The 52838-nt window shown below is 37.0% G+C and overlaps 7 protein-coding genes and 1 long non-coding RNA gene across 8 annotated transcripts; 3 read left to right on the top strand and 5 right to left on the bottom strand.

The window, feature by feature from the left end:
* Nucleotides 1-4669: 4669 nt before the first annotated feature.
* On the bottom strand, nt 4670-10857 carry LOC133523527 (xylosyltransferase oxt). Its single transcript, XM_061859173.1, has 4 exons — nt 10048-10857; nt 9702-9844; nt 9345-9502; nt 4670-8723 (listed from the first exon to the last, which is right to left on the bottom strand). The coding sequence occupies exons 1-4, from the start codon at nt 10638-10640 to the stop codon at nt 6909-6911; spliced, it is 2709 nt and encodes a 902-aa protein (XP_061715157.1). The 5' UTR covers nt 10641-10857; the 3' UTR covers nt 4670-6908.
* Nucleotides 10858-11708: 851 nt separating this feature from the next.
* On the top strand, nt 11709-21856 carry LOC133523532 (dehydrogenase/reductase SDR family member 4). The gene is made up of 6 exons (XM_061859179.1): nt 11709-12079; nt 12184-12361; nt 12969-13046; nt 17101-17247; nt 17728-17862; nt 21259-21856. Exons 1-6 carry the CDS (start codon nt 11949-11951, stop codon nt 21427-21429), a joined length of 840 nt encoding a protein of 279 aa, XP_061715163.1. The 5' UTR covers nt 11709-11948; the 3' UTR covers nt 21430-21856.
* Nucleotides 19417-26451, bottom strand: LOC133523538 (uncharacterized). Its single transcript, XR_009800238.1, has 2 exons — nt 24975-26451; nt 19417-20290 (listed from the first exon to the last, which is right to left on the bottom strand). It is a non-coding gene; the product is annotated as an uncharacterized LOC133523538 (long non-coding RNA).
* A 1279-nt stretch (nt 26452-27730) lies between these two features.
* Nucleotides 27731-30354, bottom strand: LOC133523528 (protein ecdysoneless homolog). The gene is made up of 3 exons (XM_061859174.1): nt 30039-30354; nt 29721-29923; nt 27731-28995 (listed from the first exon to the last, which is right to left on the bottom strand). Exons 1-3 carry the CDS (start codon nt 30244-30246, stop codon nt 27763-27765), a joined length of 1644 nt encoding a protein of 547 aa, XP_061715158.1. The 5' UTR covers nt 30247-30354; the 3' UTR covers nt 27731-27762.
* A 3714-nt stretch (nt 30355-34068) lies between these two features.
* Nucleotides 34069-35457, top strand: LOC133523534 (U6 snRNA phosphodiesterase 1). Its single transcript, XM_061859181.1, has 5 exons — nt 34069-34317; nt 34434-34576; nt 34720-34897; nt 34983-35145; nt 35230-35457. Exons 1-5 carry the CDS (start codon nt 34223-34225, stop codon nt 35410-35412), a joined length of 762 nt encoding a protein of 253 aa, XP_061715165.1. The 5' UTR covers nt 34069-34222; the 3' UTR covers nt 35413-35457.
* LOC133523530 (uncharacterized) lies at nt 35420-40455 on the top strand. The gene has a single exon (XM_061859176.1). It carries the CDS (start codon nt 35420-35422, stop codon nt 36917-36919), a length of 1500 nt encoding a protein of 499 aa, XP_061715160.1. The 3' UTR covers nt 36920-40455.
* LOC133523529 (tether containing UBX domain for GLUT4) lies at nt 40449-49292 on the bottom strand. The gene is made up of 8 exons (XM_061859175.1): nt 49109-49292; nt 48836-49028; nt 47898-48117; nt 47345-47711; nt 46974-47165; nt 46344-46506; nt 41492-41675; nt 40449-40710 (listed from the first exon to the last, which is right to left on the bottom strand). Exons 1-8 carry the CDS (start codon nt 49187-49189, stop codon nt 40608-40610), a joined length of 1503 nt encoding a protein of 500 aa, XP_061715159.1. The 5' UTR covers nt 49190-49292; the 3' UTR covers nt 40449-40607.
* On the bottom strand, nt 42988-45307 carry LOC133523536 (uncharacterized). Its single transcript, XM_061859183.1, has 3 exons — nt 45010-45307; nt 44785-44904; nt 42988-44688 (listed from the first exon to the last, which is right to left on the bottom strand). The coding sequence occupies exons 1-3, from the start codon at nt 45143-45145 to the stop codon at nt 44408-44410; spliced, it is 537 nt and encodes a 178-aa protein (XP_061715167.1). The 5' UTR covers nt 45146-45307; the 3' UTR covers nt 42988-44407.
* Nucleotides 49293-52838: the final 3546 nt, after the last annotated feature.

Genomic DNA, 52838 nt, shown 5'->3' with positions numbered 1-52838 from the left:
ATAAAAATACAGTTACTAAATATTTAGACAAGAATTTCTAGGCAAACGGGATCTTATGTCGATAGCTAATGCGTTAATGTTATTACACAAACATGATTTTTATAATACACACGGCGGTATAAGAACGTTGCGCAATGGGCTCTAACAGCCATTGAAGAACCGGTTTGAATATGGATTGGTATCCCAATGTTTGTTACGGTTGTCAGGGCCTGATTTAGGGGAGGGCAACCGGGGCTACAGCCCCGGGGCCTCCACAAAAGAGGGCCCCCACAATAGAGACTTCGGAAAATTTACCATTTTATTTGGAAAATAATTTGGGGCCTGGGGGCCTCGCCTCCTTTATTGCCCGAGGCCTCCAGACCTCTAAATCCGGCATTAACGGTTGTGCCGGTTGTGCGTGTAACGTTACGGTGTTATGCCTTAAGGTCCCTTTCGCTGTAAACAAAATGACTCAGTAAATTCGACGATGTAAGTACTTACCTAATATTCATTTATTGCGCTATCGTACACAAACATGACAAATTATATTACATTAAAAACTGTACACTTCAGAACTATTATAATTATTTAACATTAAAAAGTTTATCTCTCAGAAAAATCAATTTCCATCCATAATTTAGACGACTCTTACCTTACACCATCATCATTACTAGAACCATCATGGAGTTTTTCGATCAGGTCACGTATCCGTCTTATTTTCAATCTGACGAATCTGTCGGTCACGTGACCTGTCGCGAGTTAACATTTTTTTCCCATCACAAAAAGTGCACAGCGCCGCTAAAGAAGTTTTCACTTCAAAAATAACTAAGTACGTGAGTAGCTATTTGAGTTTGCTATGTTTATGGTAATAACAGAACAGATAGGATTGATGAAGTTGCTACAAACATGATCTAAAGATAAGCCATGCACCTATGGATACAATTCCGACCGAACTGTCTCGTTAAGCAAAACACAACGCCATCTGTTGTATACTGCGTAACTACGTGGCCGATGGTCAGAGCATGGATACAAATCACAACTTCACAAGTATCTTTAGCCAGAGACATGTATACACAGTGCCGGATTAAGAAATTTTGATGCCCTAAGCATTTCTAGATCTTGGTGCCCCCTCTGCCTAGGCTCATCCAGATTACATTGACAACATTGATTTTTTTGGTAAACTAAGTGACGTTCATGGTCGCATTACTTCTGCGATTTGTATTTTCAATCCATTACTTATTTTATCAAGGAATTTGACAGTGCTGCAGCAGTAACGTTGCAACAGTAATGCTGGTGCAGTCGCCATCCTCATGGCACCTTTATCAAAGCATGCGTGACTGAAATTACCTATATCTATGATTGTGTACTTGCCTTCCCGGCTAACTATGTGATTAAAACCTGCTTTGGTTCACTTCACAAATAAACCCTAGAAGTAACATGGCCAAAAGTAACCCGAAAGTTACATAAGGACTGAGGCCCAGAGGCAATTGTAAATTCGTATGTGCGACAGGGAGACAGCACGTCGAACGTGGTTCGCGGTTGACCCTCAGTTGTTTCCACCGTGGCGGCAATCGTACAAGGCCGAAGGCCGAACTGCAGGATAGCAGTGCTTGGCATTGAAGCAATGGTGGCAATAGTCAAAAAACGAATCCAACGGTCATGCTCATAAGGTTGAAGATCCGGAGTGCCCACTTGGCGCTTCCGACCAAGACCTAAAGGCGGAGTTGCGAGTAGCTGGGTTTTGTAACTGACTGAAAAAAATACCCAGTGTAAGCGAGGACTAAGGCCGAGCTCCACAGAGGGTTGAAAAGAGAGCTTTTCTGAGAAGCGCATTCATGTGAGGCCAAAGATCGAGCTTCAGCAGGGCCGAGCTCTGGCAAGAATCTATGGCCAAGTGTCTTAAAAAACTAAGTCGAAAGCTGAGCACTTCATAAGGCTGAAAGCGCGGTCCGATCGGCGCTTTTACGTATGAGGCCAAAGGCCAGGCTGCAAGAAAGCAGAACTTGGAATTGACAAATTGTGTGAATGAGGCCGAAGGCTGAGGTCAAAATTCAAAAAATTCAAAATTCAAAAATTTATTCTGCAAGTAGGCCTCAAGGGCTCTTTTACAAGTCAATACAACATTTATAGTAACATCATATAGTGACATGAAAAATACATAACAACATTTATAAATACAACAGCCAATACCTGGGTAAACATTACATTATAATAATCCTCATAAGGTTAGACGCCCTGAGAGTCAGATGGCGGCGCGCTATAAAAAAAACCAATGGCGAATTGTAAACAAGGCATAATTCCCAGCCGCGAGAGACGAAAGCCTGGATTTGGACACATGGCCAAGTTTATGTGAGGATTAAGGCCAACTTTTGCATAAAGTAAAAAGCCGAGTATGAATAAGACCTAACCAAATCGAACCAATGTGATCATGGCTCTCCCGCTGCTCGGCATTTGGCCTCGCTCAAAAGGGCACTTGATTAGAGTTAGTTGCAGCCGATGAAATAGGCGTTTCGAACCGAAGATTTCCTTTGGCAGGATTGGCACCTAGGAGTTAGGACCCAAGGGTTGATTTAGTTAAGAAGTGGAGCCACCAAGTTTTGTAGTGTACATTTTTAGAGGAGGGGTCGGGCACTCAACTTTATCTTGATATCTACATCAGTTAAGCTAGTATGATATGTTTTGGTATCGTTTTCGTATAAGTCGGGAATGCCGAAGTCATTTACGAGTATGTTATTACATTGACACCATTCCGAAGTGGAAACATGTAAAATTTTCATTTTTTTTCAAATATTCCTCTTCAGGCTTCAACCGCTGAACCAATTTAGTTGAAATTTGGTATAGAGATAATTAGTTTAGTCCCGAAAAAGGACATAGGATAGTTTTAATCTAAAAAATCATCGCTAAGGATGTGTTCCTTTACACAGGGTGGAAGTTTATGTGCGGAATCAATAACCGCTGCACCTGTTTGAATGAAATTTGGTATGATCTATATTTTAGATTTTGTCGAAAATGATACCAAACGTAACTTAGAACCTAAACTTAAACGTTATTGACCTCCGACTGACCGACTTCGCCGAAGCTAAAATAAACCTGAATCAAAAATCTGGGTGGCATCACTTTTTAATTACATCTTAGGAAAACAAAGATTAATTCTGCTAAAAGAAACCTTTGGTTCAAATAAAACCGTATGCTTTTGGTTTTCGACCTTCGTGGGGCCTCGAACCTGCACTTTAGCCTTTGATTCCGTGATCAGTTTTTTTATCATACAACTTTGACAATTAGTTCGCACGATCGCGGCGCTGCAGCTTGGCCGTGTGCAATACGTCGCAAACCAATCTGGTGTGCAAGAGCTCGGGCAGCATGAGTGACAAATTCCGATCCTCGAAAACCTGTTAAGACTTCGGTGCGAAGCCGAAAGCTGAGTTGCAAGAGAGCGACATTCGGACACGACATAATTATAAATTAAGACAAAAGTGTAGATCTACTATTAAATTCGACACTCCGAGAAGGCTGAAGAACAAGCTCGCTCAAACGTTGGGTGTAAGGCCCTTTGGCCCAAACAAACACAGACAGATTTGCAGAATGCTGGAAATCAAAAATCAACCACGAACCAATGGGTAAAGTATGAGAAAAAAATCAGCATATTGCAAGCCTGATGGAATGGGCCTCCTCGTAGGGGCAAAGGCCTGCGTTGGAGACGCGCTTACGTGCCCTGTAAACGACGCACAAAGGTTCATGTACAAACTACCCGTTTTTTTTGCCAACGATTTTGGTGCCCCCCCTAGACGTGGTGCCCTAAGCAAGTGCTTATTTTGCTTAATGGTTAATCCGGCACTGTGTATACACGAAAGTAGACTGCACTCTCGCCTCCAAAAAACGTGTCTTAAACGTAACTTCACTTAAGAATATTAAGTAGTATTGCTAAGTACAACAAGTGTGGGAGTTAAAACGGATTAGAATGTGTTAGATAAATACATTATTTTTTAATTAGGTACATACAAAATACTTCATAACCAAAGAAGTTTGATTTTTACTGAAAGTCAACCTTTAGAAGGACTATTATTAAGTGAGTTAATAAACTAGCCTACCTACCTAACCAATAAAAAATATTTTTATTTAATAAATATGGTAATAGCAGAGGTCTCCCTCGAGCTATCTCGCTCGGCACGTTTTTTGGAGGCGAGAGTACAGTCTACTTTAATAATGTGTCTGTGTTTTGCCGTATCGCGTCTAGCGCCGAGCAAGTTCAACCGATTGTCATAATGAAACAAAATGATCACTTAATTTTTTTAGCAAGAAATTAATGTAATCTGAAATGATTTACAGATGATATGAAATCTCATGATGAGTGTATTTGATTTTTCTGTAATACTTTTTGCACAATTTCACGACACAATTAGGCATTTTAAAAAATTGGGAATGGCATTACGTGACGCATTTCCACTGCTCAATTCGTCACACGACTGAGCGCAGGGGTTTTGCTAAATGCGATTTTGATACCCATGTCCTTTATGAAGTAATATATATGTTTATAGCTAGAAATATCAATTAAAGGGACTAAATGTAGCTATTAGTATTCAGTATTCATTTATTTCTTGCTTCCATGGTACATTTTTAGGTAGTAGTTCCACATTTCTTACGGTATCACATGGACACTGAATAGGGTGTAGCAAATACAAAACGAAAGGACCAATATGGAACCGAGTTACAGAACATATTTATTTATTCAACAAGTTACATATATGTATAATTCTGAACGAACTGACTAATTCTACGAAGAATTAAATTACCTTTACAGTACATATGGGGCTACTTTATAGCACTAGTGCGAGAAGTAGCATATTACGTTACTGTGTCGAACATTTAAAGGGCCATATGTACTGTAAAACGTTGTACGATACATGTGCGAATAGGTAATTCGCAACTCGTGTCGATTTAAAACACTCCCTTCGGTCGTGTTTTAATTTATCGCCACTCGTTTCGAATTTCCTATTTTTCGCACTTGTATCGTAATGTACTATTTTAACTTGAGTGATGCTCCATCACTGCAAAATTTATGGCGACGTCAATGATAAAGTTCAGGGTCATTTATGTGGCGTTATAGCCTTTTCGACGGTGTCAAACTCAAAAGCTGTCACTCAGACGCCACGTGACCGAAGTCTTAAAACAGAAATTAAACTTTATGTATATACACGTAGGTCTATCTTGCTCTGTGGTCTGACGGATTAATCCATCTTCGGCGTTGGACATACGCTGCGGATATATTCATCATTGGCGTGAAAAAGGATAATTCATATCATCATTATATGGGCATACGGGGCCCTTAGGGTCCAGTACAATAATGCGTTCCGGGTGCTGATGGGGCTGCCCCGTTTCTGTTGCGCATCGGGGATGTTCATGACGGCGCGCGTGGACTGTTTTTATACTACCATGCGTGCACGCGCAGCATCCCTGGTGCGCCGGGTGCGTGGCAGTCCCAACAGCATCCTACGAATGATAGAGGATAGGGTTGACTGTCCCTACTTGTCGCACTGTGAGGGATTGCATTCCCCCATCAGTGTTGTTTTATTTTAAATTAATGTTTGCTGTACCTACTAACCCCTTAGTTTGTAAGTTCTACTAATAAAAATATGTGTCCATGTGTTACATGAAATAAAAATATTCATTCATTCATAAATCAATAATTAATTGTTCGATATTATAACAGACCTTAAATGGATGAATTGGGATAGCATAACTTGTTTTTTTGGATAACGGTACCAACTAAAACCGATTTTTAATAGAAATGTAATGGAGTTCACCTTCTATAATTGAGGTCAATATGGAAAAAACCGTCTACAAGGTCTTTCGTTGCTTGTAACTTTTGCGTTTGTGTTTGTACACATAGTCCACCAGAAGAGCAAAGGTCTTCCTTTCTGACTATCTCTGAGCGTCGTACTAGTAGGTATCTACGTATTCAAATAAGAATTCTCGCCCTATGACGGACATACCGACAAAAAAGACGGTCGTCTCAACATTTATTCGGTGGCAATCAAGCATACGGCCCGCTGATCACGATAGCCTATGGACGCCTGCAACTTCGGGGGTGTATGTGCGTTGCCGATCGTTTAAAAATCACATTGACCTTGTATAGACCCAAAAAGCATGCTAAATACTAATAGGTTGATTCTAAAAACGTACCACAAAATAAACGTATTAAGCATTGTTACATACTATTTCTCATTAGTTGAGCCGATATTATCATGGGCTTTAGTTTACGTTTTGAGGTCCATCTGTAGGTACAGTACCGGCTAATAATATATATCACCTCCATGTCTTTACGATATAACTTATTTTTTAAATTTGTGAGTGTTTTTTACCTTAATTTTTTTTATTGGAGCTTTTTTAGTAATATGCTGAATCTCCTATTGTAATTCACAGTATTTCTTTGAAGTATTTATCATATATTTGTAAAAAATGACTAGTAAAATATGCAATATACAAATTAACCTATATTATTTACTCTTTACATACTCATACAAAAAACACAAAGGTGATATATTATTGTCCGGTACTGTATATAGTGTATATTGGTGCCTACTTTTTGATTGTTCGATGTGACTCGCATTTATTTTCACAATTTATATTATAATTTTATTACCTATTAGGTACTACTACTTAACGGTTTCACAGTTCCATGGGACAAATGGGATACACCCATCGTAGTATTTGGATTCGGCACGTCTTACACGTCTACACTGGCGGCTCGCTTTGTGTATATTTAACTAACGACTTCAAAACATATTCAAACAAATATTTTAACTAATATAACCATAACCGTTTATACCGTCACAACTCATAATACTTTCATCATACGTTCACTCATTTATCAATCTGTTTCAAGTATTCATTTCATTTATTTCATTAAACAATACAAGATTGTGTATTCGTCATACCCTTTCAAGGCGACCAGTCTTAATGTTTAATTTACCTATAGACCCTTTAGGATCTGGTGACAAGGAGCTCCATTCTGTGGATTTGCAGTATTCAAATGAATGCTTACCACAAATAAACGATTTGTCCGGACTATTACTAGTTGGAGCTACACATGAACCTAAAACATTGTAAAACTCTGAAGTTAATCCATCTATCCACTCTCTCAAATCCTGCTGTATTCTTTTGGTATTGGAGGAAGATATTTTTTGTAACAATAAACTGTCATCAGGCCCAGGCAAAAAGTTAATAGGCTTTATGTAGGTAAAGTTTTTATAAGCACTCTGTGACCCACTGTGTATTATATTTGCTTCTTGGTGAGAAAGTTCCTTCCCCGAGAAATACTGTAACGGTGTAATAAGGAATTTTGTTAATGCTATTAAATTTGACTTACTTTCAAAAAGACCAACTTTCCAAACTCCAGGCAACAGTGGCACCTTGAGGGTGGGTTTGACAAAATTGGTAAGATTATTTTCTTCTAGATGGATGTAATTAATATCCGCTATTAACCCCGCGGGATCCATCCAGAGAACAGTTAAATTCTCAAACTGCTTGTCAAAGTGAGGTGCAAACCGATACAACAAATTTGGTTCAGATAAAGGACCCAAAATAGAACCTAAATTTCTAAAAATCATTTCCTTTTGGTCATACTGTGAGCTTACTTTAAATATCTTAACATTGTCTACATAACTACTTTCAAAATTTAATTCTAAATGTTTTTGTGGCTTATACCAAGTCTCCATCAACACATTTTCTCCATTTTCCGTAAATACTTTATGTAATATCAGATTTCCTTTATATACATCTGCAAAGTTATACGTATTTATTTCAATAATCTCATCGGTATCTAACGAGCATCCCTTATCAAGTAGAATTTTTGCATTTTGTCGAATTATGCTTTCTGCATGCGTTAATAGGGTGTCGTCAGTGCTAGCTGTTAGATCATCTGTGTTGTAGATGCTCTGCCAATAAGCTTCCAAATTCTGTATTAGGTGATGATCATTTAATCCAATGAAACTTTCAACTCTAGTAATAATTTCCTGATTAATAATAGGCTCAAATTTCCTTGCAAAAAATAACTGTCTGTCTTGAGTATTCTGAATTCTTGGCCAGTCTTCAGTCTTGAAATCATTAGGGGAGCATCCACACCAATCAACCACATGTTTGTATTGACATTTGCAGCCTAATTTTCTTTTCCAATTGGTCACATGCAAATTGTTGTCTACATAAGTATTGCAAAAATGAGAATTTCTTAAAACTGTGTGAAAGAATGATTCGGCTGGTAAGAGTGTGTGCTGAAAAACAATGTCCAATCCAGCTAGCAATTCATCTTTTTCACCTATTATGTAAGAGACAAATTCAGGTGACAATGCTATCCAATCACTTCCACCATCAATGATTATTCCTCTAGGTAGTTTCCTTTCACCTACACGCCACATGTGAGTTTCACATTCAATGAAAGTCTTATCCAGTCCTTGTTTTTTAATAAATCTTTGTACCTCTCTTCCATGGGATTTGACAAAATTGAGACCTTTGTTAGCAGATAGGAAGCTTTCCATGTTTTCTAAAGATTTGATTGGGAAGTCACTCTCACTTAAATTGATAACAAAGTCCCATTGCCAACCAAAGTTTATAAAGTCTTTCATAGATGTTAAAAGCATAGTAAGCAAAGATGCTCCACCCCAAATGGTGGAAAATCTTTTTCGGGCCAGTTTGATATTTGAGAATTGTTTTTGAAGAGCTAACAGTTTCCTAAACAAGTAATCTTGCCGCTGAAACAAGTAATTATTTAAAATTATTAATACAATATATGAGAATATGTAAGAAACACATAAATTAACGACGGTTGCTGTCAATGGCATGTATGGGTCGCGTTTTATTAAAGTCTGTATCTAATCTCTGTTTACCTCTCTTACTAACAAACAAGGAGTTCACAGACAGCAATTACATGTTACAAATCTTTTACATAACTTGAACATGGAATTTGCAAAAAAAATCGTGATACATCCCTTTCCTTCTATTAATCAAATAAATCACAATCACAAACAACAAAGCGAATCTTTGTCAACATGTTATTGGAGCTTATTGTCTACCTACGACCTCGCGGTTGGAGGGGCCTCGCACCTCAAATAAGTATAACTCAGACACAACATAAAAATGTTCGTTATTTCTTGCTCCACCAGAGGGCCTTGCAAAACTTATCTTGCCCACATAGTTTTGGTCTTGCCCCGCCACTGCAGCACTACTTATTGCAACAGGCGCATATGACATTGTTAATCTTATTAACTATCTCATATTGTGGCCGATAAATGAAATGATAAATGCCTATGGCATTAAATGAGCCTCTCCCTAAGAAATATGTATACAAATATCTAAACAAGTCAATTGCTTACCGCATCAATATGTATGTAGAAATAGTGGCTGGTTCTGTAGAGAGCATTGATTAGTCTGTGAACTTGTCGTAATGCACGCCCATTTAATGTCAAAAGAAATATAATTCTGACTGACTGATTTGTGCTGCTTGAAACTGCTGGAGTAACTGAATTGAATTCTGAAAAGTGTCACAAGCAAATGTTTGAAAAGGAATTAAATATAGTGGACTTACTCAACTACATGCACCTTTATATACAAGGATAAGGACATAGCCAATAAAAATTCAGTAAGGGTTTATTGTTGACCTTCAGATTGCATTTGTGTTGAAGCGTATGATATGATTTGTATGAAAATGGTTTTTTTTTGTAGACACTTACTTGCAAGTCCTGTTTCAAATACATTCATTGTAAAATAGCCACCACAGGTACTGGAGGGGTCAGCAGGACATTTCATATCACAAGCAGCATCAGAAATCTTGGCTGACGCAGAAGGAACATTCTCTCCGCAAAAACACTCTGAACTGCAATAAAAAACAATGTCTTTTAAACTTCTAGAATAACATTTTTATATTGAATCATTGCTTCACTAATTATGTTTTTTGTGGATCAAATTATTAGAATGGAACTAACATGAAAGTGATATAGCTACAATAATTTAAATAATGTATTTCTAGGCAGAAACAGGCATACAGACAAGAAATACAGTTTCTATCAAAATACTTACGCATATTGAACTCCAGCATAAGGAAATCCTGCTTGTACACAAATATTCAAACAAGCCACCCTAGAATTAGTGTTAGCATAATTCCCATAAAAACCAGAAAGTATTCTCAGCTTCTTCTCATCTTGGTAACAACCTAAATGTTTTCCATAAGTCATTCCTTTGCCTTGGCAATTATTTGGTAATGATCTGGGGTAAAAACTTCCAGCCTGAATCAAGCAAGTTTTATTAACTATTTGTTCCTTACATGATTGTGTCTTGGCCCTGTGAATAGCAGATATCGCTTCTCGACTTCTTATATCGCAAATTGGCTTAAAATCTAGTTCTTCTACCCGCAGACGAGCGACAGGTTTATTCTGAGCCTTTGCTTTCGCCGGGAAATCCTCGTCATCGTCGAAACCCGGACCAATTTTTCGAGCCGAAACGTCTCCAATCTCTTGCTTGGCAGAAGATTTGTGTGCATTGTACAGTAAGTTGTCATTAGCAGAAGGAAAATAATTAATAGCGATGAGAATTTGAGCAAAAAATGCGATCAAAATTGTTATCAATAAGCACTTTCCATACTTGTAAAAAAATCTGCGACAAAAAACAGCCATTACGACTAAAATAAACTTTCATTTTAAACCTCACTACGAGAGGAAATCGTTAAATTTGTTTGTTGTGTTAGAATACGATATATAAGCTCAATAAAACCAAATTCCAAAAACATTTTCTCCACAGTTTTGACGTCAAAAATTGCCCATAGAAGTGATTGAAGAATTGACACTTTAGACATAAGGTTAACGTTTAGGAACTTTTACCATTTCCTTGCCTTTGCTAATATCAGCATATATTATATTTAAGAACGTTACCAGTTTTTGAATAAATACTAATAGTTACGTCGTAATCTTGAATGAAAAATGAACCATTTTACAAAATACGCTCGTCTGTGGGTCTGGTCGTGTTTGGCCTTCAAATATCCCACATACATGTGACTTATGGTCACCCTAATTAGAAAGAGATGCAACGGCCCACTTTGAATTCTCATGTGGACTTTTTGGTCAATGTACACTATCCGGTTAATTCTCTGGGTCCGTGGCCGGCAGATGTCCGAACGAGATGCTCTGGAACTTTCAGTTGGAGTAGCAGAGAAAGCGTGATTATTGTTTGTTCCACAGAACTATATCGTTTCGTTTCGTCTCAGCCGAAAGACGTCCACTGCTGGACAAAGGCCTCCCCCAAGGATTTCCAGAACGAACGGTTATTCGCTGCCCTCAACCAACGGTTTCCCGCGATTTTAACCAGATATGATACCAGGGGGCCTACCGCGAAAACAGAAATTCGCAAATTGCGGGTATCTTTCTCTTTTACTCTCACTAAGACGTAATTAGAGTGACAGAGAAAAATGCCCGCAATTGACGAATTTCGATTTTCGCGGTAGGCCCGCAGAACTATATGATAAGCGTGTAAGGTCTGTGGTTTGTCCTTGTCACAGCTATATATTTTTTTATTCCCCTGAAAATTTTACCCGACCAAATTACGTAGGATATTTTTGGTATGTTGTCAGGAATATTAAAACGAGTTTTAAAATTGGTCGCATTGCATATGTTCTGTCCCACACGGGCGCATCTGTATAGCGCATCTATAAGATCCTATCATCTATGCCTTGCCCAAGTGTGAGGGGGCCTTTAGCAACTTGCTTGACAAGAAGTGAAAAACTAAAACTTCAAAATGAACTTTGAACGCGAAACACTTGTTGTTTGCTACTTTTTATCGTTAAATTTATGACATTCTTATCAAGTAAATTAAGCCAGATATTATTTCCTTTTGATTAAAAAAGGACTTTTCATACTGGGCACTCGGTCACACACATCGATCTTAATAAATTTAATCATAATAAAAGGTACTCGGGGACACCTATTCAAATGATTCGTTCCCTGGGAATATTATCAATGGGGGGTAAAAGCTTCACCTCAGTTAAGCCCTACAGTGTTAGTGCTGAATGGAATAATCGACTAAAGGGGAAAGTTGCCATAGTCACAGCTTCAACTGACGGGTAAGTGTCTGCCACTAGATAATATTTTTAATACAAGAAAACTTAAGCAAATTACTTAATGTTTTTTTGCAAAACACTCAATGTAACAAATCTTTGTGTTATAGTATAGGATATGCCATTGCAAAAAGGCTTGGAAATGAAGGTGCATCAGTGGTAATATGTAGTAGAAAAGAGAACAATGTCCAGAAAGCAGTTAATGAGCTTCGCAAAGAAGGAATTACCGTAGAGGGTGTTGTATGCCATGTTGGGAATGCTGAACAGAGGAAGAAATTGTTTGATATTGTAAGTTTAATTCCACAGGAATAATTTTAGACTATAAATTACTAACTATTTTATCTTGTAACTAGAACAGAGACTCAGTAATGTAGACTTTCAATGGTCCAATATCTTCAGTTACAAGAGTTTTCTTCTTTTTATCCTGTTACTATCTAATTGGCTGTAGGGCTTGAATCCTCTTCTTTGATTTACTCTCGTCCTGGGCTATTGTCCCCTCCTAATACCCCATCCTCAACACATTTACCCCACCAAGAATTTAGGATGTCCATATTTCTGTTAGCTGGGTATCCTCTACCTAGTTCAGGGTCATTTTGGATAAGTGAGTATTATGTTCCCTGAGGGCCAATCCATTGCTATTTCTGTGTAAATAATATTATAGGACAATAATACATATATGTTAAATACAAATACTTAAATACATATAAAACACCCATGAGTCAGGAACAAATATCTGTGCTCATCACATAAATAAATGCCCTTACTGGGATTCAAACCCAGAACCAGGCTTCATAAGCAGGGTCGTATATATTATAAAGAGGCCTAACTAGTAATCAATTTGCAACCAATTTGTACCTACCTTCAGCAACATTTTTTTTAAATTTTTAATTTCCAGGCTAATGAGAAATTTGGAGGTCTTGATATACTAGTCTCAAATGCTGCAGTTAATCCAGGAGTGTCACCAGTTTTGGAGGTGAGCAACTAACTCACATAGTTTTAATTTCATAGTGTTAAAAAAATACTGTAGATACTGCAGAAGCAGTGAATAATCTTTTACCATAGTATTTTCACAGAAATACATGTTGTGTTATTTCAGTCAGTCTCAGTAGAAAAAGTACTGAGGTTGACTTATGTAGCATGACGAATATGAGAGAAAACATGATGGCAAAGGATCGATTATTATGCTGTATCAAGTGTTATGTCACATATGGAGCTTATAGGGATATGTATGCATTCTTACTGTCAAGCAAGTCTGTGTAAAGTTAGTGTGGTCAGAGTCTATGAAACCTGTTACTTTACTGCTATTTATGTCCAAATGTAATATTGGATTTGCCAGATTGCTGTCATAGGCACAAACGGACAAAAGTAAAAGACATTCTTATTTAAGGGCGACATCTAGTGAGCTCTTAGAGAAGGTATATATATATATTTTTTAAGGTTCCATGCCCAAAGGGTAAAACGGGGCCCTATTACTATTATTATTATACTACGTTGGTCGCAAACAAGCATACGGCCCGCCTGATGGTAAGCAGTCTCCGTAGCCTATGTACGCCTGCAACGTTGCCGAACCTAACCGAAACGTGGAGCCTCAATAGTTTTACGTGGCAAAGGTTGTCGCTAGGGTATGCAAAAACCGGAGGTTTTTCAAAACCGGTTTTTTCTTAGGTTTTACCACAAAAAAAAAACCGAAACCGGTTAAAACCGGTTTCGGTTTTTAGAATCAACAATTCTTTAATTCATCGCCATGGAATAAAGAAAAGATTGCTTCACGTGTAAAAACGAATGCTAGTATAGTACGAGGGTTGCTACTTATATATCCGGAAACAAAAAAAACAAACGTACACGGCTGAAAATGGTTTTATTGTTTTTCAAAGTATTCCCCTTGATGATCTATGTACTTTTGCATTCGTGTGAACCAATTTTTGAAGCACTTCTACCACTCCGCCTGAGGTACCTGCATAACGTGTTGTTTGAATGCGTCGACAGCATCTTCAGCGGTCGAAAATCGTTGACCGCGTAATTTATTTTTTATATTGGGAAATAAATAAAAATCATTGGGTGCCAAGTCAGGGCTGTACGGCGGATGACCCGTTAATTCCACATTTTGACCTTCCAAAAATAGAGTTGTTTCGCGTGGCGTATGACAGCTGGCATTGTCATGATGAAGAATGATTCTTCGTCGCTGGTTAGTTTTACGAATTTGTTCAAATACTTCCGGTAAGCAAATGGTCGTGTACTAATCTGAATTAACCGTTTTACGGTTTTCTAGTGGCACTGTAGCTACATGGCCATTAATACCGAAGAAGCAGGCCACCATTTGTTTCAATGTACTTTTTGCACGAGTAACTTTCGTAGGGTTCGGCTCATTTTGAAACACCCATACCGTTGATTGTTGCTTCGTTTCGGGATCGCATGCAGATCCAGGATTCGTCACCTGTATAGATGTTATAAACGGCCTTTGAGTCACCACGGTTATATTTTTTTAACATTTTATTGCGCCATTCAACGCGAGCATCTTTTTGCTCCTTAGTTAGTTGTGCGGTATCCAACGAACAAATTTTTTTTACAGCTAAATGATCATGTAATATGCTATTAATGCTAGTCATAGAAATACCCAGAGTCGACTCTATTTCGCGGTACGTAACATGTCGGTCGTCCATTATAAGTTTTCGCACAGCCTCAATATTTTGTGGTACAACGACCGATTTCGGGCGACCTGCCTTAACTTCGTCCGTAAGCATACTACGTCCACGATTGAACTCACTAAACCAGTGATACACAGTAGTTTTAGATCCCTTCATCCCCAAAAGTTGAAGTTAGTTGATCTATGCACTGTTGCGTTAAACCACGCCGAAAATCATAATAAATCATAGCACGAATATTTTCACGAGTGAGTTCCATTCTTGCAGCGAGATGACATTTAAAACCCGTCAAAAACAAAACACTAGCGTTAATAAGAAATAAAAAATATACCGGCCAGTACTTAAACAAGTTCAAATTTTACAATGGAGGTCAAATATACTATTTAAGAAGATTGTAATCCCGGTTTCCGGATATATAAATAGCAGCCCTCGTATATACACGATTTTATCACGAAATTAAAGACAGAATATCTGACTATTTTATTGTATTGTATGGGAATTGTCAAATGACTTAATGTTATTTGTAACTAGGAATAGGAACAAACCAATTATATAAAATTATTTTTTTGGTTTGTTGATCAAACTAACACAACACCACATTATTTGATTTGATGTCGATTCAACCGGTTTAGGACCGATTTACACCCTTATAATGAATAAAACATGCAACTTAGTTAAATAAATAAAAAAAACGAATAAAACCGAAACCGGTTTTTTCAAATTCTAAAAACCCGGTTTTTTCGGTTTCGGTTAAAACCGGTTTGCATTCCCTAGTTGTCGCTCGTGAGAATTACGTTGTACGTTGGACAGCTAGAAGATCAAACCCGTTTCGGCTCTCGATTTACCGCCGAATTAATGGCAAACGTGCTCGGGGTGGAGCATGTGTGAGCTGGTTGAACGTTATGAAGATGGGGCCTGGCAAGCAGTCTGCACCGTTCAGTCCACACGGCTTTTGACCACACGAAATGGAGACAAATTACATGTGGTCGCGGTCCTCAGCAATGAGAAAATGGTGCTTGTACGACAAGAAAACCATTAAAGGGAAGCCATAGCAGTTCACTCACCATTGCTGCATGCGAGATGTGGAAAGTCACAAAAGACATCTCGCGCCAGCTACAAGTCTGTGTTAACCGCTGCTTCCGCCGCATTCTTGGTATATACTAGCCCGAGAAAATCTCTAATACCAGCCTCTGGAGATGCTGCAATGAGACCCCGATTGACCAGCATATCAAGCGCCGGAAATGGAGTTGGATTGGGCATACATTCCGAAGGAATCCTGACCACATACCGAGGCAAGCCCTAGACTGGAATCCCCAAAGAAAGAGGAAACGTTGCCGTCCAAAGCAGACCTGGCGCCGGACTATAATTGCAGAGGCAAAGGCTATTGGGAAGACTTGGAGCGAACTCAAGCACGAAGCTCAAGATCGATCCAGATGGCGGCGCACTGTGGACGCCGTCTGCCCCATCTAGGGGACATAGGACAATAAGTCAAAGTCAAGTCATCGCAGTTCACTGTGTCTAGTAAATTTCAAAGATTTGTAGTTCTAATTTGTCAAACTACCTCATTTTTAATACGATAAGGCATGGACATCATGAGAAAACGGAGAGTTACAGTTAGGATCGAAGGTCATTGGGACCAGGTAGAGGTAACCCCTTAATGCAAGCCAGTTAGTTACAAGGGAAATCAAGTTATTATACCTATCCTATATTCATTTTACAAATCCTATTTTACTCACAGCCTGTTCAAAACTATACGTGGTTCACTTATAGCATACCTGGATTGATCAAATTTTCAAGAAAAACAAATGTTACATACATTTGATTAGAACAAAAATTCACTACGCGTAGGTTATTGGTTCGATCAAACTCAAATTTATTTTTTGTAGTCAAAGTAACGAGTATAACCGTATTACAATAAAAAAAAATAATAACAAAAAAAAAATATCGATTTTGAAAAAAAGTGCACCCCGTAGGAAAATTCTAACTATGTGGAAAAATCAAGAATAATTGGTTTTAAAATCATCTGTCAGGATATTACGGTTAACTTTTTATTTTCGGAGAAAACTCGATTTTTCTGATACGCGCCATACAAAGATTTTGAAAAAAAAAAATATAATTATTTATTTTTCCAACCAAATTAGCTAAGATTAATTTTGGGACATAATAAAACCCAACAAAAGCTATTCCAATAAAAAAAAGTTCAAATTTAAGACTTCGGTTTCTATTTCTATGAAGGCCGATTTTCAGCCCACCGTGCGCGTGTCTATACATGTTAGTGGGAATTTGTACACTCTGATGTACTATTCGATTAACGGCTGTACCAAACACACTGACCGAGTGACGTTTATATCTTTCTTTATCTATTCCAAATATTTTTTGTTTCAGACTGAAGAGAATGTTTGGGACAAAATATTTGAAATCAATGTGAAAAGTTCTTGGTTATTAGCTAAGGAAGCCTACCCCAATCTCGTTAAGCGAGGGGGAGGCAGCATTGTATTTATTTCATCTATAGCTGGATATCAACCAATGTCTGTAAGTATTGGATTTGGTGCCTTAATGACTCGGTTATTATATACGCTTTTCTACTTTAATATCATAATCGGCATATGAAGCGTTCAAAACCGCAATTTCGACCAGCATAAACATATCTAAACATAAGTTGTTTGGTTAACAAAGTTCCTCTGCGCGAAAAAAAAAAAATATATATATATATATATATATATATATATATATATATATTTTAAACATACAGATAACGAATACCACTAAAATCAAACCAATTTAATTTGACCTCATTTGTTATACCGTTGAGATGACGTTTTGTTACGAGTTATGGAACGTACCGTTCCTGAACACATCATAAAGAGTTAATTATGTGTACTAAGCAATGTAATTAACCATAAGTACATAATTAGGCATTAAAACACTTACTGTACTTCCTTTACTACTATGAATGCCTTTCATTATGTAACAGTCGCATAAACTACTATCATAGAATATATATATTTACAGCCTTTAGGTCCATATAGCGTGAGTAAGACAACATTGTTGGGATTGACCAAGGCAATCGCAAATGAAGTCGTGACTGACAACATAAGAGTTAATTGTGTGGCACCAGGCATTGTTGCTACGAAATTTGCTTCAGCTGTAAGTATAAACCATATCTGTCCTCTAGAATAGCTATAAATAATACATTTGTATCATTCTCATTCAAAAGGTAACTTATTGTCGGCATTGAGTTATACCTACGAGTACTAGCATATAGTTCAAAACATGTTCTTTTATATGCAAAAAGAATCAGGCCTCTAAGTTTCGTATTTATTTTTCTAGGATTTTTTGAAAACGTGCCATGCAAATAATTTTTTTCGATTTTAAAGTTGGAAAGTTTAAAAGACCAAGTTCTAGTGCGAAGTTATGGAGATAGCGATTTAAAATGTTCTTTAATCATTATATTCCTTAACAAATGACATGTAATCTCTAATATTTAACATATAATTGAGATTATTAAAAAAGGCACGTAGGGTAACGAAATGCGAAATAAAAAAAAAAATAGTTTATGGCTTAAAAATCTTAAAATGGACAAGCTCTCTGCTAACTTATATTGCCCTTGGACGTTAATAATGTAGGGATAATAATAATTAAAACGTAACAGCTACAATGTTAAATAAACTTTTTTTAACCCATTCAGCGCTACGCCCGAACTCACTAAGCAAGTACGGCGCGCTACCATACATTCCAACTTGCCGTCGCAGTGTCATGCCATTGTGGCGTTACTCAGTGGCTGGCTCTGCGGTGCGCAGTATCGCGCGCCCGTGAAGTGGTACATTTTGGATGGCGTCATGCATGAATTTTGTTTAGCCAATATTCTTTTTGATAGACTTTTGTAAAATATTTATTTTGTTAAAATAAATATGTAGAGGTAATCTTATACCTTCGAGCAATTCTTGTATTTCTTATATAGGTATATATATATATTTCCGGGATCTCGGAAACGGCTCTAACGATTTCGCTGAAATTTGGTATATGGGGGTTTTTGGGGGGTAAACAATCGATCTAGATAAGTCTTATGTTTGGGAAAACGCGTGTTTTCGAGTTTTCATACGTTTTTCTTTCGACGCAGAATATGGTCGCTAATTTCGTGTTGCCGCCCACTGTCCGTCTGGTCCAGCGGGTTAAAGACGCGGACGGCAAGAAACAACCAGTGTTACGGCTTCGAATCCCGCCCGGTGACTAACTATTGTTTTTTTTTTATATGTTCAAGTTTATATATATATTTGAAAAATCTATTTATTGACAATAACAATATACATAATGGATATATACAGATGATTACTATAACTAGCTTATATCTAAAATAGGCCCTTGAGGCATTGTACCAAGGATGCTGGCGGCATTTCCTCGTTGTATCGCAATACTGATACGTATATATATTTTAATTTTTATTGTTTTTTGACAAGTTTAAAAAAATGTAGTTAATGTTTGAGATAACAATATATACTCCTCAAAAGAAAATAAGGGCCACTGAGTTTTTTGGCTGTAACTTAAAACATACTTACTTATTTTATGTGATATATTTTTTTAACAAAAAATTGGCATTCTTTTTTTTACAATTTAAGTGTATTTCTATCCGAGCTTTGCTCGGTCGCCCAGGTACTTGTATGTTAATTATTTTTGTAGGACATAAAATAAAAGAGGTAAGTATAGATTCATTAACAGCATTTATTTTTAGGTACGTACATATAACAACACACATACAAATACATAGTAATTACAACAATATAAATAAAAATAGGTCTATGACTATGTATCTACTTAGGTAACTACAATACTTATAACACATTTTTGTGAAACTCTACAAAGCATAACCCCTGACATAACCCTGGCTGTTTTGGGCTCTTTGGGCAATAGTCTCTCGTGTCTACTCTCACCTTTTTGGTTTTCCAACACTGCGCACATCTTTTCCATTTTCTGTTCTTTGATACAGGGTCCCGGGGTAATTTAAAAGATGCGTGGCGGTCGACAAGAGTAGGCGGGAGTCTGTTACACCTTTGCTGGCTCGAAACTAATGCCCGAATAATCGTTTGTCTAAAATCGTATAAGGGCATTGGTTTCTCACCATACCTATTATACAGAGAGTGCGCATTACACTTCCACATTATGGTGCTAAATATATGCACGCCCAATTTTTTGTACCATCTCAAGGTTTTATGCTCGGGGTTATAGTAAGACATCATTTGGTCGTGCTTGTCGACCCCGCCCATGTGTTTATTGTACTGAAGTACGACCCGGGGTTGTTTTGGTCACATTATTTGAACCCGTGTAGTTTTCAAATTCACTATTATGTTCCGACGAAATCATTAGAACATCTCGGCGGTCGTTCCACTTTGTAACACATATGCCACTATCATTAAACATTGCCAACTTTTCCTGCTTTTTAATTTCTTTTTTATTACTTCTGTTGGGTTACCCTTCCTGTTACTGCGTAGGGTCCCCGTGACATATGTAAATATTCCGCCAATTCAACTGAATTATAATAGTTATCCATGTACACTGCATGCCCCACGCCAAGTTTCCCCTGTAAAAAATGTATCTTGTATCATATGCATAGCATTGCAATAAAGTAGGCAATTATTTAAATGAAATTTGACACACACTCTATATACATACAATTTATAGCGTTTGAATATGAAATAAGGCTTAATTTAAAACTGAAACTCTAAGTCCATGGGGTCCCAGCGCGCACAAGTTTTTTGGAGAAATCGCGACACGTCTGGTTGACGTAACTGGTGACCGAAGAGCTGGCGGCTTCCTCGCACAACGTGTCAGTATTGCGATACAACGAGGAAATGCCGCCAGCATCCTTGGTACAATACCTCAAGGGCCTATTTTAGATATAAGCTAATTATAGTAATCATCTGTATATATCCATTATGTATATTGTTATTGTAAATGAAGATTTTTATAGTTTAATATAGTGTAATATGTAAGTGCTTTGGTCTTGTACTGTAATCTGGCATATATAAATAAACAAATCGAGTTTTTGAGATTTGCGGCAGCAATGCAGTTGGCAGTAATGTCCCGCTGCAAAACGGCACCAGTAATGCTCGAGCAGTTTGAATACGAACGTCACATTTATTTATATCGTGCCTTCTAAATCAAGTCCCTATTCGTTAAACTTCTTTTAACGAATAGGGTACTTGATTGTCGATCGGAAGGACGACGGATAATAAGGTACCCTTGTCATTAAACTTTAAACGTGTTTTTTCTGTTACCGCTGGAAATTGCAACTTTTGAACAATACACATGATTATTTTAAGTGTCTAGAGACTGATGTTTCTGAACAAAACAAAATTTCGTCAGTTTCGGCTTGATTTATAAAATCATTGATATCTCGGAATCCATAAGCGACAATGTGGTACCTTTTGATTGAGAATGACACATTTAGCTAACACTCTGATGTTTAATAATTGATCTTAGTCTGTGTTTATGTTTTTGATAGTATCAAAAATGTACACTCAAATTCAATTTTTTAAATTATTGCAGATTACCAGCTCAGAAGCAGCTAAAGAGCAAAGCTTATCAATTGTGCCAATGCAGAGATTCGGAAAGCCATCGGAAATAGCTGCGGCTGTGGCGTTTTTAGCGTCAAACGACGCGAGCTACGTCACCGGCGAGACCATCGTGGTGGCAGGCGGCGCTCACGCCCATCTGTAATAAATCTAATGTGGGTACAGCAGGCAAATATATCATAACACACCTTTATTACCATAAAAATAACGATGTGATCCAATATATTTGACCACTTAGACCTTCATTATCTATTTGATGCTGACTGTACTCGTCCGTAGAGGAAACTTTTTCATAAAACGAGTTTTCATTGAGATTACACATATCTAAACGAAGTTTTATAGGTAATATATTATTGATTGCACATTTGAAATGTAACTTTGTATACCACTGAGTGGTAAGCAGCTGTATACTCATTGTTGCACAATTAATGCTCTAACATACTTAGATATTTATATTTTTCGAAGCTTTTACAGTCACACATTTTAGTTTGTAAGGAAATATTTCTTGTGGAAAGGTATGGATGGTATGTTGTACATTGGGCTGTGGCAATAAATTTATGGTTATAACGATACATTTTGGATTTTACTTCTATTTTATTATACCCTCACAATAGACTTTAGTTTTGCTCTCCATTGTTACATAAAGAATGTTACACAAATCTTAAAATATTAAATCCAAAAATAAAATAATGCTGAAAAATAGATTATACAGGTATACATGGTAGACAAAATAGCAAACTAATCTAAACTATAAGTACCTATATGTACTTGAAATACTTACCTAAAGAATTATTTAGGAAAAATACGGAAAGAGGGGGAGTTTAAATTAAAGGCGCAAGTTCCATTTAAAGCGTTAAGCATATGCGTCAAACAAATGTATGTAGGTTTTGTATGGTTGGGATATTTGAGATATAGACCGCGGGCCAGGAGCATATATCGCGAGTCACCGCCTCCCGCGGCTGATACTTTGTCAGATGATAGTTTAGAATTATAGATGCTATCATGCATGAATTAAAAAAAAAAAAGGTCAAGAGCGAGTTCGTTTTAGTCGCGCACCGAGGGTTCCGTACAAACTTTCAATTATCACGTGTAACTATAAAGGCGAAAGACTTGTTAATACGTACTACATTGGTGGCAAACAAGCATACGGCCCGCCTGATGGTAAGCAGTCTCCGTAGCCCATGTACACCTGCTGCAACTCCATAGGAAGACAGACTTGAACAGAAGTACCTATAATAAGTATAACTGTGTACAGCGCCAATCTCAGAAGTCAGGGACTTCCACACTAAAATGTACCTACTTCCCTTAATGCCAATACTTTTTTTTTTAGCTTGCGTTCACGTGGGTTTATCATACATAGCAGTTAACCACTATACGAATTATCGCCTGGGAGGCGATTGATCATGGAAATCTATTCCTGGCTACCGGTCTAATACCTCAGAACTTTTTATAGACGTCCATCTAGTGGTCACTCTTTCAGTGACTTGAACATGATATGAAACGTACCTATCATCAAAAGTCCTGTAAAAAATAATAACTTATATTTATTAAATAATTATTTTAGGCGGTTTCAAATGATTTAGGTTTTTCTATTGATTTTATTGCTTGTGGAATTTTGTTATATATTTTAATGCACATCATGTGAGATCCTGAATGATATAACGTTAGGTTGGATGTGGGTAACGCGAGGTTGTTATTCTGTCGGAGGTTTAGCGGTTTTGTGTGTCGTTCTTTGGCTTGTAAGAAAAGATGGCTATGGGCTTTTGCAAATGTACATATTTCGAATATATAAAAAAGTAATAGCATGCCATATAGGTAACTTTTTTGAGAAATTCGTGTTTTCTCAAACCAAGCGGGGAACGTTGGCTGGTTTCACGGTATCTGAAGCTACATAAACTAGGCATAGATATAGTACCTTATACTGTAAGTACAAAGTTTCAGAGCAGTCAATATAGCTAGTCTTTTTAAAATGAGAGCGTAACTATGTTTTGTATGGAAAACCGAACTTACTGCGGACTCTTAAGGCGCAGGGTAGGGCAAGGCATTCTCTATAAAGCCTGACAACAGTTTATATAACCCTGAGATATGTAGTGTCGCTGCAAACAGCTTACGTATGGCAATAATGTGCGTACGTCATGTATAAGCGGAGTAGTGGGCATTGGCTGCATGTTGATACTCGTATAATGTCAAAACATTGCTTACAGAGAATTTTAAATATTAAATATTTATATATTTTTCGTTTTCTGAATCTGACGAATTCTGATTTTCATCAGATGTTGTGTCGCTTTCAGGACCACCAACCTCGATTATTTATTTTTATTTATTTTATTGATAAAAATGTTTACATGACATTACAGTAGAACCAATGCGTCACGAAACTTAGACTAACAACAATAATAATTATAAGCATTAACAATTATAAAACAATAATAGCACATTGACAAATTAAATTGGAACAGTTGAGCACCTAGCATCCATCGCCTCACAGAATCTCAAGCATTCACTATACACTGCCGCCCATCGCCAAGCAAATAGGTCTCATTCAGGCGTCGTTGCCAGGAGCGCATTGAGCAGTGAGAGGGCGCGGGGCAGCGGCGAGTTCCTGCGCAATACGGTACGCGCCGGCGGCACGGCCAACAGGTCGCGTTGTCGTGGTCTGAGGGCCATTCTCGGGACGTCCGGAACAAACAGGCGCACGAGACCAGACACAACTTCGGGACAGTCTGACTCCCCACGCAAGGCTCGGCATGCCATGACAAGGAGTTGGTAATTCCGCCTGACCTCCAAGGAAATGTACAGTCAGCGTCAAATACTTTGTAGCAACCTAAGTAGCCAAATAGTACTATTTGGCCACTTTGACTGCTACAAAATATTTGACGCTGACTGTAACCGAGGGAGCCGAGAAGATACTTTGTCGGGTACAGGTACGGATAAAATTCGAATATTTTTTTATAAAGGAACCTTAAAAACGCTTTCTGGACCTTCTCAAGCAGTAAAGCATACGTCAATTCGTGTGGGTTCCAAATGATCGACGAAGTCCAAATTTTTATACCTGATTATAAAACGTTCAGTCTCCAATTCGATTATAGGACCTTTATTCCTATAATCGTCTTCAATTTTTTTAACATGGTCACAGCAATTGCTCCAATTTTCTTGAGTTACTTCCTATACGATAATAATTTATTAAAATTTTTATTATTAATGATATAGACTGAATTCAAAATAATTTACATAACTTAACTAAATTCTCAACATTAAAATAAGTTTTATACCTGAAACTATCTTCAACAAGCCTTATTGTCGATAGACACATTTTTAGTTGCCACTTTAGCTTTTACAACTTCACCATTCATTCAGCAAATAGGCCACAAGGGCACTTTTACACGTCAACGTGGAATTTACATACAAGCAAAAACAAGCACATCAACAATTAAGTATAAAATACAATTACAAAAAATAACTTAAATAATAATAATAATAAAAAGATACAAAAAAAAAATCTAAAATTATTTAGAGGTGTAAAAATCTCTAAATGTCAGAACTAAATGACTTTTATCAAATTATCCTTAGAGGTGTATAGAGTCTCTAAGACTCAAAATTCCGTATAATTAAAACATTCATTAGGATAAAAGAAACATACGAGAACCGATTGAGGTGTCTCACTGTAATTATACTCAAAAATAAAGTTACCTTAATCAGACCAGTCTCCACAAACAGCACCCGTTCACGAGTATGACGCGTATCTCAGCCATCGCCTCCCTCAACCTTCATTCGGGATAATGCCCCAAAATCATCTCAATAGGATTTAAATCACAGTGATATGGCGGTAATCTTATCACTTTGTGTCGGTATATGGAGAGAATCGTGTCTATTTCATATATTGGTTCAGGTCTGTGACGTCTCTAAATCTCCACCAATCTTTGGGGGCATTATCCATAACTATACATGTGGGTTCACTAATATTGGGAATTAATTTTTGCGTAACCCATTTCTTAAAATTATTTTTATTCTTTATTTTTTTATACTACGTCGGTGGCAAACAAGCATACGGCCCGCCTGATGGTAAGCAGTCTCCGTAGCCCATGTACGCCTGCAACTCCAGAGGAGTTAAATGCACGTTTCCGACCCTAGAGAAGTATGAATGTAGGTCTCGTCCAAATAAACTATAGGCATATTTTTATCCCTTACTTCTTGTATTTGATCCAAATAACTTTTACGCCAAACCACAATATCGGAATTATCGGAACGCTCCATCAATATTGAACGTTGGTTTCTACATTTTTTATATTTGAATCCCATACTGTGCATCAGTTTTCGTAAGTACTCTCTGCTGCCTGTAAATCCAATGTCTTTTTTCAAAGCAGTGAGCAGAGTTTTGATACTCGGTACTTGTTTTCGCACGCCTTATGGCACATTTATCGAAGTAGTCTATTTGAATTCTCTTTTTGTGCGGGGCTTTGTTTTGTACAGGTGGCAAAGTCAAGACCGTCTCATTATTTTTAGAAATATTTTTTATCGTCGATCTACATAAACCTTAAATGAAATATTAAAGTTTAAACCAAACTACTAACCAGTTCAATACAACCGCACTATAAAATGTCAATACTGGTCATGTCAACAACCAACTTTAAAACATTGTTTATTGGAATGCTATGTAATCATTCGTCTTGCATTGACTACAATTTTTTTCGCATGTTTGGAAATTTTTATTGGCAATTTTGTAATAAAACAGTTTATATTAGAATATATTCGTAGATATTTTCTGTTTACATCGGTGACATTGGATGACATCCAACGTTCGTTGTCAAACAGTACAAAGAAAGAGTACTTGTTGCCAGTAAAATAAATTAGTACTATTGAAAATCCGCAAAATGGCGAGGGTCAAATAAACTGAGAGGCTACCGCGAACCACGTTCGACGTGTTGCCTCCCTGTCACACTTACGAACAAATGGATGCATAGCTGAATGTGCAAGTCGCAAAATGTGCAGGTTAGGTAAAATGAGCAAATCGCAAAATGTGCAGATCTCACAATGAGCAAACAGCAAAATGTGCAGATCTCATAATGGGCAAATCGCAAAATGTGCAGATCTCATAATGGGCAGATCGCAAAATGTGCAGTTCTCATAATGGGCAGATCGCAAAATGTGCAGATCTCACAATGGGCAGATCGCAAAATGTGCAAGCAGATAATAATATAACTAACTATTAACTAACAACCGTCCCTTCCTATCGTATTGCTATGGCTACCGTGTTGGTTACAAATTAACGTTGATTAAATATTCAGATGTCCTTGTTTATTCTATTATTTTCTTCGCGTATTTTATATAATATATTCACCTATCATAGATTATTCTTTTTAACCAATGACTACTTTTAGAAAAGGACAGTGGTCTCTTTTGCTCTCTTTTTCGGCACGTTTTCCTCCTTCAACCCTGTCAAATGAAAATGGACCTTAGTGTGTTTTAATAGAGTGCTCTTATTAACATTTTTGACAGTTAATCTTCCTCCGTATGGAAAAACTTTTTATTTTAAAGTCGTACTAACAACTACACGGGCCCGCCAAGAATCGTTTCCTCTAGGACAAGGTTAAGGTCCAGGTTAAGTTCACGTCCGGATCTGCGGTATCGGCTCTACTCGGGTATTGAACACCCGTGACCCGCCCGGATGAAGAGAATTCAAGAAGACTTCTCATTCTCATCTACGAGTACAGTGTGATCTGCACATATTGCGACCTGCACATTTTACGATTTGCACATTTTGCGACGTGCACATTTTACGATTTGTACATTTTGCGACCTACTCGTTTTACGATTTGCACATTTTGCGACCTGCTCTTTTTACGATCTACACCTTCTGCGATTTGGATTAGTGCACATTTTGCGACTTGCACATTCAGCTATGCATCCTTACAAACCTTGTGCAAGTTTTATTCGTTAGTTTTGGCACTAAAGCATTTAATTTAATTTTTCGCTTGTATATACGCAGAACTTGATGTAGACATTTTTCGTTATTTAAAAAAAAATACAAAAAAAATAATAATACATCAAGCCCTAGCTAACAGAAACATAAGCATATTTACCAAAAAAAATAATAATAAGTGTAGCGCAGACACAAACGAAGAAAAACGCACACAAAGTTTGTATGGAAAGAGCTTGTCCTACCCCTCGCCTTAACTAAAATCAAGAACAGGGAATAAGTAAGCGTTTAGTGGCGGTAACGAACTAACGAGTTATAATATAACCGAAGAATAAGTTTGCAAGAATAAGAACACGTGAAGCCCGCGAGGGCGTGAGCGCAAATAGCGTAGGTACGCGTCTGTGTGCGCATGCACATACACAGGGATAGTCTCTCGCCGCCCCCATCAGTACGACTGCGATACTGACCTAAATCTATGGGTAATATGTAAGGGTCAAAACACAATTGAAGTAATGTAATTAAAGTGTGGTTAAGGTTATTTGCATATAGTTTAATTGCACTTTACTCATCATCATCAGAGTCCAAAAAATCTGTTTTTTGAAACCCAACAGATTTCATTAAATTACTGGAAGGTCCAGACAGTCCTTCTTCTTTCATACTTTGAATGATATTTTGCAATATTGTCTTGTTGTCTTGCAATCCTTCTTGTTTGACAACTTCTAATTCTTCATCATGCTCCATATCATCTCCACTACTAAAATTATCTTCATCACTATCAGAAGCCTCTTTACCAATCATAATCATATCTAACATCTTCTGAACGGAATTGACAAAGTCATCTGGATCAAATTCAAGATTTCCAATTGAATCATCTGTAGTAGTTTCAATACCTTCAAAATCTGATGTTTTCATGAGAAAAGATGACAATTTTGATGTTATATTATTGGCAGTTAAAGTTTCATTATCATTAAATTTAGTTCTTTTACCATATCTTGAGCTAAGGAGTTCATTTAATTGATCTGGATTAATCTTGAGCCAGTCTTCATCATCTAGTTTGAATTCTTCTCCAGTTGATTTTTTTTGTAGTAATGCTTCTCTAGTTTGACCAAACGCTGTTGATAATTTCAAGTTAGAGATTTCATTTGCCACTTGTGGATTTATAGGGCATTCCATAATAGAATAAAATTCTTTAGCATTTTTTAATAGTTCATTGTAGTCTTTTGAGCCTTCAATGTTATTTTTAAAATATCCAGTAGCATTCAATTTGCTCATAAAGTTTTTAAAATGTTTTGATGAAAATATGTCTAAATTGGGTTTGTTCATCAGAATTTGATAACCTGCAGTCAATTTGTGACCTATAACAAATTTCTTGTCATTCATTTCTTTAAAGTTAATATTTTTCAGTGGTTTAGCATGCATTAGCATGGCATATAAACACTTGGTAAATTGAATACCAATAATAACACACTCTTCATACTCAATGCTCTTACAAGCTTTTGCATCTAGGACATCATGATTGCAGAATATGTTTACAAGTGGGGCTATGAGAGCAGGTTTAAGAGAAATTAATGCAGCAATATCCACTGGTAGCTTAACCACGGTTCTATGAAATAACTCATACATTTTCTCGGGATAATTTCCAATTCTATTTAAAATTGAATGTTGAATTGCATTAGAAGCCACTGTTTTATTGGAGGCACAAGAAATCATCTGTAGAGCATCTTTTAATTTTAACTCGGCATCTCTTTGAAGTTTAGGAGGTATTATGTGAATTTGGCCTTGATAAATAAATACCTGAAACAAAAATTACCTACTTATTTAGTATTAAAAACATAGTTGTTAGTTTTAATTAGCTTTTAATTAATTTCACAGGTGTTTATGTTTGCAAGTCAAATAAAATTTGACCATCAGCCCAATATTCAGTATGGCTGAAACTTCTATGCAAGTTGTGACAATACAATAATATGGTGACATTGAGCTGATTTACTTACAGAATTTAAATTTTCAAAACCAATACAAAACATTCAACTCCATAAAACAAAGATTCTACTGCCTATCCAATTCTTAAGAAATGTCCAATCATAATAAAGGAATTTTACTAAAATTAAACTGTATGCAACAATATATGTTTCCACTAATGGCACAAGAAAACAGCCTTATGTGGGAGCAGTAATAGCATCTTAAATATGATAGCTAATAAGCTTGATTGTCCTTTGTTGTGTAAGCTCTGTCAAAGGACAAAATCTATGTAATGTTAACACTGTCTATGACCATAATATGATAAGATTCATACACAAGCCGTGTCTTATCCTACCTTGACATTGGCAGAATCATCAACACCTTGCATGGAGCCATAACACGAAAAATTGATTGATTGATTAAGTACTAACATAGGCTAAAATCAACAAACACTAATTGGACCATTTGCTGTCTTTACAGAATAAGAATAAGTAATCACACCGCCTAACTAACTTGTATAGTGTTGTGTTAAATGTACGGAAATAATAATATAAACTTACTCTATTATCTGTACTATCAGGATTTGCCCACGGAGGTAAGTAATCTGCAGCTTCAATAAGCAAGAATTCACCATCATCATCTCGAACTTGTACTATTACATTCTTGAACTGTTTACTTAGTTCCAGCACCAGGTAAACAATGAACCACTCATCCTCAATGTTATCACCGAAACATGTGATGCTAGCAAGGTATTCAGGTATATCTGTAAGCAAATAAAAATAAGATATAATAATTGTAAAACTTATTAAGAGACTGATAATGTTTTATATTTTAATTATCTATATTATCAATTCGCTAGCATTATTACTGATACTTACCCTCTTTGGTAGCAAACTCAATCGGTTTATGAACTCTAAATTCATCCCTGTGCCAAATATAACTGGCAGATAACTTTTGTATGGCAGAGTTCAACTGCAAGCACAAAGCATCCCAATCAAAATTATCTGTTGAATTCGCCGAAAAGAATAAACACTCAACAGAATCCTCGAGTAGTGGTACAACTTTTGCTCCATTAGTTTGTGTCATCTTTTTAGCTTAATGCCATTAAGTTCTATTTTCACAACAAAACAATTATAACCTCTGAGCACAATGCGAATGACACATCATGCTGTCATGATAGCATGACAATGACAGAACAGAAAATCTCATTTTAAGAGCAGTGTTGTCACATACAATTTTGCCGAAGTGGTAGAACAGGGTGCAAAAATAGGTAGAAATGGGTGGATTTAAAAATGAAAAACAGGTAGGTGTACCACTCAATAGCAAGTACATTTTTATGATTTAAAATGTGTATAAATTTTTTCAAATTATTTATTAGTCATTAATAGCAGCGTTTTACATTACAATAAAACGCTTATTAAGCGAAATACCTTATTTGAAGCCTATTTAATATTTGAGAGTGCGATGCTGTTTGACAGATGACGTAGCGGTTCACTATAGGCTCACACCTACCCCCATAGATACTCGTATTTCAAGTTTTAACCCGCCCCACCAGGCGCCCGTGGCGTGCGGCCGCGGAGTGCTTCATTGGCGTTAGGGATTTGCAATCCGGTCCGGCGGATCCGGTAATCCGGCCGGATCCGGCACTTTTCAGGAGCGACCGGATCCGGTATGATTAAAAAATGCCTGAATACAGCACGCGCAGTGCATTTTAGAAGAGGAAAAGGCGATGGATGAGAGGTATGAAGTTGAACAGAACAGAAAACGAATGAAAAAGTTTAAATTTCGTGAGATAAAAATATATTTATTATGACGATGACTGGGAACAGGAGAGGATTTCTTCTTTTTTCATATTGGTGGCACGATATGACGATTACATAAATACTGTAATAGAAGGAAAAATTAAAGGATGGAGATGCCATGGAAGGCATTTTTAATTTATGCTAAAGAGAAGGTTTATGTTATGTCATAATGTTGTGATAGGAGATTAAAACAAAACAAATGAACAGGATTAAGTCGGCGGTTCTCAACCGACTAGAGTTGGGCTCATCAATATTTGTGAATGAATATTTGATAATATTGATAATGTTTAGTTTACTCCGATTATATATATATATATGATAAATTATACAGTCTTTTCCATTCAAATTTAAGAGAGAATTTTTTGCCTTTACAATTTCATCCAATCTTATGCAATTTCCTTTATCTCCTGGTACGTGATACTCTACGTCTAGCAAAATCTTTATTTGATCCATGTAACTTTTCTTAGTCCCATTCCGCGATGGTTTTTAATCCTACAATCTATTATTTTACGCATGAGATCGTCGTGTCATGTTTTGTTCCCTATACTTAATTTGACCAATATACTTTTCTGTATTTTTTTTATCATACAGTTTACTACTTTCTCGGACAAAAAAATTAGAACAAGGTAATATTGGAGCGCATTAAAAGTAAAATATTTTCTTTTGTTACTAGAATGGATGTCAACGTTACAAAGAATTTAATCAGAGAACAGTTACGAAAACTTGTCCTTTCAAGAAGTTTTATTTCCCACCCTACATCACTTCATCAGGCTTTGGAAACTAATCAAATTTATAATTGTAAACGAAAATTTGAGCACTTGCGAATGGTTAAATATAATAAAAAACCGATTTCAAATTTTGTTTTTAAAGTGATATTGACATTGTAACACTTTTTACTACTAAGTTCTATTCTATTGTTAAGAAATTATTTATTAACTTCAAATTATAGATTTAGGAATACGTATTACGCAAACAACTAGAAAAATATATCATTTAATTAACTTAAATATTCCTATACCAATCCGGATCCGGTCCGGCCGGATCCTGCCGGATCAGGGCCAAAATCCGGCCGGATCTGGCCGGATTGAAAATCAATCCTGTTTGCAATCCCTAATTGGCGTTCTGTTTGTCGGAACGTTCGGTTCACTGCAAAAAATTCTTAGAAATCCTTAGATTCTTAGAATTTTTTGTAAGTACTAATTAAAAGTATTGTAAACGGTTTTACCGTTCGATTGTTAATATTACTTCAATGATTTGATGGACCTCATCGATTCACATCGCGAGCGCAGCGTAGCTGTCGCGTAAGTAAGCGATTCTTATTTTATTTTGTTTACAGCGAATCGAATCATCTTAAGCACGGAGCAGGTCCTTGAAAAAGTGTAAATGTGAATAGCAATTTATAGGCCACAGTTTTATTGTCCTCCGAAAGGGAGGTTATAACGGTTCCTATTACAGTATAGAACTGACTAACTTAGGAATAACTAAAAAGACGCGCTCTGTGACGTCGTAGTTTATGCTAATCAACTTGTGATTTTGCATTAAGTAACCTTAGGGTAATTATAATAATAAAGATATATATGACCTGATATTTTCCGTGCATTTCCATATTTTCTGGTACTGTGCTGCTGTGATACAAATTATTTTCTTTTGCATTTAAATCGAAATTTCACAATAAAGGCTGGATTTGGAAGTACCCCCAATTTTAGAATGCTTGAGAACTGGGGCTAAAACGCCTAAAACAAGCTAGAATAAGAAGCCATTAAAGAAATGATTTGATTTGAGAAATGGTTTGGTATTGCCATGGGTATCATTAAACAGTAAAGTTACTCTAGTATCATGCTGGCTACCAAATTTGTGATGTTAGTACACGTGTTTATTAAAGAAATCGAAACAAAAATGAGGATTTCCTCATTTCCATTGTTTGTAGGTAATGAATCTGCTTGTATAATCTGTTTCTTTGGCAAGTTTTCATTACATCGAATCTAAATTCGGTAGAAATTAAGTAATGTTCCGTCACATGTATTGAGAATTACTTACAATTGTACCATTTTGAAAAATAGGTAGATTTCAGGCCAAGGGAGGTAGATAGGTAGAACGCAGGCAAAATAGGTAGATCTACCCAAAAGTTGGTAGATGTGACAACACTGATTAAGAGTGACAGAGAAAAATGCTCTCAAATGACGATTATCGCGGTTATTATAGCCCAGAGGGCACACTGCGATTACCGAAATTCGCTAATTGCGGGGATCTTTCTCTTTTACTCCAATGAAGGCGTAATTAGAGTGGCAGGGAAAGATGCACTCAACTTGCGAACTTCGTTTTTTTGCGCTTATCGAGCTTGATATCAAGGGGCATACCGCGAAAACCGAAATTCGGAAATTGCGGGGACCTTTATCTTTTACTCCCACTAAGACGTAATTAGAGTGACAGAGAAAAATGCCCGCAATGACGAACTCCGACTTTCGCGGTTATAGCCCAGTGTCAAACCGTGAGTTATGACGTCATATCATATCATATCATATCATATATTTATTGCGATCATGTTGGTACAAACAAATACAGGTGAAACTTACAAAATTAAAGCACAACATGAGACCCTGTTAGGGTATTATAACAAAACTATAACTAAAATCACACACAAAAAAAAGTGCATAATCATACTATTTTTTTAAATACAAATCAAAATAATCTTGTATAGAATAAAAACAGTTTTCTATTATCAGAATCTTCAATGTCGTTTCGACTTGGGTCACGTGACGTGTGTTAAAAGATATTTAAAATTCAATATTTTCAAAGATATATTCATTAGAGGTCCACTAAAGGTAGTTTAACATACATGTTCTTATAATCCGTAAGAATTTATTGGGATACTATTCTGCCCTAAGATTTGTAGATGGAAACAACCTTGAACTTCGATTTTCGCGGTTATAGCCGCCGAAATCGGGAAGTGTTAATGTAATTGGCGCTTTAATACGGTGCATGTCGCTGGAACAATAATAGGCGCCGGCTACACTAGCTACTCGTGTGTAGTGTGTACTCACAAACTTACCCTTAACGTGCTCCGCGTGCAATCACCCAGTATATGTTGATGTGATATTTGTTATCTGTTATAAAATTGACATTTCGTGACATAAATGAATGAATTTTATTCTATTTTTATTGAATTTGACATACTTTAATCTCAAAATATATCGTAGTGTATTTATTTGGATTTAGTCGCTATGAGAATTTAGAAATTAATATAAGTTAGATGAGCTCCCATGTCTGGTTTGTCTTATATTGGTGATTACGGATCCAGTTCAGAAGACAGTGACGCATTTTCGGAGGACAATATCAATATCGTAAGCGCCAAGAAGTACGTAATAACGTAAAGAATTTCATAACTTTTAATTAAATCAATCTGTGACATTATATAACAATTGTCAAAAAAAGATTTTTACATTTTATAAGTGAATAAATTATACATTTCAGAGTAAAGTTACCTACACCAAATTTGGGGAATGTCCCAGTGGTCGGGACAGAGGCCCATGTAGATGACCCCGACCTGCATAAAGGACGCACTCGGTCCTTTCCACATAAAAGAGGAAACTGGGCATCCTATGTTTATATAAGCTGTATGTATTTATTTTTTTAAACAACTTAATACTTCATAATAGTTTGTTATATTCACAACCAACTTTTGTTAATCCGGTTTAAATGGTTTATTGATTTAATTACTATATTAAATTGATTGCAATTAACAATGTTTACATTTTAGATCCTGAGGAAGAAAATTTGACAACATTAATAAGTCGGTTTATAGCCGAATGTCCTGTCAGTGATTTGCATGTGTGTGATGATTTTCATATAAGTTTATCAAGAACTGTGACTTTGATGTATCATCTGATAACTCCATTTACCAAGTTGTTGCAAAATGCGGTTGATAGTATAGTCAGGTATTGTTTTATGAATTTCTAAGATCATTTCTATTTTGTGGTTAAAATAATGGTTTGTTATATGTATATATATTTTTTATTACAGCTTTGACTTGGGTTTTGAAAGTGTGAAGATATATTGCAATGAGGAAAAGAGCAGAACATTTGTGTCATTAGCAGTTGATCACTTCAGTAACAAGTCTCTGCTAAAAATTGTGGACAATGTGGATGACATTCTTGCTGATTATAAGTTGCCAACTTTTTATGATGTATGTATTATTTTAAAACTTTATATTTTTTAATTATGAAGTAAAATATTTATATAATTATTTATTATATATTATGCTTTTCAGAATCCATCACTTCATATGAGTATACTGTGGGCTAATGGTGACAAGAAGGCAGAACTAATCAGTGTCATAGAAAATTTAAATAATATTCTTTATCAAGAAGTTGAAAAGTGTCTTAAAACTGTAACAGTCAACAAGGTAAATTGCAAGATAGGGAACAAATTTTATCAATTTGCTTTACAGTGAAAGAACAATGGAACAAGGAACAAATAAAGTGTTTATAAATCCTAATTTTAATAAGAGACCTAGTAATTATGTTCCTGTGGGAAATGTGCCTGTAATGCATGTGAACCCAAACTTCTATCAACACTTAAAGAATGTGCAGCCAATGCCTAAGCCAAAAATTTATATAAATCCTAACTTTGTCAGACGGAATGGAACCAACAATCACCAAATTCAGTATGTTAACACTATTAATACTCCACACTCTTATGTGAAGTCACACCCCCTCATGGACAGTAGTAACACATTGATTGCAACTGTTGCTGCATGTGTTAGCCATGACTCTCAGAGCTCAGTTCAAAACAACAAAGCAAGTCCTAATTTTAGTAGACCCAATAAAGTGGATAAACCTGTTCTATATGTAAATAATAATAGTAATATTACAAATTGTTATATTAAGCCAAGCCCATTAATAGATAGCAGTAACACATTGACTGCAAGCTCCATTCATACCAGTTCAGTTCCACAACAACCCTACCAGACCCACTCTCGTTATTCACTGGTGAGGTTAAAGAAACCTGAGGAGCCATTAACTAATATTGTCAAACAACAAACAAGTACAATAAAAATTAGCAAATACAAATCTATCAAACTAACTGATGTAAAAAAGAACCTTGACTCTTTAAAACCTGCTGTAAAAGTAACACCTTTTAAAGTTTCTAACAATCATAAATCTTTGATAAGGACTATTCACAACCATAAAGTTATTTCCAAAACCCCCACCAAAAATAAAAATAGCTATAAACTTGTCATATCCACAATTGGTAAAAGCAAGCCACACTTTAAGAGGCAGACATCCAGTACTCCTAAGAAAATAATAAGCAGTCAAACAAGAATCAAAGCTCCTGGTGTCTACAAGAAAAACAATATTCCGTGCCCACAGTTCCGCAAATATGGAAAATGCCTACGTAAATCATACGGAAAATGCGAGTTTCTCCATGATAAAAAGCATGTGTCAATATGCAGGAGATTTCTTAATGGTGTGTGCCATAACAACGATTGCTTACTGTCACATGAACTCTCTGATAAAAAAATGCCGACTTGCTACTTTTATCTAAAAGGAATGTGTACCAAGGATGGTTGTCCTTATCTTCACGTTAAATTGAACGAAAGAGCCAAAATTTGCCTTGATTTTATGAAAGGCTATTGTGAAAAAGGTGACAAATGTTTGAATAGACATGTTGCTAAAAGTTTAAACGTAGATAGAAATCGAAAACTTACCTTGAAGAAGCTGATGCAACAGAAGTTAATTAAATATAAACTTGAAAAGAATAAAGTTAAAAGTAATACGAACAGTACGCAAAAAAGGAAAAGTAAACTCCACTTGAACCAACAGTCTTCGCAGGAAAATAATGATCATGCTAATAGATATTATAAAGAATCAGTAACGGAATCAAATAGTAGCGAAAACTTGGAAATTAAACCAACGAGGTGTAAATTGGGCACCTTACCGTCCTTCATACAATTGTAGTAAAGTAATCCAATTCTAATTTGGAGAATGTTGTATTTAATTATCTTTGAGAAGGCTATGATATCCCTTTTAAAAAGAGTAATTTGTGCCTTCTTTTATTATTGTAAAATAAAACTTTACGTTAAAGTGTGCTGCCCATTAAACTGTTGAACACACTTAGAACAGTGTCATTTGTAATGAAGGCGTTGCCAAATGTTCCAATTACAGTTTACTATGACAAAGTACTACAGTGCTCAACATTTTCAGTAACCTAAACATACATTTAAGTATGTGATGGGTAGAGATATGCTCTGTTTTAAATTGATAATTAGGTACCAAAGCATGCTTATTGTAAACTATGAATTAATTATTTCTAAGTTTTACGTTATAAATCGTGTCATTCACGATGACGTGTGCCTTGTGTCGTATTGTCATCTTATTAAATGTTAGATTTGACAAATCTGCGCGTCATCGTGGATGACACGATCTATACACCCTGTTATCATTGACGTAGGTATTTCTTTTAATTGAATACAGTGATGAAACAATAATAAGACGAGATCCGTAAACTTAAATAATCGGACAGACAGACGGACATGACGAATCTATAAGGGTTCCGTTTTTTGCCATTTGGCTACGGAACAAATTATTTGAAGTTTTCCCCTGATATTCGTCTTATTATCGTTCCACTGTATAGTTGAGCTAATATCAGGTGACCTTTTTACACATCACCAAACGAAAAATCACCTGATAATAGAATTAAAACAATCACAATTATTATCCAGTGGCGTTAGTGAGCACGTTGATGGGCTCTTAACTTTTCTTCCGAAATCCTATTGTATCTAATATTGCGGTACAATAATATTATACAGACGACACTCAGTGCATACTTACTCAGATTTAAGGTGCGACCACACCGCAGCTTAAAAAACGGTCACGATACGGAATCGCAGTGACGCGTCGTATGCGTATCGTTTTTGCGCATGCTCCCCACACCGCTGCTTAAAATACGCTGACGCACCGTAAATTGATCTGCGTAAAAATCGCAAAAAATATAACACGGAGATCTTATGGCAGACACCACACCGGTGACATAAAAGACGCAACTGTTTTGTAAATGCAGCGTTTTTTACGCAAAGATTTGCGAACAAAAAATATTCGCGTGAAGCAAGTCACTGCGATTCCGTACCGGCACCGTTTTTTAAGCAGCGGTGTGGGGAGCATGCGTCAATAACGGTACGCATACGACGCGTCACTGCGATTCCGTATCGTGACCGTTTTTTAAGCTGCGGTCTGGTCGCACCTTTAATTTTGAAGGAAAAACGGCAGTCACTACAGAAAGCGCTTGAGGGGGGTTTCAACTGACAGGTTATTGACTATTGAATGTGTTTATCTTGTTTTTAACCACGAAAATTCTCTCAGTTGGAACCTATTCGATTGCATCGCCATCTTACATCTGGGTTGAGCTCTGCGCATAGATTCTGTGCCGAAAGAGTCTGACCACCAAGTTTTTACCAGTGGTAACTACTGGGATTTTTTTCCTCAGTAGCTACCACTGGTAAAAGATGGGATTTTTTTCCGGTAGGTAACTGCTACCGAAATTTTGTTTTTCTACTCGTCGACTGTAATGGTTGCATTAAGATTTCGTACAGCACAGTTTGGTAAAACTGTAATTGGGTACTTTTCATGTATGGGCTCCCAACTCAACTATAATATTCATTTCGAAACGGTTTAGTCAACTATAATGAAATGGACCAATTACAGCTCGCCGCGGTCAAGAAGTCGAAACAAAACGATAGCTCAATAATATTTTATACAATCGTGATATAATAGAGAGCTTTTCAGTCGAGTAACATGTTTTAGCAACGAAGCTGAGTTGCCAAAGTGAGGTACGAAATTGAAAAGCTTGATTATATCACTATTGTATACAATACTTTTTCTACGAGTCAAAAAATAATACTTTAAACTAATAAAATCATACAGGTAAACTAGCCAAAAGTATACAGCAATTTAAGATACGCGAGCAGCCGCGATACTTTCATACTCGACGCGCCCCGGCCGCCGGGACCCGGCGGGGTGGTCAACGACACCTACTCGTACGTAACTCATGAAGCCCTGGTACTTGCTCCTTGAAATTTGGTATGTATGTAAATAAAAAGCCCTTTCTTTATTCATGTCCTTCATTTGACATTTGGGGACCTCGAGGAATCGCAGCCATCTTGGAAAATGTGTACCATCCTGGAGAAATTCGCGTTTTACTCAAAATCTACATTATCTAGGCAAATATGGTGTAAGACAAGATTAACATTATTTGTTCTTAGGTTGTGCAATAAAGAGGATTTGTATTGTATTAAATTGTAAGGTAAAAGTACTAGTGCTCGACGATGCACTAGTCACCGACATGGGCACTTTGTCATAGAAATATAGGTTAAATTTGAACAACGAAGATTTTTCTGTATTCGAACTTAATCCTTGTCACTTTAACATAAAGTGCCAATGTCGAGTACTAGTGCAGCGTCGAGCACTAGTACTTCTACCTTAAAGCTTATTAAATTCTACACAAAAAAGTCCTAGTTATCTTTCCGGAAAAACCACATCTTGTTATAGAAAATACTTGCTGAAGCTAGGTTTAGCGCTTATCCAGGGGACATTCTCTTAATAGGAAACTCGGGAGAATATGAATTCCACTTTAGTCTATACATTTGTACAGATCTACCCCAATATCAATATTTTATTCAACTGTGACTTAACCAGAAAGTAGGGTTATGGGTTTAAGTACTGATGATTCAGTACTGTGAATGTTGGAAACAGATTTTAGGTCTTAATTGGGGTTCAAACGTATAATAGTGACAGTAATAAAATTTGACACATACAATCTCTGGGATCCATGTTAAAGTTCCTTAAAATTCGAGCTGTACCCACCACGAGGATCAGGCGCCATCATGATAACTATACGTCTTTTTTTTTCTATTTTTCTCAGGATATATGAGTTTTATGTGAATATTGTGTATGGCGAAACGGAAGCTTATTATATTCCACACAAAAATAATGTCAAATGATATGGACATGAATATAGGGGCCTTTTATTTACATACATAATAGGTATATACCAAAATTCAGGACGGTCCAAGAAATTTCGAGGTTTGTTCTATTCCGATTGTGCTATACACTATTTAGACTGTTTTTATTAGTATTGAACTTTAACAAAATGTTTGCAGTAACTACTGGAAAAAAATCCCACCTTTTACTAGTGAACTACTAGAAAAAATGGTCGGACTCAAAACCGACACCGTGGCCATGTCATCGCCATAAGCCATCCGACACCACTGTGCTCTCCACATGCTGGCCCGTCCCATCTTGGTGGGCCGGTATGACGGCCCATCTTGTAGAGGAGCTAATGGAATATGTACATTCCACCGCCTTCTCTTTCCGCACAGACTCTTTGCTTTTCGGTTTAGAAGCAAGAGCAAAGAATAATAACATTTGCAAAAGTATGGAAGCAGGGTAGAAAATTATGTAGAATATTTTTTTTAATAAAATAAAATACCAATTTGTAACTTATTCATTTATTGTATAAAACAGGTATGCTATACCGCCTTTTATCACATATACTGATTTAAAAATTAAAACAGACGCACTTGTTCTCATGTGTTCCATTCACAGGAGGTCAATTAAAGTACGGAACCCAGGTAACTATGGCTTAATTTGGTTATTGTTTGAACCATTTCGGCACTTTGCTATTTTTCGACGACGATGCTCCAGCATTAGATGTTCTGGGGTTGGATGAAGACGGTTTCCTTCTATTAGGAGCTCTGTAACAAAAAAAAATCGTAATGGAGTGCACAGATAGATGCAGCAGCGGTAGCACAATCTGTTCTATTCTTGGGATGTCAAGAGCGCATATATTCGTTGCAAATAGTTTGCGCACATAATTTTCGCGTGTGACTGACGCGTTTATATATGACCTACGACATTAAAAATGTGTGCAGTATCGCCTTGGTGTTGTGGATATCCCGGATAAGCGAACGACAAAGAAAGTACAGAATTCTTAGAAAACAATAACTAGGTATTCAAGAGAATGTTTTTTTTTTTAATGTTCATGGTCAAGTTAGGATACACTGAAATATACTCGTAAAAAACAATGTAATTTTACTTTTTTAGGGTTCCGTACCCAAAGGGTAAAAACCGGGACCCTATTATTAAGACTTAACTGTCCGTCCGTCTGTAAATAATTGTGAATATTTTGCTATATATTATGGCTAATTAAGGAGTGTACATGAGAATATTGTGACAACACCTGTAAACCAACCCTTTTTATTGTAAAATAAACTGATTAATTGATTGTCACCAGGTTGTATCTCATGGACCATGATAGCTAGGCAGTTGAAATTTTCACAAATGATGTATTTCTGTTGCCGCTATAACAACAAAAACTATAAACAGAGTAATAATTACAGAATATTTAGGTGGGGCTCCTATACAACAAACGTGATTTTTTTTGCCGTTTTTTGCGTAATGGTACAGAACCCTTCGTGCGCGAGTCCGACTAGCACTTGGCCGGTTTTTTATATTGTTTCTGCTTTATGAACTCACCGGTACTTGGAAGCTAATATGCTGGCGGCATCACTGGCAGTCTTCTTTAAATATATTTCCTTCTTAAGGTACTTCGGATTCGCCTCTTCCTCCAGCCATTTGAAATGCATGTGGACGCACGGGACGAATTTCGCTTCAAGTAATGTCATGTTTGGATCTAAAGTTTCTTTCAGTGGTGTAATAACTGAAAATAGGTAATAAATTATGCTTATAGGTATCTATCTACCTATTCATGCCTGCTTTTTAAGACGAATATCTTAGGTATGCGGAGGGAATAAATGTCATTAGGGTTTCATCCACATATTACGTCACAGCAACGGCGGGAGGGGGAGGGCGAATGGTTGTTATTCTTATCTCTCTCAATAGGCTTAGCACGAGTGCGCCAGGACAGTATCCCACGTGAAATAGACTAACCGTCTTTTGCTAACTGCATTAATTAGAAAGGGATGGGTTTTGGTACTCGTTCAATACCTATAGCTACATTGTCGAACACAAGCGCTAGACTACCTAAGTTGCCGTAGAGCAAAATTTTCTAGGCCATTTAGCAAAATCTACTTGTAAAAATTGTGGCTACAACAGTGGCCGGACAAGAGCAAAATTTTATGTGGGCTAGGTACATTTAGCGAGGCCCATGTTGTGTCCGACATATACTGAAGGGGCCTACTCATTTATTCGCGATTGACGGCCCAATATCGTCAAGTGAACTGGTAATCCCTTTTTTTGAGGCGCGAGGCCATAGGCGGTGGCCCACGTCGCCCACGCCTAACGCCGCCTCTGGGCTTCAATATTGTACACTATCTATATCTGTAGGGCCAATTGCATCCAGATTTCCCGATATCGGGCCCGAAGTCAGTCCCGATGTTGGGCCTGATAATCGTTTTCCGTTTCACGGAATATCAGCAGATCGTTGACAATATTTGAAATGTAAAAAATCGTTCATATGCAAAAATATCTAACATTACACATTTTTGGCAATTAGAGACAAAGTATTTTTTAAATGTCAAATATGCCCGATGTCAGGCCCGACGTCGGGCCCGAGCAAGAGTAATTTTCCGTTTCACCAAATCAGCACATCTGTTAGGGGTCATCCATTAATTACATCACACGAATGTCTAGGTTTTTGACCCCTCCCCCCCTCCATGTCACACTTGGTCACATTTGGCAAACCCCTCTCCCTTGGTGTGACGTCGCATTTAGCAATAGTGTTTTCTAGGAAATCGGTAACTCGAATTAGGTGTTAGTAATATTATATCAATATATTTTTGATAAAAGAAATAGAGTTTGCCCAGCGAGTGGCTGCACAAAAAAAAAGCGGCAAATTCAAAAAATCTTTAACTGGTAACACGAAGCATAGTGCAAATAAAGTAATTTGATACTTGGTAATTCATACGTAATTAATTTTTGTTTTGATTAGTGACAGACTGAAGTCTGCAACGTAGCAGACTGTAAATTTAATACAGTAAACAGACTGAGGATATCGTTGCAATGCAATTAAAACCCTGGCCTCTAATTTAGCCCACTTAAAAATTAAAAATATGATTGAATAGTTATCATTATTATCAGAGATACTAAAAAACGATAAGTTATAGAAAATGATACTTTGTTGTTACAAATAAATTTCAGGCCTGACCATTAAACGGCACCCTTTAGATCTCATTTCTTTGGTTGTTGAAGTCAACAACCAAGGCATATGTCATAATATAACTTAACTTAATATAACTTGGTTCTCATATGACATTTATATTTTTGATAGGATTAAAAATTACTTCATTTGTGTTTTATTTTGAAGTTTTGAACTCGGGTTAATTACAGGCGATTATTTATTAAGCATAAATATTTCCCTTGTGCTATTAAAGTAAACCTTCACAAGGGAAATATTTATGCTTCCCGTTAGTAATAATAAAAAAGTGACATATTGTATAATGGAGCTGAACTGAAGGTAGTAAGGTGAAAGAAAACACAATCTAGTTTCAATCTAGTTTTAATATTGTTAGTTTATAAAGAAGGTGCCTATTTATTTAAGATTCATAATCAAAATCGGATTCAAGAAATTCAATGCCTGACAGAGAACTGTCACTGTCATTGTCACTTTCCCGAACTTCTATTATGAATGGAGCTAGTTCAGTGTCTGTAATATTGTCCTTAGACTTGTATTTTCGTTCCACATTTATTACATGGTCTGTACATTTTTTCCAATCTTCCGGGGTAATCATTGCAAAACATTCCCGGATCAAGTTTTCCGTATCTGAACCCGGTAGCCCCACATTTCTGCTGGCTATTTTTCGCTTTGTGAGGCTCCATATCAACTCAATAGCGTTTAGATTGCAATGGTATGGAGGCAATTTAAGGACCTCATGCCCATGCTGCTTCAATAACTCCTCTGCTGCATATATGGGACCAATTTTATTTTCCTCGACAAGGCACATCAATTCTTCCTTTTTGAAACACTCTTCATATGGGATATTATTTTCCCTTAGCCATTTTTGAATTTCAGCCTTTAAGCTGTGCATGGTTGGAGGCTTATTTATTTGTGTTACATGGTAACTGGCATTGTCCATAACAATTATACTGGGCTCAGACAAATTTGGGATTAACATTACTCGTAGCCACTTAAAAAAATTTGAACTGTTCATGTCATCATGATAGTCAGCTGCTTTGGATTTTGTGCTAAAAACAAGCAAAGCATTTGGCACAAAGCCTTGCTCTGATCCAGCATGCACTATAATATGCCGCTTGTAAGTTGAAGGCCCTTGCCATGACTTCTTTGGTCTATAATTTTGATGGACATATGTCTCATCAAGATACACAATTTTTTTTTCCTTCTTGCCGTTTTTTATGTATCTCTCTAAGAAACCTTTGCCTCCACCCAGATATTTCAAACTTTTCCATGAGGATGGAGCGCTCTTCTTTATTTTTTTAAAACTCAAATCCGTTCTCGTGTAGTATTTTCCTCAGTGTTTCACAACATCCTGAGAATCCTATAGATTCTTTCAAATCCGCATGTAAGGCTCTTAGAGTAGGTACCTGCTTTTTGACGCAATAAAACTCGTTAATTTTATTACGAATGGCTGACACATCAAAATTGTCTAAATTTGACACAGTTGGTGGCCGGGGTCGTTTTTTCCCTGGCGTATTCCATTGGCCTTGGTTAATAGAGCCCTCTTTTTTAATTGTGCGTAGTGTACGAATGCTTACACCTGAAAAAAAAAACAGTTTTAACAATAGGAATTTTAACAAAAGAACACTAAAATATTAATAAACCTAGATGTGAAAATATAGATTATTTATATTACCTGTCATAGTAGACACTTTCTCTAAATAACTTGATTCTGATGCGTTATTATCAATAACATTCTTCAGTTCTCTTGCTAGCTTTTCAATAGTTTCTCTAACATTTTCGTCATCTACGCCCGCTGTAATATAAATAAATCATAAGTTTAGTAATACAAACAAATGTTCCTATCTCGTAAATTAAAATTTGCTACAAGAAGCATCAACATTGTTTGATAATGACTTACCGGTCGCCTGAATGATTTCGTCCAATATTCGCTTCTTTTCTAGTAATCTCTCATTTTCGTCGTGTCGAACTTGATTATAGTTACTGATTATTGTAAATAACATGCTCCTCACACTGCTTCTAATCGGTTTAGCCATTATAATACGATATAAACTTCCGTAACGAAGGAACTAACATGAGAATCTAGGTTATGTGTAAACTCGTTTGACAATATTTTTGACACTTTTGACAGCTAAAATTATTGCCATATATAGAATTCTCTAAAAACGCTTGTGCAGCGACTCGCTGGTCAAACTCTATTAACAATTTTAAACCAAAACTGATTGGGAAAGAAAATTAAACGAATATTAACGATTATCGTTCAAAAAACTTGCTAAGTATGTAACTGTACAGCGAATAAAATAAATTTTGTTAATGATGAAGTTAAAGTGACGTCACCAAGTTGGTGACTCCCCCCTCCCCTTGTCACATTTTAAACTGGAATAAATGTCATATACTAAGAAAAAGTGACCAAGGCCTTTCTCAAGGGGTTTTCTTAGTATATGACATTTATTTCAGTTTATAATTTATACCTGGGCGACCGAGCTTTGCTCGGTTATAAGTGTTATAACTATTTATTGTAATATGGTGGTGTATAGGTGATAATCTTAACTACATTTTTTACTAAATTAAACTTGTCTAAAACAATAGAAATTAAAATACTATATATAAGCTTGAACAATTAAAAAAAAAAAAAAGTTAGTCGGGCGGGATTCGAACCCGTAACACTGGTTGTTTCTTGCCGCCCGCGTCTTAACCCGCTGGACCAGACGGACAGTGGCCGGCGATACGAAATTAGCGACCATATTCTGCGACGAAAGAAAAACGCATGAAAACTCGAAAACACGCGTTTTTTCAAACATAAGACTAATCTAGATAGATTGTATGCCCCCAAAAAACCCCATATACCAAATTTCAGCGAAATCGTTAGAGCCGTTTCCGAGATCACATAAATATATATATACAAGAATTGCTCGTTTAACGGTATAAGATATAGTAGTGTTTCTACTTGAAATAAAAACAAATTAAAATATTTTCTGAAAATAATTTAATTTGTTCTAATACTTCCAATAGTATGTCACATTTTCTTAACCCCCTCCCTCTACGTGTGATATAATTAATGGATGACCCCTAACAGATGTGCTGATTTGGTGAAACGGAAAATTACTCTTGCTCAGGCCCGACGTCGGGCCTGACATCGGGCGATACCGAGTGTGGATGTAATTGGCACTTATCACTACTTTGTATCTTTTATTTAGCTCGTTTTTGAGACACATTTTAGGTAATGTAACTTACATGTAGTAAAAGGTTTATTTGGAGTTTCTAGGTAATCCTTGATGAAGTTATAGACATCCCCTATGGTATTGTCAGGTGAGAAAATGCCTTGAAGTATGACATGGTCTGGGAATTGTATCCGGACCACTGCACTTTTATACTGAGCTAACCTCTGTTCTGAACTCTGTAAGATAGACAAAAATTAAAAGATAGATCAAAGGCCAAAGGTATGGCGGCGTCGTTCCGAGCGATGGCGCCACAAACATTTAAGCCACTGGTAAGATGGCGTCACTTTTTGATATTTAACAAATTTAACACATCAGTGAAAGAATAAGGATCACAGTCAAATGGTGTTCTTAAAGTTTAAATCATGTGTCGAAAAATGGCAGTACATTTATTGCGGTTACGAAATTTTCTTTAACAATCCACCTCTATTTCAAATCCTCTTTGATAACACTGACACTGATAAAAAACCCGGTAAAGCCTTATTGGTCAATGGGTAGATAATGGAAAAATTAATAAGAGTCAAATTACTAGAAAAAAACATGATGTTGACGGCATAATTCCTCTACTACATTCAGGTTCAGTTGCCCTGGTGTTTATGATTTTGATTTAGTTAACAAGAGAATAAGGAAAGTTAAAATACTTAACCTGTTTTGCCATCTCTTCTTTTTTAGTGGATGTGAGTAGGGGTGTGTTTTCTAACTGTAAACGGTTTTGCTGAAGATCCCTGAACAGTCTTCGCACCTCTTCAACTGTCAACTCATAGAAATCATCTGGTAGGTCATCCAATTCCTCTTGCTCTTCTTTTGGTGTGAAAATAATGGCCTTTTGTGACCCTAACTAAAAATAATTATTATATATTTAGTACTGAACAAATTCCGGTAGCAAAATGACCTAGGGTAAAGCAAGATATATACCAGTAAATCACAATTTTTATTTTGCCTATTTCATCAGAAGTGATTATAATATCATTCAAATAGGGAGTTGGTGTTCAGTAAGGTATAAAAATATGTACTCACAAATGTCACTTCTTCTTCTATCATCAGTCTCCTTTCTAAGTTCTCCTGTGAGGACACGGATGTAGAACTGTTGGTTGCAATTTCTTCTACTTCCATTGGCTCAATATCTTTTGAAGGAGGCTCGACTTCAACTGTCCTAGCAGGGTCTTCTTTAGTTTGTACCTTTTGTTTTTCTACTTTCTCTTTTTTAATTAAATCAATTGGATTAGTACTCTTTGTATATGCAGTTTTCTGGATGTTGGAGGACTGTGCATTAGATGGTCCTGCAGTATTGTTGTCTACTGGAATAGATTGCTTCCTTTCTTGGTTCTCTTTTTCCTCTTTAGGTGGAAATGGTCTCCGGTAAACAGTGGAGACATTTGCTTGCCTGTGTAACATTGTATTCATACAGGTCTGGTCATAAAATATATAAGTATTTTTATAAATAATAAATATTTTTCTCAAATATATAAATGTTAGTTTTGTAGCAATATAAATGTGGAAGTGCAATGATTATTAGTTGCTTCCAGAAAGTAAGTAAAAATAATTAAAATGTGAAATCCATAATACTTACATAGCATTCTCTGCTTTGTTCAACAGTCTCAGAATAGCTCTGCCCCCTATTAGCCCCAGCTGACGCAGTGTCTTTTCTTTGAGTGCAGACACCCCAGTTATTTCATGTCGCATGTAGAGAATAGTTGGATGTGTTAATGCCTTGAACTCTTCTGGCGCCATTGAATTGAGGAGGTCAAACAGTGATGTGTTGGGTGCAAAATCTGCTGTTCTTCTCTCACCTATTAACATTACAGTGTATAAGTTACTACCGGATTTAAAACACTAAAAATATAACAAAAAGTAACCACTTTCTAAATGCAAGACTTATAAATATTTCTTCAACCAATATTAACCTATAGATACAGAAACATTATTACTATTCAACAGGACCTTGTAGAGTGGTGCCCTAGATATAATAAAAGAAAGAGTGGTCCACAAAAGTTTACATGGTCGGATGATCTGAGTAGAATAGGAGGAGGTAAATGGATGCAAACAGCAAAGGAAAGAAATAAATGGAAAGAAATGGAGGAGGCCTACGTCAAAGGATGAGTTGAGGTCAATGTTGTGAAACAAAATTAATGTAATTGTGATAACTGAAGACTTCAATAATAAAGGCTATTTACATTTACATTTACATTACTATTCAAGTGCTGTCTGGAAGAGATCTCATTATATTTTTCTTTTTAATTTCTTTGTCATTTTACATGGAAAATGTATAATTAGTGCAATGAAGTATATTTACTTACTTACAATATGAAGATTATTTATTTTAAGAAAGCCCAAACGCTCTCACACTTGAGTGGAGGCCTGTGCCCAGCTGTGGGACGTATATAGGCGGAATTATTATGAGTAAATATTTCTTAGTATAAACCGCATCACTTCCAGCAAACGAAATTGGTGGCCATAGCCAATAATAAAGTTTTTATTATTTTTTGTAATCTTGTATTTGATACATACCATCTTCAAATTGTAATCCAATAGTAACATTTGTTTCATGGCGCGATCTTTCAGCTTCTACCATCTCTAAAGTAGCTTTGTTTGGTATATTAGACCAACGGATCGTACTCGTCAAGTCTATAACCTGATTGTAATGTTTCAAACCGTACTCATCAGGCTGAAAGCCTTGCTTCTCACAGACATCTTCTAAAACCTTCAAGTAAACATTTATTGATCAATTGTATATTATTTAAAACACAAATTGTATTGCACTATCACTCGAACAATAATAACCTGCAAAAAGCTTGTATTTGGAGTACAGTGAACTTTCTGTCTTCTGCCATTTGGAGTTAAAACAACAAGTTCTTTAGACATGTTTCTAAATTAATAGTTTAAATGAAATTGATAATATATAAATTTGAATCAAAATTGTAAAAGTGATTATCATCGAAGTCGGAGCCGTCTCAGGGACTCTCAGGACATTTGATTGACATTGACAGCCGGGTCAGCGGCAAAAAAATGCTAGAATAGTACATTACGATACAAGTGCGAAAAATAGGAAATTCGAAATGAGTGGCGATAAATTAAAACACGACCGAAGGGAGTGTTTTAAATCGACACGAGTTGCGAATTACCTATTCGCACATGTATCGTACAACGTTTTACAGTACATATGGCCCTTTAAATGTTCGACACAGTAACATAATATGCTACTTCTCGCACTAGTGCTATAAAGTAGCCCCATATGTACTGTAATATTATATTAACGTAAAGGCCCGTCCAGACGGTATGACAATTTAATAAAATAAAAATAAGCATCAAGCCATTACCGTCAGTAAAAAAAAACGGTAAAATAAAAAAAAATGTACGCTCGAAGGTATGGAGTGTGGAATAAAAGGAGGAACATCTCTATGTATGAAAAGTGTCCATCAAAAAACATTAAATAGGCGGCGCCACAATACACCGAAATAAAATGTCATAGACCTAGTATTTATATAGAATTTTATTTATAATAATAATATTAAAATTAAATTATGACTACTTATAAAATAAAACGACTAAAACTCAACCTACCTAGAAAAAATAAAGAAACCTAAAACAGACCCTGGCCTCTTGGCAGGGTGCCCATCACGCAGGCAGCATTCCCGCGCTGTATCGCGACGGCAAGCCTTTGCGCGAGAAAACTGCCTGCGCGAGGGTCTCCCGTTGCCTCCCTCAATCGCTTTCCAAGCTCCCTGTGGAGCCCACGCGCACCCTTGCCCCACGGACCAAGTGTCTCGACACCAAAAGCTACGAATTCGTAGTTGGTGCCGAGACAGCTATATTTATTAGTTTTAAAACGCTCTCGGGCGTCAGCCGCCGCCCTGGCATTTCTGCTGGTCGCTGGCAAGTAGGAAGCTGCCAGCGTATCGGCGCAAGTAGCGTCCCACACCAGCGCACGGCCCATCCTCCAGGGGATCAACGACATCCCGTCGGGGCGCTTACCATCGTCCCGCACGATCTGGGGCTCCAGAGCTGCGGGGACGTTGGCGCTGACGAGCGCCCTTCTCAGGATGTCGTTGAGTGCCGCATGACGGGATAGGCGGCCGGCGCCCGAAGAGCAAGCAAGTCCGTGGTGCCCCAGACGATCTACGGTTGCCCCACAAGAAGCGCAGCTGTGGTCCACACATACATCAGTCCCCACTCTGAGACCGATGGCTATTCGAAGTGTCTCCGGATCAATAAATGTGCCTGTGTTTGGTGATGGGTATGCGTGTAGCCAGTGTCCAGACTCTGGTCGGGAAACCGCAAGGAGCCTTGCGCGGTCCTTACCCGAGGATGTATGGATCAGGGATTTTAGGACGACGTCGGAGGCTATGTTGTCCCAAGCTCTTTGCCCCTTAGGTCTAGGTGGTAAATTTAAGTGCAGTCCAGCTATCCAGGCACTCTTGGCTTCATCCAAGCACGCGATCTCGCAGTTTGTTGCCGGTAAGGCTTTAAGGATTTTACCTGCGAGATCAGACGTGCTATGGATTGAAGACAAGAATGCCGGCAGAGCAACACTCGATATTTTACGAGTTCCTAAACCGCCAAACCTAATAGGCAAAGATGCTTGGGTCCATGCCTGTTCATTAAATCGGACATTCAAAATCGATTCCAGTTGTGACTTGAGGAGGCTATCGATAGGTTGAACTAAACTAGCGAATTTCCAGATAGGGCAGCAACGGAGCAAGTAGGTAAATTTGGGAACCATCAAACAAAATTTTAAAATAAATAAAGCCGAATGGCTACTAATTTTAATTAAACGATCTGAATTCATGCGGAATTTAGATATAGATTTTGCCAAAACAGACGGAATAGCTTCATCGAAAATAGGTGAGCCGAGAAGGTGGAGATTGTCCTTTGATAAAACTTTAATGTTTGGGGCTAAACTTGAAAAACTTTGACGTATCTGGGGTGCTAAAGAGGGTTCTAAATTTTCGGAAATGTACAATTCACATTTGTCGAAGTTAAGTTTCAGGCCAATCTCACTAAATTTCTGTATAACGAGTGATAAGTCTGCCAGGACCGTTTGTGAGTCTCCGCCGATGGTGCCGTCGTCCAGGTACCAAACGTTCAGCTTGGACGAAAGACTGTGAATAGCTGAATTAATAGAAAGACTGAATATGGCGGGACCCAGAGGATCGCCCTGCTGGCAACCCACGGCGGAGAGAATTTCGTTACCCTTATGAACTAATTTGGACGGACTATGATAACATTGGAGTAAAAAGTTATAAATTTCTGGCACATGAATTTTGATTACATTTAGTAGGGTAGCTCTGTTAACAGAGTTGAACGCATTTTTGACATCTATTTTTAAGAGAACCTCACATGAGTCGGTTTGGACAAAGGTGCGTACGGCATGGACTGCGGCCTCGCAACCCCCGCGAGTGCCGAAACCAACCTGCACGGGCTCGAAGAGTTCTTGAAGCTTATCTCGTGTATGTTTCACGCACACCTTGGCAGCTAACCGCCGGAATGTGGATCCGACAGCAATTGGGCGCACGCCAGCATCCTTCTTTGAAAGGGCTATGAGATTCGCTCCATAAATTATGGCAGTCACATCTTGGCAGACATCGCCTAGAAGCATAAGATTAATGAGTTTGGTCAAGCTTTCGACTAGTTTCTCGCCAGCTACTCCAGTGCCGTGACTAGTAAGGTCTACAAGATGTTGGGCGGAGATGCCATCCAAGCCTGACGCCGACCCTTTTGGGAAGGACGCGAGAGCTGATGTGATGTCTTCAGTTGAGGCGAAGTTTATATAGATGTGCTATACGGGTGCGCCCGTGAGGGACAGAACATACGCGATGCGACAAAATTAAAAAACACATTTTAACATTCCTGACAACATACCCAAAACAACCTACATAATTTGGTCTGATTATTTGTTGCCCCTCCCCATTTCGTCTCTATATTATTATACCTCTATGGTTCACGTAATCCATGAGCCTACCTAGCGCTACCGGAGAGATTAGGAACTATTATTTAAACCTGAAAGCTGGTCACTTTTGCACATCTTTTGCAATAGTTCTGCCATAAGAGATTTTCCTCTTATGGCCAATGGAATGCCCCTGAAGACGTGAGTACAGCGGTTCAAATGTTGAAGAGCGCATTTTGAATCCGTTAAAATTACAAATTTATTGTGGCTATTGATGCAGTCAATATATGAAAGAAATTCTATTGCAATCATTTCAATGGCCATAATGGAGATGTTGCCCACAATGTGTAATTTAATTACCTCTCCGGTTTGCCAATCTAGGAATGCTGCCCCACTACCAAATTCTGTTTTAGATCCATCAGTAACAGAGACATTTCAGTCGCTTCGCTTGACAGACAGATGAAGTGTGCGAAAGGGAAGCCATGACGTATATGAACAAGCCATAAGTGCGAAAGAAGCAGACTACATATGACAAAACGTAACCAATTTTGATTTCGAAGGTGTCGAATACGTATTAGTTAACTGTCAAATGAAATTAGATCAATGGTAGACTTTTTTGTCGATGGG

The sequence above is a fragment of the Cydia pomonella genome, chromosome 12 (genome assembly GCF_033807575.1).
Source record: "Cydia pomonella isolate Wapato2018A chromosome 12, ilCydPomo1, whole genome shotgun sequence".
NCBI classification, from domain to species: Eukaryota; Metazoa; Arthropoda; class Insecta; order Lepidoptera; family Tortricidae; genus Cydia; species Cydia pomonella.
Note: the sequence above shows the minus strand (reverse complement) of the source record. Positions and strands in the feature narration are given on the sequence as shown.

Bases quoted from the DNA above. Each gene is read 5' to 3' on its own strand.
- LOC133523532 (XM_061859179.1), top strand. From the start codon at position 11,949: ATGATTCGTTCCCTGGGAATATTATCAATGGGGGGTAAAAGCTTCACC. The intron at 12,080-12,183 runs GTAAGTGTCTGC...TTTGTGTTATAG, and splicing joins GTCACAGCTTCAACTGACGG to TATAGGATATGCCATTGCAA. The intron at 17,863-21,258 runs GTAAGTATAAAC...AAATTATTGCAG, and splicing joins CTACGAAATTTGCTTCAGCT to ATTACCAGCTCAGAAGCAGC.
- LOC133523536 (XM_061859183.1), bottom strand. From the start codon at position 45,145: ATGGCTAAACCGATTAGAAGCAGTGTGAGGAGCATGTTATTTACAATA. The intron at 44,905-45,009 runs GTAAGTCATTAT...TTTATATTACAG, and splicing joins CGAAATCATTCAGGCGACCG to CGGGCGTAGATGACGAAAAT. The intron at 44,689-44,784 runs GTAATATAAATA...TTTTTTTTTCAG, and splicing joins GAAAGTGTCTACTATGACAG to GTGTAAGCATTCGTACACTA.
- LOC133523529 (XM_061859175.1), bottom strand. From the start codon at position 49,189: ATGTCTAAAGAACTTGTTGTTTTAACTCCAAATGGCAGAAGACAGAAA. The intron at 47,166-47,344 runs GTGAGTACATAT...AATTATTTTTAG, and splicing joins TAGAAGAAGAAGTGACATTT to TTAGGGTCACAAAAGGCCAT. The intron at 41,676-46,343 runs GTAAGTTACATT...ACCTATTTTCAG, and splicing joins AAATAAACCTTTTACTACAT to TTATTACACCACTGAAAGAA.
- LOC133523530 (XM_061859176.1), top strand. From the start codon at position 35,420: ATGGAACAAGGAACAAATAAAGTGTTTATAAATCCTAATTTTAATAAG.
- LOC133523528 (XM_061859174.1), bottom strand. From the start codon at position 30,246: ATGACACAAACTAATGGAGCAAAAGTTGTACCACTACTCGAGGATTCT. The intron at 29,924-30,038 runs GTAAGTATCAGT...ATTTGCTTACAG, and splicing joins TGAGTTTGCTACCAAAGAGG to ATATACCTGAATACCTTGCT. The intron at 28,996-29,720 runs GTAAGTTTATAT...TTTTTGTTTCAG, and splicing joins CTGATAGTACAGATAATAGA to GTATTTATTTATCAAGGCCA.
- LOC133523534 (XM_061859181.1), top strand. From the start codon at position 34,223: ATGTCTGGTTTGTCTTATATTGGTGATTACGGATCCAGTTCAGAAGAC. The intron at 34,318-34,433 runs GTACGTAATAAC...TATACATTTCAG, and splicing joins AATATCGTAAGCGCCAAGAA to AGTAAAGTTACCTACACCAA. The intron at 35,146-35,229 runs GTATGTATTATT...TATGCTTTTCAG, and splicing joins AGTTGCCAACTTTTTATGAT to AATCCATCACTTCATATGAG.
- LOC133523527 (XM_061859173.1), bottom strand. From the start codon at position 10,640: ATGGCTGTTTTTTGTCGCAGATTTTTTTACAAGTATGGAAAGTGCTTA. The intron at 9,845-10,047 runs GTAAGTATTTTG...TTTTTATTGCAG, and splicing joins TATGCTGGAGTTCAATATGC to TTCAGAGTGTTTTTGCGGAG. The intron at 8,724-9,344 runs GTAAGCAATTGA...TACTTGTTTCAG, and splicing joins TCTACATACATATTGATGCG to CGGCAAGATTACTTGTTTAG.